The sequence below is a fragment of the Pinus tabuliformis genome, chromosome 8, assembly GCF_031772625.1.
Source record: "Pinus tabuliformis cultivar Carrire ecotype Pingquan chromosome 8, CPIR1, whole genome shotgun sequence".
Classification (NCBI taxonomy): domain Eukaryota; kingdom Viridiplantae; phylum Streptophyta; class Pinopsida; order Pinales; family Pinaceae; genus Pinus; species Pinus tabuliformis.
This window is the reverse complement of record NC_142294.1, coordinates 453,668,119-453,740,207: the sequence shown is the minus strand read 5'-3', so window position 1 is coordinate 453,740,207 and position 72,089 is coordinate 453,668,119.

Sequence of the window (72,089 nt, the reverse complement as noted above, 5' to 3'; positions counted from 1 at the left end):
GTAGGCTGTTTAGAATTGACTTTCTTATAACCTACTGATGGCTGAGAGTCGGCTTTCTTATAGATTTCGTCTATGAAGGTCGTTCGTCCAAGGGTCACCGGCCCCTTGGCTTTGGATGGAGGCTTTTGATCTTTCTCTAACTTTTTCTGCTTAGTCATGCACTCCAATTAAACTGCTAAATCCTATTTAACCAATCAATTCTGCTAGGAAAGCGGATGGTGGAGCAGGGCTTTTACATGCTCCGTACGCAGGTTCTTACCTTCCGTTTTTAAAATCCAACTCCCTCCTAGCAGATTTGCGCACTACTCTATAAAGGACAAATGGCTATTACCCCTTCCCCGGCAACGACGCCAAAATGTAGAGCGATAACTAGGGTCTCTCACACCACCAATTATTCCACATTATTAAGTCAATCCGGGATCGTTTTGTTCTTTCAAGGAGTAACTCAATCCGAGGCTATTTTGTCCAAGTAATGCTCGGTAGTATAGCGTTCTAATGATTTGAAAGGAAACAAACACTAAGCTGTAACTAAACCAACTTAAAAGATAAAATCATACAAAGCAGTTGATCAGTCAAGGGTACGGAAACAATAACCCTTCCCTTTAGAAATTGATAAAGAAAGAAAACCAAAGCATGGACTTATAGGTCTGGGAGCTAGGCAGCGTCTTGCTGGGCTCACGACAGCCTTAGGCTTGCTATCACGCAAAAGCAATAAAGGCAGATTAGCGAAAGTAAAATGGAACAGCAATTCTAAAATGGAACAACAGTAATCAAATGGAACAGCAGTAATTAAATGGAATAGCAAACTATCATAAACAGGAAACGTCAATCATATAAATTGGAACAACAAACTCAAATGGAACAGCAAACTCAAATGTATGTACACGTTCTAGACTACTATAGCAATCCGAGAGTAATGTATGATGTGACTATGTTTCTAAACAAAGTGATATTATCTTCAAGCCTCGCAAATACTTATTTTATATGAATCCAATGATGATAACATTCATACCAATATCTTGCTATAGAAATGGATGCAATTCGAATAGATTCACTTTGTGTAGTACAGAGACATGGGTTAAAGAACTTATTCAGATTCAGATATTAATTAGGAAGCATAGTCTATCATATAAAAGATATATCGGATTACTGAAACAAGAGAAATAAGCAAACCACACAAATCACCGTATGATACAACAACAAGTGACCGTTGGAGCTGGGCCCTTGGCTACCAATGGTACACTGCTTAAAGTTACTTCAGATGCAGAAACGAAGTGAACACCAAGTCCTTTATATTGATTGCATTAACAAAAGTATACAAAATCAGGTCTTAACAAAACTTAATGATCAAAGTTGTTCTGAAGCTTGTAATTACAACAACAGTCGTCCCCCACGCTCGATGGCGTGGTACCTTTATATAACAGAAATGACGGAGATATCTAGATACAAAAGATAAGCTTAAAGCAGCGATCCCTCAGGATCGAAGATCCTGAGGGATTCGCTAATCGTTCAGTTCTTCTCTTTCCTTTCTTGCGTTCTCCGTCTCGGTATCCTGCGTTCTTTTCCTGGACTATTCGGCTCTAATTTTACTTGATCTTGTCCGCATCCGGTTCCCTGTCGACGGGACAGCAGTTACTTTCCCTTCGCTTCTTGTTTTTACTCGATGATTCCCTGTTTCCGCGTCCTTCTGCATAGAAAACATCAATTATTAGTGATTGAGCTTCGTTTGTCCATTTTCACACAATTTATCAAAACCCTTATATTCTTTAGACTCATAATGGAGAAAAGGTTAGAAATATTATTGAAAAACCACTAGATTGCTTGTCAAAAAGCATACCTTCCAAGTGCTCCACACCAACCATGTCTCTAGCCAATACTATGCATTCTCTCATGCTAACCATGCTCCCCTTAAGCATGTAACTACGCTAAAATCATACTCTCTTTTCTGCTATATCAATACTTCTTCTCTGCAATAAGCCTCTTTTCTAAGTGCAAGAGACTACCCCTCAAAAACTAGGAATCTAGTTAACTTTGCACAGTGATATACAATGAAGAGCCATAAAAATACAAGGATTTGTGGAGAAAATATATGGTTGCGATAAGTACAAAAGAATTACATATGGATCTTCTATAAGCATACCTATCACTAACTAATGACTCTATGGGCCCAAGTATATGTCATTCGCCCAATGTAATAGGGATACATTAATGATATACAAAACAAGACATGACTTTGACACCCATTAGCCCATACATAGATGAGTTGACAACTTTTAAAATACATGCTAGACACCATGGGTCTCTCCATGAGAAATACATCAACAAGATGAAATAATAATGATGCATGGATTTTACAAGTGCACACAAGCGTTCTCTCCTTTATGCAATCTCAATAAAATGATATGCATCAAATACATGGCATCCACAAGAAATTATGTAAGCTCTATATGCAACAACAAAAATAGGAGTACTATACATGGCATATGATAGTGCATGGATACTCTCAACATATCAGCCATAAGCAAAATTCCCAACCTCATATAATGTGATATCAATGAAGACCTTTTGTAGCATTTGTAACAAAATCATGATAAAAACACTAGCGACCACCATGCTCCACATAAGCATCTACAACATAATAATCTAATAGAAAAGACATGAATAGTATGACATAATAACATTAGCATACACATCCTCATCATCATTATGTAGTAAGTCATCAATGAGGCTCAACAACAAATAACATACTCTAGTAGCACTAACTCTAGCTTCAGGAAACAAATTAGCAAGAAGCAAAAGCATCACTAATCGTAGATAAGACGATGCAATAACAATCTCTCCAACATCATCAATGCATGGCCAAATAAATAATTCAGATGAGAAGCAAATAACGAGAACTGTTCTATGCAACAATAACAACAATAAATATTTTGTAATAAAACCAATATCAACAACTCATCAACTCCTTGACCCCAAGCTATCAAGATAAACACACACTCTCTCCTCAAATAATGAGATCAATCTTCCCAAGTAGTAGAAGCATTAGAACCAAATCATCATATTCCATATACATACTCTCATAATACTCAAACAACAACATACTCTCTCCATGTATCAACAACAATATACCTCTAATCCAACTCACACAAGTGCATAAACTCATTACAACTTAGCCATCCAATTGTAAAAGATCTCAACATCAACATGCATCATACATCTAGATACAGAATATATAAGTAAAAATATGCACACTTTAGATGTGCCAACTCCAACACACCATCATCTGATCTCCATAGCATCCACACAAAACTTTTCTCAACATCCTCCTGCAATAAGCCAATGTCAACTGAATGTAGCAAAAGCTCCTTAACAACAAACACAATGCCAACAATCTCACTCTCACTAACAACATATACAACTTGCTCATGCAATAACAAAAACTATCCATGGCATTTCATGATTTGTCATCTCCATAAAAATATCATAAAAATCAACATACAACTACTACCAAGCTATCCAAAAAATATATGTGGCTGATCCAACTACTAAAAAACTATAATAAGGATAAAATCTGAAATAGAAACAATACTTCAAACCTAATGAAACTCCCCCTTAACTTATGCATCATCCACATAACATGTAAATTTAACTTCATTCAATATTTCCGATATGGATACATGTACAATGGTCTACATGCAACACAAGATGCAGCCATATGCTCCCAGTGAGACCATGCATGCCTTAGTTTTTTGTGGGAGTCTATTGTTGTTCTTTTCTCCTCCATACTTTGTTAGGTTGATCTTTGACATGTGCATCACCGTCCTTCTTCTTATGTGGTTGGCCTTCCATTATCTTCTCTCTTTGATAGGATCACCTATAACACATGGGCAACTTGCAATATTTTGCCTTATGGCCAATCTTTTCACACACATAACACCATATGTGACCAAGGAACAATGGAATAGTCCTATATCTTCTGTTGATTTGTTTTCTATTTCTTGCATATGCCCTGCAATCAATAGCACTATGGCCAAAATCATTGCATGGTAACTGTAACCATAAAAAGGACTAGTATACTTGACTATTGATGATTTTTGTGATGAAGGTTATCTTCCTTGTATGCTTGCTTTAGGCTTCCTCTCCTTTGTTTGCTTCTTTTTTTGAGAGGAGTTGATCTCTTTACTTCTGTAATTTGCTGCTATATGTCCAAATTTTTTACATCTAAAACAATTTACATTTCTCATTATGGGAGAAATAGATTTTCTTGGTGAATGTATCATTCTTGGCTCATTATTTTGCTCCTTTCCTCATTGTTGGTCTCACTGATGACTTTCCCTTTTCATGCTGCTACTAGATCCTCCAACATTTTCTTATTTTCTTGTAGTTGATTGAGTGTTATATCCAATCCTTTCTAATTCTTCTCGTGCAAAGTTTTCATAAACATTTAGTATTTGACACTGATATTCCTTTTCCTTATATTTCTTCCTCATTCCTTTTTCAATTTTCCTTCCTTCTTCTAGCTAAGTTTTTAAATCAGAAATTTCTTCCTTGAAATTTTTCTCTCTTTCTTCAAGAATTTGAAGCAGTTTCTTCAACTCTCTATTTTCAAGTGAAATCCTTTGTATTATACCAAATTTTGTGATAAGTTAACTTTGATCTTCAACTGGTCTCTCCTTTTCTCCAACATTGCTACTAATTTCTTCTCCAAGGATTGCCTCCACTTCTACTTGGAAGTTCAATCTCAATAGGTTGGTTATCATTTTCTAACCCATCAAAGTAAATATCATCATCATCGTTATATGTGCAAGAGGAACCTTGTAATTCTTCATCTTTCTTGACCAACAAAAAAGGGGGTTCTTTTGAGTTTGAAATATTTCTAACTAGTTTTTGGCTCTTCTTCTTTTGAGATATCTTGTTCTTACTTTTGGCCATATGCCCATGATCTACTCTCGTGCGATCAAGCTCCACTAAAGAGAACTTGCTTTGATACCACTTGTTAGAAATGTAGATCACTACTAAGGGAGGGGTGAATCAGTAGTGATGGCACTTATAAAATTTTCACCAATTTATTAACCTTTAAACATTCATAATCTGAAACACATAAAAGGAGATAAGAGCATCATGCATAACACATAACCATAGAAAGTGTTTGACAATTGGAATTTTGTGCATGGCTAGTGGCCTTGAGAAGGCATCTCCAAGTGTGTTGGCATTGGTCTCAATAGTCATGCTAAGTTGTTGTGTTGAGAACTTGGCTTGCCTAACAAGTGTTTGCATTGATGTTAACCAAACAAGCTTGGTTGCTTGTTGTAGGAGTTGCTAGCTATGATGGCTCAGGAAGAATCTCATGGTAGTTGCAAGCTTCATGTAGAGATAATCATAGTAGCAGGCTTATTTAAAAAGCCAAAAAATGATGATTATAGTGATGCCCCTGAATGGAAGTTAATGGGAGCTATAGGTCTCATGCTAAGGGCACATTATGGATGTGATTCCTAGTTGTCCGAAGAGTTTAGGAGCAGAAGATTGGAAGTAAGTTTGGAGCCATATTTTGAGGTATCACATGGGCTGAATGGCTAGTTAGAACCTTTCCATTGGAAATTTCTCTAGATGAGCTTTCCAATGATATGAAGAAGTTCGTAAATGGACTTGTGGGTCAAATGTTATGACCTTGTAAAGTTAAGGGTATTAAAGCCTTAAGCAAGGAAGAATCCCACATATCATAGGTCCTTACAATCGAAGGTCTCGATAATTGGAGGTCCCATAAATAGGAGGTCCAAGAAATCGGCAATCGAAGGTGCCTCAAGATCAAAGATTGGAGATCGGAGGCTAAGCCATCTCGACAATTGACAATCAGAGGATCCAAGTGCATAGAACTACAAGTGCAAATCATCGATCAATGATTAGCAAAATTGGTGGTTTGAGAAATCAGAGGTCCTGACAATCAGTAATCGAAGGTCCTAACAATCGACAATCGAAGGTCCCGACAATCGGCAATCGAAGGTCCCGACAATTGACAATTGGATGTCCTAGAGAATTACATGTCAGAGGTCCTAATGATTCACAATCAATGATCCTTGGTGGCTGGCATCGGTGCAAAAAATAGAAAAAAGCCTTTGTTAAATTGTCAAGAAGGCCAAAAGGAAAAATAAAAAGGAATTTGATGCAAAATAAGGATAGGCGGGCCTCTTTCTCTCTCCTCTAGGAGGACACATGGAGCCATTTGATTAGGTTCGATGAGGACACATGGTAGTGTCTAGTAGGCTCTAATAAAGACAAATGGAAGTGTCTTGTAAGCTCTAATGAGGACATGTGGTAGGAATTGATTGGTTCTGTTAAGGGACACATGGTTGCTGACATCATCATGATGTGACACTACAAAGGGACACATGGTAGGTAGATCGATGTTTTGAATAGCCTAATGGGCTATACCTAAGTGACACATGTCACTGGTTAGCACATGCCACGAGGCATGAGATGACATGACTTTGGCAATCGACAATCGAAGGTTTGTGATCATTGGCACATTGGCCACATTTGGAAATCGTTGGGATGCGAGATGTGGGATAGCATGTGGTCACGAAGTGTTACAGAAACAAGGGCTAGGGATGAACAGAGGGGCCTATCAGCAATTGAAAATGGTTTATGGCATATGGGCAACAAGTGAAAAATGCCAATAAGGGGTTCCAATGGTGTTAGCACTTGGTTGTGGAACACACAAGAAACCAAGGGCTCAGAACTTTAACAAAAGAAAAAGGCCCCCAAAAGAGTGCTGAAAGACTTAGCGCCTTAAGGGCAAGCCCCAGGTCACCGCCTTCAGTCTTGTGGTGAGAAATGCATGACAAGGGCTAATCAGCAGGGAGCTAGGAAATATGAGATCGGCGATTGAAGGCTTGTTATTACTAGCACAATGGAAGAAATGAAAATCGTCAATAAGGGGGCTCCTATATGGTTGGTGCTTGGTCACAACACTTGGTCCTATGGTTGAGATACATCAGGGAGCTAATTGAAAGGGCTTTGAATATCGGAGATTGACAATCTACAATGTGTAACATTGAATGACTATAAAGTTACAATGTGGAAGCTCTGATATAGCACTATGATGTGAATTCTTCGATAGCACAATACAAGACTTTGAAGGCTGGATGGATTAGCAGCTGAAGATTAAATGAAAAGGCAATGGAGTTGACCACAGGAAATATCTCGTGCATACATTATAGAAATAAATTCAAAACAAGAAAGCCATGCTAAAGTATTGTAATCCATGAAGAGCCATGGAGGATCCCAATGGAGTGTGCAGGTGGAATAAAATTAAATTATCAGCATGGAGATCCTTAGTGATGGGAGAGCTATAACATAGAGAGGACTATGCCTAGATTGAGTAAGGAGGTGGATAGAGAATTAATTCTCAGTATGGAGAGGACAGTAAAGATAGTTAGGTGACCATTCTCTAGTGAATGTAATTGCAGAAACCAAGTCCGATGTAGACAACAACATGGAGAGGCCATGCCTAAGTATAGTGCATCATGATTCCTAAGGACAATGTGGCAATATCGACAGTGTGGAAACATCGATCGGGGAGACAACAGAGGAACAAAACGTAGGATATCGATTGAGTATGAGGGGAATGTAGCATTTTTTTTTTAGAGGCTAAGAGGAAAACTCTCTGAGTGTGAGCACTGTTGTGAGAGGCTATGTGAGAGACAGTTCTACGGGTAAAGGCCGACAATGTATTAACAGAAGAAAAGAAACCTCGAGAGCATCACTCTATGTGTTAGGTCGAAGGCACCTTTGTGCTCTATGTGTAATGTTTGATAGTTTCCCATGTTGTATGTGTAAGGCCAAAAGTGATTATGCGTTGTGAGATGAGGCTGAAGTGCCTATGGATTGTGTTAAAGACTAAAGGGTCATGTGAGACGCTGTGAGAAGAAGGTAGAGAGATGAGCTTGTGTCGTGTGAAGCAATGCCAAGAGTAGATTGTGTGTTGTGGAGAGAAGAGAGGCCAAGATCTGAGTGACATCTAATGTTAAGAAGATCAAAGGGCTGCTAAATATTGCTGCAGAGAGCTGCAAAGTGAAACAAAGTGAGCAGACTTCAAAGATGTTATCAAGTAGAGTTGCTACCAAATCACAGAGGAAATTTAGTTCCTAATTCACGTGGGTTGGGGCCTATGTACAGGAAGTTAGTGCTTCCATCTCTAGTGGAGCTTGGGAAGGCTTGAGGGTTAGTGCCTCCTGTAAGTTGGTGCTTGCAACAAATCCATGAGATCAGTGCCTCATATGTTGCTTTTGGTAAGATGGACATGTGTCTACAAACAAAGGAAGTTGGTGTCTCCTGCTAGTTGGTGCTAGAAAACAAATCAAAGGGAGTTGGTGCTTCCTGTGAGTGGTAACTGGTTTCTCACAAACAAATTTATGTAATAGAGTTGGTGCTTCTATTTACATCAATAACAACAACAAGCTTTGTGTTTTTTTCCCGAAAGGGTTTCAGGTGAAAAACCTATGTCTAATGTGTATAATTCTTATGGTTTGCATGCTTGTGTGTTGAGTTAATGTTGCTACCACATTATATATTGTAGTTGGTTATATGGATGAATTCCAAGTTAAATAAGAAAAGAAAATTGGCATAAAGAAGTTAAAATTAGCCTTAATATTGATTCAACCCCCTCTTAGTATTAACATTATTTCCAACAGAAAGAATCACACTCATAAATGCACCAATTATTTCTTGTGAAAACCCTTAAGGGGAGAAGAACCACTGATTTTTGTTATTGTTTTGCTTCTCAGTCTCTTATTATTATAAATCAAATCTTTTACATCTTTCAACTGGTCACCACTAGCTAGGAGCCATTATCCCTATGAATATTATTGTTGGCCACCACCAAATAGGAAGTCTCTACTCACACGACTCTATAGGCCACCACCTACTAGAAGCCACCACTCCCAATAAGCCTTTCCCAACCACCATTATATGGAGATGCTACTACCAACATACTATTTTTTCGGCCACTACCAGCAAGGAGCCACCACTCCTATCTTGTTCAACCACTACTAAACAGAGGCCACCTCCTGTTCACACTCTCGAAGTCACACTTTCATTCATTTTCAAACTAGACTCCAAGGATAACTTCACGGCTCAACAACGACACATCAGTTCTCTCCAAAAATATAAAATATGTCAAAAAACAAACACTTCCCCCAAACAATATTTTGATTAATGCATAAGAAGCTACCAAACACTAGAAGGATCTGCAAACATTCCTTACTTCGTCTCCTCGCTCTCTGAATAGAATGTTGGTTGAGATATTCCCTTGCTACCTTCTACAAGATCTGATCTAGCTATGAAAATATTTAGAAAATTTGCATGGCCTTCTCTTCTCACACCCTCACATAATCAATAACATAACCAACTAGAACTCCTCAAGGCATTCTCCAATATATAATTTCTTGGAGTGATTAAGACAATAATTACCAAGAAGTTCTGAGCTCAATAAGTCTTTTTTCATACACTCATGAATTTGTTCGGCATTTTGAACATTTCTCCTCCTTGAATTGATCCTCCATGATCTTCATTACATAAGAGATGTTATCAACTTTAACCATCTTCTAGAATACTTCCTCTACTTTCTTGAACAATTAGAAAGTGTAAACCCAAGGTATATGCCCCTGGAATCCATTGAGTTATGCACAGAATTTGGAAAAACTCACTTACAAAGTGTAACATAGGTGTTGCTTTAAGGAAGTGAGTTACTAACACAAGTTTCCTTCATGTTACCTGCAATAAGCTTGCTCCTAAGGCAGGTTTTCCACTAAATACTTGTGTTACCCATTCAATGCCTTCATTCTTCCATCATCTTAACTTTAGGACTTACAGGATTTGTTCATCTACTTCAAGCACTTCCTAACTCTATAGAACCTTTGCAAATTGATGCAGGCCATAGTGGTATACATATTAAGATCCACAAATATACGAACCACCACAGAATATACACTAAAAAGATCACATATATTTCATTAAAATTATAATATTTACAATAATATTGGTCTGATCATCATTTACATGGCCACTCACACCACACCCTCATTTCCTGTATGATTACAATTAAATAAAGAGATACAAATTGGTTGAGATCCAAAATAATTTATAACTAATACTAAAATCTCTCCTTGAGATCCATAAGTCTCTCATGAGATCTAACTTCCCTTGAATCTCTTTAACACAAACACATTCTTGAAACTTCTCCCATCTTTAATATTCCTCACATACATACATTTCTCTTAAAAATATTAGAAAATACAATTAAGCACTCAATTACATTTCATTAGTGAACCAACTCCCTTAGTAAAATATTTTTGACCTCTTAGTCAATTACTAAAGTAAAATTTGAGAGCTTATGCCCCTACAACATACTCCCCATGTAGAAAAATTTCATGGTCTCCTGATCATGAGGCCTTTGTTGTCGGTGTACTCTGAGATCCCATATATAATTTTGTTGTTGATCATCAGCTCTTTCATGTTGTTTTCCTTCTGCATCTCAAATTCTACCATGATTCCACTTCTTCATTCCTATCTACAAGGCATTCATCTTCATTTTTCTTTGTCTCACCACACTTATGTTGACTACTTCAAATGGAAATTTTCCAACCACAAAAATGACAAAAGTATACAACCACACAAATATACTTTCGTCCTCACTCCTTGCCTGTAGTGATGTTTCCTAGACTTTTTACCTTGCCTCACTATCTTGAATGAATTATGCTTCCATGTTTATCATAAATTCTTCAACCCTTAGGTTTGTTGTACCCTCGGCCACAACAACTTTTGGAAGTAGTACACCTTCATATCTGCCTCACCTGTGTAAAAATTAATGTGTAGAATTGAAATTGCTCATGAAATTAACTGAATCACAATACTCGAAGCTATTCTACTGATCTACGGAAGCTAATTCACCATATAGAACAAAAATCATAAACATGCAAAAGGAAACATCACACATACACAAATATTTATCTAGGGGAAAGAAACGTCTCAAAACCCCTTCCTATCTATATTTCATTAATAAGAGCATAGCGATGAAATACATATGCTTGCTCAAGCCTTAGCATAACCAACAAGTGTATGGTTTATTCATTTTCCTAAATGACTAAATCTGGCCAACACTTAGCCAAATTTCAAACCCTCCAAGCTCCTATTTCCTTGTGTTATTCATCCAAGAAATTACCCCCTTTTAGGAATTGCCCACTATTGAATTGTGCAATTCCTCTAGGTCCTTCCTCTTACTACATGCACCACATGTACACATTGGAATATGCTACAACTAATAGTACACTACCTTGAAATATCCATCTCAACTGGGTAACTCAAATTATCTACATGTAACAATTATTTTGGGTTGATTGATGAGTTAACTAGTTGATCACTGGGTGAGGTAGAAGTTCCACTTCCAGAACTTGACCTCCATTAGTTCTTCTGACAATTAGAACTAGTTTAACTAACAATAATTCAAATTAACTGAAAGAGATTGCTACAAATTAGCAATCAATAGTATTGAACTGAACTAAAGCTTCCCCAACTAGAACTAACTTAGTCAACTTAGTGACAAGTGCCATGTCACCTCTGTTAACTACCTCCAAGATTTTTGCTGAAATAAAAATTCAAATTTTCTCTAGTTTGACCAAGGAATAGTCAAATTGAGATTTTCTTGCTGCATTTTCAACACTCCCTCTCAGTAAGAAAGGGATTATAAATCACCCCTATCTTTCACCTATGGAACTCAAACTCCCCCTTTGATAAGGCCTTTATTAAAATATCGAAATCTTGCTCCTATGTTGGAATGCCTCTGCACACAATCCCATAGATGGTGATACCAGATATCAATATGCATGGATTGATCATGGAAAATAGTATTTTCAGAGAGCTTAATGCAACTTTGATTATCACAGTAAATCACAGTTGGATCCATCATCTGACCAAACAAGCCAACAAGTATCTTTCTCATCCAAATTTCCTCACATGTCGCTTGAATTGTAGCCATCTATTCTCGTTCTGTCGAGCTAAATGCCACAAATATTTGATTCTTGTTGTACCAATAAACTGATGCAGACCCAACACTAAAAATTCCACCTGATGTATTCTTCCATTCTGATGGACTCCCCACCCAATCTACATATGTCATGCCACATAGCTTCACTCCCTCTATCCATCTGTATCATAGTCCAAATTGGGTAGTGCCTCTGAGGTACCGTAGAACACGCTTAGCTTCCCTCCAAGATAGTTTGTTTGGCCTAACCATAACTTGGCTTAGATGGTTGACTACAAAGAACATATCTTGTCATGTGTTCACAAGATACATGAGTGAACCCACCAATTGTAGGTAAATAGTAGCATCCATGTCCTCACCTAAAGTGATGTCCTCTTTCCTCTAGTTTGTTGCTAGAGGAGTCTCCGTGGGTTTTCATTTATCCATGTGAAACCTCTAAAGTATCTCATTGGCATGCTTTCCCTAAAAGACAAACAATTACCCATCACCTTGCCATACTTCCAATCTAAGGAAGTAGTGCATGAGACCCATGTCCTTGATCTCAAACTCTGTTGCAAGGTCCTTGTAAGTTTTGATCAACTTCTCTTCACCAGTCAAAATCAAGTAATCAACATATAAGACAATAATCAATAAAAATAACTTCTACCAAAATATGATAGAGGTTTGCATCTGCTTCACTTTTGGTGAAGCCCAAACCCGTGATATAGCTATCAATCCTAGTGTACCAAGAACAGGGTACTTGCTTGAGACCATACAATTCTTGCTTGAGTCTGCACACATGAGACTCTCAATTAAAAGTCTCGAAGCCTTACGGTTGCTTGATATACACCTCCACCTCAATAACTCCATTGAGGAATGATGTTGTCATGTCCACCACCTAATGGATCTTCCACCCCATTTGTGCAACCAAAGAAAGGATTGATCTGATGGATGAGTACCTTGATACATGAGCAAAGGTATTCTCATAGTCAATCCCATCCACCTGGGAGTACCCCTTGGACACAAATATGGCCTTGTAATTTTCGATGCTACCATCTATTGTATGCTTCACCTTGAAGATCCATCTCGAACCCACAACTAATTTTTTTATTGGTCTTGGGACCACTTCCCAAACACTATTGTTTACAATGGATTCACACTCATCCACCATTGCATCAAACCATACAAGGTTCTTTACTACTTCCTCGAAAGAGAATGGTTCAATATTTACTATCTTAGTCATTAGATCCATGTAGCTAGTGTACTAATATGGTGACCTTCTCTTCCTACGCTAATTTGAAGGAGCACCCACATTCTCCCTCACATCCTGCACAAGTATCTCATCTTCCCTGGTTATTTTCCTACCTTATTTGGATGGTTCTTCATGAATGGATGTCTCCACTCAATGCTCCTCAACTTGTGGCTTCTCCACAACATCCTAAGGCTCCTCCTTTGGAGCTAAAATCTCTTCCTCTGGTGGGATCTGAAGATTGCTCGCAAGAGAGAACCACATGGCTTTGTCTTCATCAAATTTTACATCCCTTCGTACTATTGTCATTCTCAGTGATGCCAATTATGCATGATAGTTGTGGGTAATTTCTATGTAGCCCACAAATACCCCCAACTCTGTTGTCGACTCTAGCTTGTTCCTTGATTCTTTGGAGACATGGAAGTGAATAGAGGCTCCAAAAATCCTAAAGTGTGACGCATCCAACTTCCTCCCCAAGAAATCCTCCTCTGGTGTAATCATTCCAAGAATCTGATGAGGATTTATGTTCCGCAAATAGACTATTATGTTGCATGATTCAGTCCACAAGTGCAGAGGTAGGATTTCGTCATGAAACATCACCCTTACTACTCTACATTGCTATGATTCTTCCTCTCAATCACCCCATTCTACTATAGGTTGTGGGGTGTTTTCAACTTTCATTGAATGCGTTATTTTGCACTTAAAGTTTTAAAATCATTCGACACATACTCAACTCCATTATCATTCCTGAGAGCCTTCACCTTCTTGCCCATTTCTTTCTTGACCAATGCTTTCAAGTCCAAGAACTTGGAGAAAGTCTCATTCTTCTTCTAAATGAATAAGATACAACACTTCCGTGATAATTCATCAATGAAGATGACAAAATACTTGTGCCTGCTAGTGGAAGCTATTGAGAAAGCTCGGAAAACATCATAGTGGATTCTTTCAAGGATTGCATGTTCTCTATTGTCTCGATCATGGAAAGTTCCTTTTGTGTTCTTCTCCAAGGTACAGACTTTGCATGTATCATGTTTCTCTAATGCTCCTTTGAGGAGGCTTGTGGTTATATATTGCATGATCTTCAAAGTGTCATGATGCAAATGACCAAGTATTCAATTCCAAATTTCACCAACATCATGACTCTGCACCTTCTCCACCTTTGTGCTCAATGCAACATAATCCTCCATATCTAGCTTGTAGAGGTTCTTCACACAAAACCTGATCTGCTTCACCTGTCTCATGGCTATGTGTGTCAAGAATGCCTTTCCTTTGCTGATGATCACTTCATAAACAAGGTCTTCCAAAAATTCAATGGATCCAATATTCTTCTTTAGATCCGGAACAACATTGCATCCTTGAGTCTCAGAGGGGAGCCCAAATCCCTCTAAAAGTTGATTATACCAATCATGGTCTCATTGTACATTCCATCATCTCCCATATAAATGTGCATCTATAGAACTTTCTCCTCCAAATCACTAAAAAAATATCGATTCCTCGTCATATAGAATGAGGCATCGTTGTCCAAGTACCACAAACTCCCCATCATTGTGTTGTCCATGCATGCAATGAGAGTAAAATCAAGCTTGAACTATGAATCGAAATCTTAACTACCTCCTCCTCCTGAGGTCTTCTTGCTTGTCTTCCTATGTGGACACTTCGTGGCATAGTGCCCGAATTCATTGATCCAGGTGGATGTTGGTGGCCACCCACCTATCCCATTTGGACCCCCACGACTGTCTCTTTTAGCTTTTTAGTTTTTGTAATTGTAGCACAATTTACTTTTTTTAGCAGTTTTTCAGGTCCTAAACATTCGGAGCCATTTTGAGGCCCTAAACAACATTTTTTGGGAAATCTGGAAGGACATGCTTCTCTTCCCAAAGTTATATTTCTCAGATAGATCTTCCTAATGAACTATTGTACTTGTCAAATGGAGATCGGGTGCCAAAGTTATGATCCCGGGAAATTTATGTACCAATTTACCAAAACGAGGCCCACAATTTGGCGTTTCATCTTCTAGGGTTAGTTTTTGGGATGTTAAGGGTTTTCCATTGTTTCTCAACAAGAAATAGGCCTTCAAGCCTCATTGTAACATAGTTCAGAGGCATGTAGCCACCACATCTCTTCTCAGAGATAAGCTACCATCGCCCTAGCTGGTTTGTTTCCTTTTTTGTTTGTAAGCATATTTCAGTATTTTACATTAATGAAATGAAGTATTATTTCCACTACATCTTTGTGTATATGGTTATCTCTGTATTTTGTTATGTTCCTGTTTAAATCCAAATCATTCATGACAGTGAAAGCACTTGATTCTGGACAAGTATTTCTTCTTTCCCCCTTGACTAGATTCCGCTTTGGATTGGGATTTCTTCCCTTTCCCATTCTTTTCCTTTCTAGCCAAGGCACAGTGCTCCTCATCCTCTCCTTTGGATGAAGTCCCACCTCTAGTATTTCGCCTTATTTCCTCTTGTACTAAATTAGACCATATGTGTTCCCAATTTAGTAGTTTCTCCCTCCCATTCACTAAATCTTGGTAGTTGTGACAACTCTTTGGAAGGCCTATAACTTATAGGCTTACCAAATCATCCTTTGCTATAGTAACAATAAATTTACCAAGTTCATCACAACATTTTGTGAACCTGATCAGGTATTTTTGAATGGTCTCATTCTTCTGCATCTTGATATTCAAAATTTTATCCTTGAGTTCCATATTCTTGTAGTAACTACTATTCTAGAATAGATCTGTCAATGCCTTTCACATTGCATACAGAGTCTCTTTCTCATAGATATTTGAGACAATATGGTCTCTTACTCCCTCCAATATAATTCTCCTCACCTTGGTTATACAACTCTTCCATTCTTCTGGATCATGAGCATCATATGTTGTTGGTTTCGGGATATCATTATCAATGAATTCCTTCAACCCATTATCTTCCAACACCGCCTACATGTGGTCCCTCCAAGCAACATAATTCGAGCTTCCCTCAAGGGCATACTCGAGCCTTAGTCGATTGAAATCAATATTCTCAGTCCTGAAGAAAACCTAGAACATTGATCTTCAAATTAAAACCTTTGAGACCCAACTTCAAATTTTCTATTCTATTGTGAGTCCAACTCTGATACCATGAATAAATTAATGTGTATATTCGAAAGTGCTCATGAAATTTACTAAATCGCAAGAGTTGAAGCTACTCTACTGATCTTTGAAAGTTAATTCGCCATATAGAACATAAATCACAGACATGCAAAATGAAACATCACACATGCATAGAGATTTATCTAGGGGAAAGAAACTGTTCAAAACCCATTCCTATTTGTATTGCATTAATCAAAGAACATAGATGAAATACATATTCTTTATCAAGCCTGAGCACAACCTATAAATGTATAGTCTATCCCTCCACCCGGCTAACTGATTCTATCCAACACTTAGAAAATTTTCAAGCCCTCCAAGCTCCTATTTCCTTACGTTGTTCCTCCAGTAAATTAGCCCCTATTATTTAGGAATTTTCCACTAATGAATTTTGAAATTCCTCTAGGTCCTTCCTCTGACTACATGCACTACCTGTACACATTGGAATATGCTACAACTGATAGTACACTACCTTGGAATCTCCATCCCAACTGGGTAACTCAATTTCTCTTCATGCAACAATTATTTTCGATTGATTGATCAATTAACTAGTTGATCACTGAGTGTGGTTGATGTTCAACTTCCACAACTTGACTTCCACTAGGTCTTCTAAAAGTCAAAACTAGTTTAACTGAAAATACCTCAATTTAACTAAAATAGATTTCCACAAATTAGCAATCGATTATACTGAATTGAACTCAAGCTTCCCCAACTCAAATTAACTGAGCGACAAGTGCCATGTCACCTCAGTTAACTACCTCCAAGATTTCTAATGAAATAGAAATTCGATTTTTCTCTAGTTTGACCAAGGCAAAGTCAAATTGAGATTTTCTTGCTGCATTTTCAACAACTTGCGTCAGTTCGAATTAATTCTTTTTCTGGCTATGATTCTTCATTACCCTTCACGAGCATTCCATTCAATTATTTCTCTTCATCTCTTCTTAGAAAAAATTTTGAACTCTATTCTCCTCTTCCTCTCTCTCATCGTGATAGCTTCAAATGGTTGTTAGTCCCCTGCAACAAAACCCATAAAAAAATCATCATATTTAAAAACTAAAGACCTTTTAGCCTCATTTTATGTCTCAAACACTGAATTTCCATCAACTCCATCCTCTCCAAGGACTTCTCCCTACTCAGGTTCACCCCTATGAACTGCTTCCTCAAACTCAAGTGCCCCAAGTTCTCCTTCCAATCTATGTTTTAAATTTTGTCTCTACTTCCTAGCCCATAATCCTTCAACAAGCCACTTGACCTTTTTTCTCATATTCCACCCATATCTCTGGTTCTCCTCATCTTATTGTAGTAACTCTGTAAGCACATTCAACCATGCTTTCATCTCATTGATTTCCATCTCAAACTCTTCATCACTCATTTTCCTCATTCCAACTGTCATGACATCTTTGTGGATTCCCTTTGAATTCTGCAAATGAATTTCCATATTCATCTTCATCTTCCTTCCTTCTTGACTTTCTTCTACAACCTGTGAGCTACAAACAACCTCCATAGTAACAAGTCTCTTTCCTACTACAAACACCTCAAACTCAAGTGCCCCGAGTTCTCCTTCCAATCTATGTTTTAGATTTTGTCTCTGCTTCCTAGCCCATAATCCTTCAACAAGCCACTTGACCTTTTTTCTCATATTCCACCCATATCTTTGGTTCTCCTCATCTTATTGTAGTAACTCTGTAAGCACATTCAACTGTGCTTTCATCTCATTGATTTCCATTTCAAACTCTTCATCACTCATTTTCCTCATTCCAACTGTCATGACGTCTTTGTGGATTCCCTTTGAATTTTGCAAATGAATTTCCATGTTCATCTTCATCTTCCTTCCTTTTTGACTTTCTTCTACAACTTGTGGGCTATAGACAACCTCCATAATAATAAGTCTCTTTCCTACTACAAACACCTCACCAAGTTACCTTTGTTGAACTTGGCCAATGGTTCACTTCTCATGAATCATATTTTTGAGAACTCCTTACTCTTCCAGGTTTCTGCACTCACCCTACACTAAGTGTGAGAATTCTTGCCTCAGTTCTCCTGTCATTTGCTGCTACCTGCAATACTTATTCACTGTCACCTCATAACATCCTTTCAACTTCAAATTCGCTTCCAACGCAATGACTTGCCATCTATGGAATTTGACATTATCAATTGCCATATGTGCTCCACAATTAGTAATATTCTTCAACAATCTTCAGAGGGGCATCTTGAATTAAAATTTTGATCCATAACAATTTAACAATTTCAAACTGGCATTCCTATACAAAAATAATAATAAGAACGTAATAAGAATACACACAATACTGAAGGAGCCAATGCAATTTATTTCAACAATGTTGCATACTCGGGTATATTTCGATGCAACTATCCACGTAGTTGTCCGGTGCTCAGTCATCCAAAGGAAAGTTTTGTCATACAATCTCATTTCCAGCACTCAAACCTTAAACACAAAGCCAAATAACATTACTTATTTTCAATTAATATCATCATAAACTAATTCCAGGCTGACAATTTCACTTTGTATTATACTCTAGATTGAATGAGGAAAACAACAACAAAAAAAATATTTATTCAATCAAGCCTTAGTAACGAAACTCTGTAAATAGAGACCCATAAGACATATGGCAGTTTTATTTCAGAATTTGATTCCCAAAGAAATCAAATTTATTTTCGTTGTCTCCATTAATCAGTACTTGGAACTTCGACTTGCAAATCAACGCCTTGCATTTAAATAACACACGTACTATTCAACTCAGTCTTCCGGTATCAATTTCCACAAATAGAGGTTCACTTACCTATAGATGATGACTTTTCTTGCTAGGTATTGTCCATGCTTTTGAAAAATTCACACTATTTCACTCTCCGTGTTCCACATAGGCTTCTCGATATAATGATTTAGTCCAATGGACCTACGAGATCGTGACCACAGAAATAGTGACAACTCCAAGGTTAATCGATCCCATGAAAATGGCTTAACTTGGTGGCTAACCTCTCTCTACGGTACTAATTATCTCCAACAAACATTAATTATCCTTGGCCACGACTTCCATTCTCTATGAAAAACGATGGTCTTCAAACAAATGGTGGCTCTGACAACGATTTCCACCATGTGGATTCTCTTCTCAATGTATTTCATGTAGTTACCAACGTGCATCCCACACTAAACAGTCAATGCAAGTATGTTCTTTTCACATTATTTCCGCCATTGCGCGTTATCGATCCCATGCTCTGATAGCACTTAATGTAGGTCGTAGCGGCCTGCATATTAAAATCCACAAATATATGAACCACTACATAAAATAATCTAAAAAAAACCACATATATTTCATTAAAATTAAAATATTTATATGGCCACTCCCACCACGGTGAGCTTAAGTCGATTGCAGATTTCCCGAATATTCGGGGATCTGACGGACATGGGCGCAGTCAATTAAATAAAGAGATACAAATTGGTTTAGATCCAAAATATTTGCTATCTAATCTTAAAATCTCTCCTTAAGACCCACAAATCTCTCGAGATCTAACTACTCTTGAATCTCTTTAACACACTCACATATTCTTGAAACTTCTCTTATCTTTAATATTCCTCACTTACATACATTTCTCAAAAAAATATTGGAAAATACAATTAAACACTCAATTACATTTCATTAGGAAACCAACCCCCTCGGTAAAAAAAATTGACCTCTCAGTTAATTACTGTAGTAAAATTTGAGAGTCTATGTCCTTGCATTAGAAACCTATCGAAAACCTCTAATAATCATGACAAACCTCCAAACATGTTCTCTACAGGGATCAAGGCTCAACATAAAACTCCACCTTGTTAGGTACCTGTGCATCCTCCTGCAACTTTTCTGCCAATCACAAAGGGTGAGATACAAACTAGGTTGACATTAACACAAGACAAAATATTCTAAGTGTCTACTGACATCAATACCAGCGCTATAATGGCAACAAAAACTACACTAATGTACATAAACAAATCTCTAATCGCTAGAATAATATGAGAGAATAGATATATAGAGGATTGAGAAAGTGTGAGAGGCCAAAGTCTAAGAGAGAGGGACAAAGTAATTGTTTTATCTTGCCAAGGTTGAGAATTTGTTCAAAGGGAAATATGGCCAAGTAGAGTTAAGTAATCAACAGTGATATCAACTAAATAGAGGGGAATTATGAGTTTGAGTGATAGTTTATGATTGTGCCTTTCCTTTCCATTACAAGAAGAAAAGTTATTTGTGTTGATTCTCTTTTGGATATGATCTTTGTGTGCCTGTGGAACTTCATGTCTCGTCAAACATAACCTAGACAAGATTTAACTACTATCATGAGGATCAATTTTTATGGGTTAATCAACAAATAGGGCTTGCAGAGTTAATATTTTTTAAAAGGGTAAATTTGAGTTTTGCCCCTATGGATGAAGTTATTTTGAAATATGTCAATTGATGAAGATGTCAAAGCTTTCCCATCTATTGTATTTTTGGCCTTTAGGATTGTGAAACATTCTTATAACTTTAATATATTATGATCTCGTCCACACCTTATGACAAAACTTTGTCCATTAAGATGTTAAGTTTATTTGTCGAATAAATGATTTTTATTAACCACCAACATGACAAGAAAGTGACTAGGTTTCAAAATGTTGGTGGTCCTGTCAAATGCTGATCCTGTTAATTAGTAGACCCAATAGACATAACTATTTCACAAAAATTATATTTTTTTCTACCACCACCAGTTTACTGTGAAAGTGAAAAATGTTTTTAGTGCTGATGAGCTTCGAAAATTCCTATCAACTAAAAAAGACTCGAGATCATTTTTCCCATATTTCACCATATGTCTATCAGACATGTCCTATCAGATTTGGTTAAGAGTTTTAATTTCCTTCAATATTCTGATAACCATGGGGACCTGATACTCAACTATTGGAGTCTGTCAATTGTAGGAAAGGGAAGAGTAGCTAATAAATTTTGTGAAAATGATGTCATATAGGGAGCAATCATATTGGCATAAATATTATCGGGTTGAGGTCATTGTTGTGGAATGAAAACATTCCAATATAGGATTTGTCTTATATTAGTATCAAACTCGTCAATTATTGTATACAAAACTCCCTACCGTCATATGTAAAATTTCATCGGTAATATGAGATTGGGATCATTTGTGTGCAATTGCAATACAAAGGAAAAGTGTTGAAGTTCACAAGAGCCCAGTAGGCCTTAACACCTTTGGCTTAAGCCATAAGTCACAATGTTGATCATATGGCTAAATATGGAATTAAGCCCTTAGGACTTAGGGCTTAGAAATTTGGGTATTTTGCACATATCATGAAGATTTTGGAAAGTTCTACTGGAACTGTTTAAATTAGAGCACCGATCCATACTCTTGTTTTAATATAGAAATTATGGGACTCCCACACCACAAAACATGAACATATATTGAAAATATGATAACAGCAGGGATTTGGGCCTCTATTGATGAGTTAAGAGGGATGGATCAACATCAGAAGGTAACACATTCATGTTATTGCTTGATATGCCAAAATGAAATCAAGACAACAGATGTTAGAAAAGGATACCCATAGTATTAAGTTTACATTCATGACATATTTTGTGAAATGTTATGGATTATTGGGATCTATTTAATTTTGCAATGATCATGATCTTTTTCCCCATATAATCTAGTTAGTATTTTAATAAGAAATCTAACAAGCTTCTTAAAAATGAGTATGGGATATTCATTTTTTTCTCTGAGCTTGAAACCTTGCTCTTCTTCTCTTAACCAATATTCAATTACTATATCATAATTCTCTCCACATTTCTTCAAGACAGTACTTCGAAACTTATTGAGGAAGTCAACATTAAGATGGACTTTAGTTTTCCAGGAGGCTATGAAAAATTTTTGGTGGTCTGTTGTAGCGGCTACAACCACCCTCCAAAATTTTACCTTAGGTTTGTTTTGGAGCCTCCCTACCAACCTTTCACAACAACATGTCTTGTCTTGTCAAGTACACAACCTTAAGTGATTTTCTTGCAAAATGACAACCTATCCATCAAATCTTGTTGCATCCCCCTCACAGGTTGTTTCATCAGACTTGATCTAGTTATAGGTTGAGCATCTCCCTCAAGAAATTTTGCAATTCTGGAGGGAAACCAACCTTCCCTTTAGAAATTGCACAATTCTATTTGGCAAGCTGCTGGGCTCCAGAATTTTGTAATTATGCCTATCACTGTTCATTGAGAAAATTCTGCAATTCCTCCCAGCAGGGCTTCTTAGCCTAGAAATTTTGCAATTTTGGGCAAAAGTCAGCTGCTCTACCCAAAAATTGTGCAATTGCTCTGGGCAGCGAGCCCAACTCCCTCCTAGAAATGCACATTTTTTCCTCCTCATTGAGCAGATTGTTGCATGTGTAGTTGAGTTGATTGGTTCCCTCCGGGACTGAGAAAAATTTATTTACATGCATGGGCTGCTCCTCCCAAGGCAGCATGCAAAGACATCCCTTGATTTAGGGATCTATTTTTAGCAGCTGGAGGTTACATGCAAGGATCATCTCAGAAACCTCCTATCAAGTGTCTCCTTTCCTAGATTTGTGGCATGGACATCACAACCTCAATCTTATCAAAACTCATCAACTAGACATTGTAGAGCTCATTCCTTGCATCAACCTTGCAGCTATTGCATCCCACATTGCATCTAGGAGTCGTCAACACATTCATCTCAGCTGTCTTGGGGTAAACCCGCTGCTCATGAGTTGCACTGTGTTTTTGGTGCTTTTTGTGTTTCACTTCGTATGAATGTTGTCTACTTGATTTCAATGAATGTTTGCTATCGTTTGCATGCATACTAGCTTGTACTAGCACCGTTTCAGTTTTTGTTTGCATCTCACTGTTGTCGTATGCATGACACTATTTTGCATAGAGGGTCGCCGTTGCGACAACTCAATTCACACACATGCATTCTTTCCCATTTTATGAATCTTGCACTTGTTGTTTGCATGAATGATCATTCACTCTCATTTTCACTCATATCACCATGCATTTAGACTTCTCATGTTTTTAGTCACCTGTCGGTCAAACTAGGCTCCCTTGGCCCGGACTGTGCCTTGCCCGGCTAGAACTGTGCATTTCTAGAAGCGAAGACTATGCCTTCTCTCCATAAATTGCACAAGTTTAGCCAGGCACTAATCTCTAGGCTTGCATTGCACAATTCTTGGAGGCAATGTCCTGTTGGCCCCAAAAACTACGCAATGTAGTTTGCTAGTTGCATGTCACTATTGACTAAAATTGCACATTACCCAGTTTCAGTCCTCAGCAGGCCATGCTGGACTATGCATTGCACAGTTCCAATAGTTAGACACCCTCCTGACAACTTGGACTGTGCCTTACACAGTTTTGGCATTCAGTCTCCTGACCTCCAGGTGGAAATTGCACGACCTTCATTATCAATCACACAGGTATGTTTCAAGTCAATTCTCAAGTTCGTTTTGGTTTTCAATTGACAAATTGCTTGGCATGAGTGTTGTCATGTCTCCAAGTATTGCAAGTGTTCATTTGCCTCTTAGTAATATAGGTACAATGGTTTCCAGGAGAGCAGAGTTGAAGACACTGTTCAGAGCACACTTGGGGATGCAGTCAATCAAGTGTCTATGAACTTGCCTACCCACGAAGACATTAAGTTGTTCATAGAAAAGGGCATCAAGATATGATGGCAGGATCATCACAACAAGAAGCACCATGAACAATAACTGAAGGAAGCATACTGAATGCAACGAACACAAGAGGAAGGTTGTTGACAACACAGAGGCAAAACAAAGTTGTAAGCTCAAGCAGATCCACTTGTAATGAAAGCAACTATGGAGACTCGGGCTATGAGGTGACAGTGCGACATGAAGATCACGCAAAGGCAGAGAATGGAATAGAGAAGGAGTTGCATGTGCTAAAGAAACAACTCAAGGAAGAATAGGACGTGCATAGACAAGAAAATGAGTTGCAGTAGGAACAGGTACAACAAAGGGTGCAACATGCACTCATGGATGAAACTGCACCCGTTCAAGTTATAGATCCATCCCATCAATTGACACGGAGCAAACATGGTGAGAAATGTTATTGATTGCATGTAAGGGAATTTAGCAGTACGCATGTCATTGTGTGTACTCATGCGATCCCACCCATTCAGCACACTCACCAAGGGAAAGAGAAGAAGCAAGTCTGACTGGCGCTGAACATGCAGTTGACAGTTGTTGTGCATGACTACCAGCACACACTGGAATATCAATAAAGACATTATGCATCAATATGTTGCTGGTTCGGCTGCACCCAAAAGACCATGTGCATGCTAGAAGATGAATAAGATGGAGAAGCCATACTAATGCACTCGGATGCAATGGAGGCAAGATTTCATTTCAGCAAGATGTCACCATGGAGTGCATGCACACCATCATGGAAAACCAAGCTTGGCATCATCTCACCACTTTCATCATCACAAGCATGTCAGAGAGTTGGTCTCACCACAACAGACCGAGTGTCAGTGATGTCTTGCATGGCTTTCTCAAGCCATTTTGTCTCACATGGCACATGTGTAATGTAATGTAACGTCTTGTCAAGTGGAAGTTCAAGTGTTGATAGTTGGATGTAACAGTCATAGAGTAGATGAAGAGTCATGAGGGTAGATGAACTATCACAAAGGGGAATGTCAAAGGTCACCCCACCCTTTTCTATAAATAGAACCTCATAACTCATTGTAAAGGTTTTTGGTCAGCCAAGCTTCTGATATGACTATCTTAGACATAGCTTGGAAAGTATTGTAATGAGCCTTGGCTTCTCCACTGCACAAAGCTAATATATCTCTTTGGAGGAGTAGGCAGCTGTGATTATAATGTTTCGCTGTTGGAACTAGTTGTTAGACATGGATGTATTGTATGACTGAAACTTACACTTCTTAATATAATAGAGCCAACACATTTCATGCATATGTTGTATTGTATTCTATGCTATCTATTTTACTCTAAATGATATATGTATTTGTTTTCTTACGCATGCATGTATGGACTATTATGTATAAGTATGTATGAATCTTTCTGAAACGTGTTGTTGGTTTAACCATCACTTTGGATTGCTCGCTAACTTGCTTTCTAGCTTGTGATGCATCTTCACTCATGTGTTCCCTTCCAAGCTTCGTACTATTATAGGATTCCAAGGGTCACACTCAGTGTGTTAGAACCTCTCATGCACCTTCCTTGACTTACTGCAGCTCTCACGCCCTTGCTACCAACATGGAAATCTTACTCACCTCTATGTGAAATCGTGGTCAAGGCATTACCGTATGACCCACTGTTGGGACTCCTTCCCCAAATAGTCTGAGGTCTAATTGGAACTTCTTACCAGGGAGATCCCCTTACATGTTTTCAGGTCCAGCATTATCAACAGTCTGATATTGTTGGGGCTTTAATATTAGCATTAGAGAAAATCCATGAAACCATGTCATAATAAGGATAAATTCTGGCCGTAGCTACTACTTCATGTAACTTTACTGCTCTGATTGCTTCAAACTGATTATTCTTTGCTTGAGAAGCTCTTGTGTTTTTTAACCATTCTCTTTCCTCAAAGAAATCAAATATCTCCTCCCAGTTTATCATACTTGCTTTTTGTGTTTTGTAATTTGGGTCTGAGATGAGGAATGGGTTGAAGTTGACTTGTTCTAGTAGCAAATCATACATCTCCTTAATTTTTTCTCTAATTTGCTCCATTTGTTTCTTTGCTGCTAGAGATTTTCCCTTTTTTCCCATTTTATGACCCGTGAACAAAAAATAGAGCATATATAAGTTTTCCTTATCTAAAATTGGAAATTAAATTTAGGAATTTGTATAATAACATCCTGCTTAAGGAAATTTTTTGAAACTGGTACTGTATTCCCATAATTCAATCTTTCTTCGAACTAGGCTTAAGAAAACAGCATGCAAGTAGAACACTTTAAAATATTAAGAGTATTGATTAGAAATACAAGAAAATCGTGAATAAATGTGTTCATTAATTTTCTGTGAGGAAGTCAATTATTTATTTTCGTGAATGAAGAAAGCATTGGAGAATTTATTATTGATTTAACAAACAATCAATTGAACACGAAACAAAAATCTATATAAAAAAGTGGATTGCACACAAATCAAGAAAAATAATATTTTATTTGGATGTTCATATAGTTGGGGGGGTTTGGTAGTCAGGAATTTTTTTCATTTTTTCGTTGATTTAATTCATATTGACCCCAACTATACCATAATCGGGTTTCATCTTCAAGTTGAGTAGTCGAGTAGTAGGGCAATCCGACGGTCCATAGTACTATTCAAAAAAAATTGGTAGTCACCCTGACCTGCTAGCCAAATGGTTGAAAGGTTGGGTAGTCAAGCATTTATAATTTTATTTACAAAAACTTTATGAAACCGAACTCTAACTTAAAAAAGAAATAGGGTTGTTGTAGACCTGAAAATAGGGTGGAAGGAAGTGGATTTGGGGAGCTTGGTGTCCGATAGTGACTAGAGGCTCAACCAAAATGTGCTTACGAACATATTATCCCAATATAATATAATGGTCTATGGTATCACAAAATGTACCCACACTCATTCAAAGAAGAGACTGGTAGTGGCCTCCATTTTGATATCCTTCGTGTAGGTTATCAAAATGGACATCTTCAAACATTGATCAACAACCATGAAGACATAGTCATATACCTACTTTATTGAAGGAAAACTAGGCATGCATTTCATCGATATGGATTCAAAAGGCCTATTAGGTGTAGGTATATGGGTGTACAAACCTTACTTCTTAATGGCTAGTTTGGCAATGGCATAGGCAGTGTAGGACATAACATACTTACTAACATCCTATTGATGTTTCATCTAATAGAATTACTTTTTTGGCATAACCACTATCTTCTCCATGCCAAAGTGTCCTTCCATTTGACTATAATGAGCTTCCCAAATCAACTTTTCTTGCTCTCTTAAAGGAACACATAGATGGCCCAAATGGAATAATATTCCTACTAGGTAAGATTGACTTGGGGAAAGAATCAAAGTTGATCAGTTCTATAGTAAGGCTTTTAGGCCCATGATTTTGATGTCCCTTAGTGTTGCAGCAATAATGTTATAACTCATTAGGGTGTAAATTTTAATTTTCAACCCCTGGTTCATGCAAAACTAAGAGGGGTTGGAACTATGTGTGAGGTAAGAACTATCCTTTTCTCTTCCCAAATTCTATAGAAGTGGAAATATTAAGATGAGATCTAGTTACATAAAGACCATTCTAACTCTCTTGTACTATAGGAATAATTTAGAATTGTAGGAAATGAAATACAATAAGGAAACCTATGCTAACTAAAATTAAACAAGGAAATCCAAACTAACTCAGATGAAATGAAATTATGTATATTTTGGTGTACAATGAAAGCAAAGTCACTACTAAAATAAAGCTTGTAAAGAGAAAACCCCTAATTTTGCAAGAAAAAGGCCATTTCTACAACAAACTAGGTTAAAGAATCTACTCAGTCTCTTTCCTTCTAAATTTATTTAAGGTTCCAGGGATGTTGTAACACATAAAATAATTTTGATCATGAATTGGATGCATTTTGGAAGAAAAATGAAAACTATTATAGGAATCCCTGTTTTGCTACAGGAGACAGTCCAATGAGTAGTGAAATGTGCTAGGGACGCAGTTTGAAAGAAAAAGGATGCTAATGAAGGCTAAGGAATAATAAACAATTCATATCCATGTCATCATGTGAGTGGTATAATGATTTATTCAACAAATGTGAGGCTATATACTCTCCTATAGCTATGCAAAAGCAATAGACTGTACAATTACAAAAAAAATTAATGATGGACAAAAAATAAATATCATGAACTAAAGTGAACTGAGATGCATAAATAAAGATGATAACTAGGAAATAAAATAATTTTTAATGCTTTCATCTAATGCTCTAATGTTGTGCAAGAAAATATTGTTTGGAAATAAACTAATTAACCCTATATAAATACAACTCATAAATAAAATGTAGAAATTAACAAGTTCATAAATAATAATGATACAAAAGGGTTCTTGAGCACATAGGGTGGGACCTAACCCAAGGAATATCAGATCCTTGAAGGAGAAACATTTTAAGAACTGAAGATGATTTGAATGGAAAATGGAATCCGCCCATGGTATTTACCCATGGTATTTACCCATGGTACTGTAACTCAAGAAGGCTATAAATATGATGAGCCCATAGGGGCTTCACTCAATGAACCTCTGACATATCACGTGCATTCATGACATACAAAACAAAACCCCTAATTTGACTACATACTATGAAATACCTCTAAAAACCACATTATTTGACCCCCTACCAATACAAACCCAATACACCTTCCCAATTTAAAAAAACCATACTTTCACTAGATATTGTAGATATCCATTTTTTCATTAATATTTTTTTTTGCCCCTTTATATTTTTTCATTAACTTTGATCTCCACTTTTTATACCTACCAATATAAAAACCCTTTACCCCCTATTATATGCTCAATATATTATGCCATTTTTTCCTCAATATATATCCCTCAATATGAATGCATGTGGTTTGGTATTTCTCCCCTACTGAAGCCTTCGTTAATGAGCCTCAATTTGGAAAAGGAAATATTTTCCCACCATATTGTCATGATCAAAAGTTTCTAATATTTAATAATTTTGTTTTTCTTTGAATGGTTTTCTTCCCTTTCAATTTTTGGAATGTACTCATTTGTTGGAATGTACTTAGGGAAATATTGGGTGGTTTCTTTCCTCTCCTTGTGTTCAATTCTCATATGTCTTATGCCTCCAAACATTTATACTAGTGGTATTAGAGCAGGTTACAACTCCATGGCAATCAAAGTGTATACCTCAGTCCACATCGAAAAACTTCACATTTAGGTTTTCTATAGTGATGTATTGAACTCAACAGCATGGGGATCATGGTAATCACTTGTGGCTATCTCCGACACTCAAACTTGAGCGACACCACATGCAAATCTTATGGTTTTCATGGGCGCTAAAAATCTTGTCCTCTGTAACTAAAATTTCTCTCACCATTTTACTCGTGAAATGGAGGTAGTTGCCTTCAGCAATAATTTCATTAGTATATTTCCATGATCTGATGATGTTGCATTCAAAGCCACTATACATAATATTGTTAGCCACTACTAGTGAGAATATGTGGTTTCCATTTATATGCATTTCAGTGGCACATCTAAATTTTACCTCAATAGCCCCTCCCCACAAGGAGGACATCCACATAGCACCCAATGTTGCAAGACATAGTACTACATGTATAAGGCCGCAAAGGACACTAGCTTGGCCCATTTGGCTAGATGAGTATTTCCAACCAAATAATTTCACTAATCAAGGATCTTGTATACAACTTCACAATCTTACAATATAAATTGTTCAAGTTTGTTTTTCAATAGATTTCCTTCCCATTATGTAATATTAGGATGAACATATCACTGTGACTTTTATTGTCTCAAATATACACAATTATAATAGAGAAATGACTCACATTTTCTCTTTCGAATATTTCTTGTAGTTCCTGTCATCTCAAGGGTTAATTTTGAGTTAAAAACCCCATCCACCAGTTAATTTTCTCGTCAAGTTCTAATCCTACCTCTTATTTTTGTCAGTGTTCCCAGTTTTAACTTATGTAATCGATCTAAGGACGATCCCTAGAAGAGCTCGAGGGATAGGAATTAATTCCAAGTTCTCGAGGAAAGAGGAGAGTAGGAGACTGAATTCACTATTGACCATTTCGTAGCAGCTGCAAGATAGAAATTTTCATGCACAAGAGATTATGAATGATTGTCCCTATGTATCCCTCCCTTGTTGTGTCTCCATACAAGCCCATTCAGTTTGATGTGAAGGCCATGGTCACAGTGAGGAGAAAGCACAAGAAGGATTTGTGAGAAACCATCAAGAAGAATTTGGATTCTTTGTTCGACATTGTGGGCTGCAATATAGCCCTACAACTTGTCAATGAAAAAATTGATCCAAACACTAAATATGGCAAGAAAAGTGAAGAAGTTGTATTGAAAAATTGGCTACAAAAATTTGTGGTTCGAGTAGAGAAAGTACATTACGCTGCAACTTTTACCATTTCCTCTATTTTTGGCAAACCTGGAATGATTGTAGTTACTAATCATTATCAAAAGGAGTTATTTTTGGAGAACCTTGTTTTTGAAGGATTGATTGGTGGGTTGGTCTACTTTCCTTGCAATTCAAGGGTGCAATCTAGGAGGGGATAATCCTAAGAAGAGGGTATTCTACTTCAATAAGTTGTATTTACCATCATAGACCCCAGAAGTCTTGCAACATCTTTTCCAAAAAGAACTACAAAGTCTTCCTAGTGATGGGAAAGGCACACACAAACATTAGTAGATTGAACATATGATCATATTGTTTACAGTGATATGGGGAACCCAAATAAGAGAAAGGATACTTATATACCAATTCTTAGTGGTGAGGATATTCCCTATCCAAGATATTGTCACATTGGACATTCTTTAATAGAAACAAATCCATTAGTAGAAAGCAAAGTAGAAGAACTTAATACTCTTTATGTACCTCTTGATGAAACATTTGAGGAGATGAAGCAAGATGCATTTGCTGCAAGACATCTGAATAATTTGATATGATCCCTTATGTCCAGTTTAATAGCTCCAAATAAGGAGTTTCAATACTTCTTTGGAATAGAATGTCTATATAACGAGTATTTCAAATAAGTGATTGAGCATAAAAATGAACTCTTAGAGAAAATGAAAAAATATAGTGGATCAATTCAGAGAAACCAGTGAGGGGCTATTGTGATACAACACACCAAACATCATCTCAAAGGAACAATTTGCAGGGTTGCTAGATGATGAATTTTCTTACCATAAAGTGGCAAGTGTAAATCCTGTAAGCATTAAGTTGTTAAAGGAGTTCCATCTTAAGATAAAATTGGATCCTAAAATCTATGGATCACTAGAGTCAACAATAAAAGAAGAACAAATCCTTAGAAATCTCAATGGAATTTCTATTGAACAAGTTCTTGAATCAAATAAATTGTTCATTGTGTATATCTTCTGCATATGTTCTTGTTATTAAGAAATTAATGCGCAAGATGGTAAAAAAGAAAATCATATGCTACCAAGACAAATTTCTCTCAATACTTTCCATTCAAGTCCATTTTCTAGGCCATCGACTATTGGTATCACAGTTGGCCCAGAAGAATTACAGGGTATCTCGATCCTTGGACCTTCATTCATCATGGTTATGGGTCACCCAACAAACCCATGGTTGTGGGCTAACCACCAAAAACCCTTGCTATTAAAGTACATGTTATAAGCCACACACTATTAATATCATAGTTGGCCCAGAAGCATTACAAGGTATTTCTATCCTTGGATCTTTGTTTATCATGGTTATGGGTCATTCACAAACCCATGGTTATGGATCAACCACATAGATCCTTTGTCTTCAAAAACACTTGGTTTTCGGTCATCCACAAACCCATGATTATGTGTGATCCACAAACCCATAGTTATGGGTCAACCATACAAAACCATTCTCTTCATTAGCTCATATTCAACAAAATCTTCTCAAGAGGGAACTTGATACAATGGGGACCATCGCTTCCTAAGGGGGGAGGAGTGGTCCAAATGGAAAATGGTATCCACCCATGGCATTTACCCATGGCATTGTAACTCAAGAAGGCTATAAATAATTAGCCTCAATTTGTAAAAGGACAGATCCATCCACCTCAATGTAGTGATAAAAAAATTCTAATATTTAATAAATGTGGTTTTCTTTGAATGGTCTTCTTCCCTTTCAATTTTTGGAATGTACTTATATGTTGGAATATATTCAGTGAAATATTGGCTAGTTTCTTTACATTCCACGTGTTCAAGTCTCCTAGATCTTGGAAATCCAAATATTAAGATCAAAAGATGTATTTCATTAATTTGAGAATTTCTTGTACATAAAATGTTGTAGAAATAAAACTCCTAGAGCTCTCTACTAGTATGCTTCTACTACTTCCACTAAATTTGACTAGATTTATATTGGGCTACATGAGTCCTCTATTTATACAAAATGAAAAAGGGGAAACCTCCGTTAAAGGAGGACTACCTTCCCTCCAAAACTCCTAGAAAATAGGATCATGTTCCCTGAGTGACCTTGCAGCTAGAGGGAGGAATATTTAATGCTCCAAGACAACTAAGTTTGATCTTTCTATAGCAAGCGATAGGCCCCATCAATCTCTTTGACTATATATCGTTGTGATATGTGCTAAATATTCTTAATATCTTGCATCATAATCACATTAGGCACATAAAACCTGATACATCTCTTTAACCTTCCTAAGAACTCATTTAATCTAGGAAAACATTATGAAGTGCAAAAAGGAAGGTATAATAAACCATTTATGTGCCTAGGAAAGGTTAAATGTGCCTTATGTTTTACCTAATTGAGAGGCCCATCATACGACCCTACTGAAACCATTGCTCATTCTCTAACCAACTTTATTCTTCCTCCTTCCTCTATTTTTCCTCATTCATTTCCTTGATGACCTATTCAATATCCCATGTTGTGTTGGAGGTGAATGTGTCTACTAGATAGAAACTTGAATTTTACTCAATATCCTACCACTCCATTGACTCTTCTTCTTGACTTTGATTCTCCTATAGACCTAACATAAGGGTGGATTGAATCTAAGTCCATTCCATTGGACCTCAAGTCTCTAAATGATCCTCTTATACAAACAGGTTTTGGCTAGTGTAGCTTGCAACCAGTCAAGGGAATGGAATTCTTTGATGTTCATGTTGTAAATTAGTGTTTTCCATATTCTCTAGCAAGCTTGTGATATCTATTCTCCCTATAATCTAAAAATTTCCTCAAAATATTCCAGAGATTCATTTACTCCTTGAGCCATTCTAAATATCTCTTCTTTAGTGCCTCTTGCTCTGCAATAATCCCAGTACTTATTTTTGAAGGATTACTACATCTACTCCCATGGAGTGATTCAATCCCTTTCTAGGCTCATGAACCAATGAAGGGTTGCATCTTTAAGGGTGGAAGGGAACAATTTGGACTTCTTCTCATCAGTTGTGTAGTCATAAGTTCTGCAAACTACAACAAATTCAAACATAGAAGTGTCAAGTTGTTAAATAGTAAAAGCATACAAGCATGGAAGGGTAGATGGATTGATATTCTTCATTTTGGCTTATCCATCTATTTCTCTAATAGTGAATATGAAAGCTTTAGGTTTCACATTTTCAGCCATGATATTGGTGGGTTGTTAAGTCATTTATCCTTCTATAAGCTCCTTAGAGATCCTCACTTTCTCACCAAAAAGGGCCTTAATGTTCCACGTGAATAGGGTAGGAGGACGAACTAAATGTTACTGGTAGTGAGGATTTTTGATAATAAGTTTCCTAATTTATCCCTAACTCTTAAAAGCATAAAAGAAAAAAATATATTTTCCTGGTTTTATAATTTTTTTGGAATGAAAATGCAATGCAATTTTTCTGTTTTTTAAAATGAAGGATGCCTAACAATTTTTTGTTTCTGTTTTTGTTTTTGTTTTTTTAGAAATTGAAATGAGAGAAAGAGTAGACAAGTTAGGGAAGAATACAATACATAATTTGACACCTCCCTGACAATTCGCCAAAACGTTATGGCCCTTATTATTGTAGCAATAATGTTGCAACTCCCAAGGGTCTCAATGTTAATTGTCAACCCATGGTTTGTAAAAACCTAAGAGCGTTCAGAACTATGTGTGCAATAAGAATTATCCTTTTCTCTTGCTGAATTTTATAAGGGTGGAAATGCTGAGATGAAATCTAGTTACAAAGAGACCATTATAATTATCCTATGCTATAAAAAAAATTCAAAATTGCAGGAAATGAAAGACAATAAACAAACCTATAGTAACTACAATGAAATAAGGAAAACCATGAGATAAAATGAAAGCATGTATATTCTAATATGCAATAAAAGAAACGTTACAACTAAAATAAAGCTTGTAAATAGAAAACCCTAATTCTGTTGGAAAAGGGCAATTTCTACAACAAACTAGTTCAAATAATTTACTCAGTATCTTTGCTTTTAAATTCCATCTTCAAGGTTATAGGGACATTGTAACACATAAAAGAATATTTATCATGATTTGGATCAAGTTTGTATGAGTTTCAAAAGCAAAATAAAAATTTCTACAGGAGTCAATGTTTTGCTATAAGAGACAGTCCAACAAGCAGTGAAATTTGCTAATGATGCAGTTTGAAAGAAAAAGGAGACTAATGAAGGCTAAGAAATGATACAACACCCATTTCCATGCCATAATGTCAATGGTAAAAGTATTTATTCAACCAATTTTGGGTTTTAGAGTCTCACATTGCTTTGCAAAATCAAGGGAATATACAATTACAACAAATAATAATGATGAAAAACAAATAAATATCAACAACTAAAGTGAACTTGAATGCGTAAATAAATATTGTCACTAATAAATATAGTCATTGCTAATGCTATCATCTAGTCCTCCAATGTTGTGCAAGAAAATATTTTTCAGAAACAAGCTAATTAATCATGCATAAAAAAATACTCAGAAATAAATTGTAGAAATGAACAAGTACATAAAAAAATAATGATACAGAAGGGTCTTGAGAACGTGGGGTGGGGCCTAACCCAAGGAAGCTTAAATACCTGAAGGATACCTGAAGGATAAACATTCTAAGAAACAAATATTTCTCTCAATAATTTGAAATTTTCTTATACATAAGAAGTTTCAGAACTAAAACTCCTAGAGCTCTATATTGTTATGCTTCTACTACTTCCACTAACTTCAACTAGCTTCCCATGACCAACTCAAGCCCTCTATTTATAAAAAATTAATGAGGGATGGACTCCTTGAAAGGAGGATTGTTTTCCCTCCAAAACCCCTATAAATTAGGGTTATCCTCCCTAAGTGAGCTTGCATCTATAAGGAGAAGTATTTAGTACTCTAATCCAATTGATCTTTATCTTTCTATAGCAAAGGATTGGTGTCATGTACTCTCTAACTAGATATCCTTGTAATTTGTGCCAAATATTCTAAATATCCTGCATCATAATCACATAAGGAACATAAATCATGATAACTATATTTAACCTTCCTAAGAACTCATTTAAGCTAAAAAATCATTATTAAGTGCAAAAACGAAGGTCTAATATAACCTTTCTATTACTAGGAAAGGTTATGAAATATTATATGGGCCTTATGGTTTACCTAATTGGGATCCCCATCATGTTTTTTTGTTTCCCATGGTTTTGTGCCCATGGAATTCATGTAATGGAACCATTAAAAGGCTAGGAGGAGCTTTATTGTAATGGGAGAGGGGATGTGAGTGACGAATGCTCACTTGGTCTATTTGGATAGGGATTTGGCCAAGGATCTAATGGATTATGTTAGATTGGTTTTTCCCAAAAGTTGTGATTTTCATAGGGTAAACATGGCGTTAATGTTTCATGTTTGAGTTTATTGTTGAAAAAAAAACTCTCAATAAATAATTTATGTTTCTCTAATTAAATTTATGCATTTTATATCAAAGTCAAGTGTTGGATTTAGAGGGATTCCTTTGTTGCCAAGGATTTGGCCTGGTGGATGGAAATATCGACACAAGGTCTATCACATATCTAATTGCATATTAGAAAAGCAATGTGGATCACCTAGAAGTGGGTTGTGACAAGAAAATTTGGTTGCTAAAGTTAAAGAGGACATTATTTTGATGAAGAGGGAGAAGGAGTGCATTCATCTACTAGGGAGGACCTGACATATGCGTAATTGTGTGAGTGCACATCAGAATGAGAAGCAAATACATAGGTAGAATCCCTCTAGGATGAGTTTTTATGCATGTGGAAATACCTCATCTCTATTATTAGTTGCAAAGTGATCCACTTGGGGAGATTGGAGCATGAAGGAGGTCCAATCTATTGCCCTGATGCAGATATGGATTTGGAACCCAATGGTTAAAGGTGTTGGGTAAATTTTATGCCAAGTATAGATGGGTGTGGCTAGTTCTTTTTGCACATTAGGGGCCTTGATGCAAGTATCCTTGATTGCATCATGTCACAAAGGATACCATCAATTATGATATCAACACCATTGGTTTAATTTGGCAAGGAGAATAAGCACAAAATCACAGAAGCACATTGCAGAGAAAAGGTGTTAGTTCATAATTGGAAGATGGATTAGTGGTGTAGGTATTTTTTGGGTCATGGCTCAAAGAGAGTTGTAGGAATTGACCCAAAAATGTTACTGAGTTCGTGAGGCCTTGTGTGACAATGTTGTGGGTTATTAAAAAAAATATCTCTCTCTTCCTATCTAGCCATGAGGAGAAACTATTCACTCTGACTGCTTAACCCATGGCTTTTAGTTGGGCATGTTGAAGCACTTTGTCTAAGTAAGAATGGGAACAATGGCTTTTCAATGACATGATTAACCATAACTCCTACCAGTGAGAAACATTGTACCCATATAATCCAAGTCATAAAGGGTCAATTGACCTACAAATGAGGTTATTATTTTCATGTTAACATAATATCTTATTATAATAACAAAGTTATGGAAATTAATTAGGGCTTACCACAACCTGTTAGAGTCAGTCTGGTCATCCCTCCGTCAGAGATCATTTCTCTTATTGCATTTCATTTTTAGGTGTCTCGCTCGATTCACTCAGCTGCATTCCGCTAGGGGCATGCCATAATCTGATAGAAGGATCTTGTCATTCATTACCCCCTCATGCCTTATCCATTGCTGGCTCAGGTATGTTCATCAAAATCAAGTTTTAAAGTCACTTACAGTCCTGTTTTAGTCTCTTGATTAGCAAAAGTCATTTCAGTCACTAGGTCTAGGGTTAGTTGATTTTGTCTTCAACAATGTCCAACAATGCCAGTAGACCCATGAGGGAGGTCCTTAATAAGTTTTCATTTCCAATATTTTCATCATCATATTCTCAACTATGAATTTTCTTCAAAATAAAATCAAAACTCTGTTTTGAAGAAAATTCATCATTTTGTTTTGTAATAAATTTCCATGTAATTTTTAAAAGTTTTTCAGTTGTTGAATTCTCCAGGCATAGCCTTGGTCTTCCTTTGTCAAGACATGCCACTATCCCTGCAAAAATAGCCAAAAGATTCATCATTCAAGCCAAAAAATCAAAAAGGAAACTAAAAAAGGCAAAGTTGTATTAATTGTAAAAAAAAAAGTGCCAAGTCAAAACATTACAAAGTGGGTTTGTGAGAAATAAAAATCAAATCCATCACTATAAGATGTTCTCATTGTTTTAAAAAATTCATTTGCATCCAAGAGATCAAAAAAGCTCGAAGTTTAGTGGTGAGAGGGTGAAATTGTAAATTTCCAAGCCAAAGCTGTGTTCAAAGGTGGCGCGGCACATTGGGGAGGCACATTACACTGGGCATGACCATTCATTGTAAAATAACACGGGCGCGGTGCACTGGGAAGGCACGTCGCGTTGGGCAAGCTGCGTGGCACATACAACTGACTGGCCCGAAAAGTTCCAGAACAGCCTCTAAACGCCAAAATTTCCTTTGTTTCAAGTAGGTTGAGCTCCAATTCTCCTGTTCATCAAAGTTTGGTAGTTATGCTATGATGGTTGATGTGTTGAGTGTCTAAACTAATGATCAAACCCTATCATCTTAAATTCCTCAAATAAGAGCTGCTGCCTAGGGTTTCAAAAACTGTTTGCCACCAAGCTTATTCTCTTTCCATCATTTTCTTTTCTCCCTGATTCCATTTTTCCCCTAATTTCATTGTTCTCTATCCCCTAAAATTACTAAACCCCTATCCCAAATTCCCTTTCCCAAACTTTCCCTATTCCCATGCATAAATCCCAAACCCTCTCCCATATTCCCTAACAAATCTATACCAATAGTCCCTAATCCCTTACTATTTTTCGCCTTCCTAACAGTCCCTTGTTTCATTTGTTTTCCCCTTGGTGGCAGAAATTAAACACATCACAAAAAAGAAGTCCAACATAGTTTTTATACATCAACAATCAGTTTTCTCCAAGGCATTTTGTATAGCAATCATGTCATCCAGTCATTCATCTGATTATGGAATGGAAATCCAAAGTAACTCACCCATGGAGGAACATGTACCCCGGAGGCCTCATAGAGGAGGCAAACATATCAGAGAAGAACCAATCACCCTCACTGAATTACAAGCCTACGCTCTAGCCATTTTCTGTTTTCAGCATCAGTCATGTTATGAGTTTTGTGAGAAGGTGGCTAATGTTCAATTTCATCATGAGTTGGCTCGTCTATTTGTATTGCATTTACATGGAGATCAGGTTACTTTGGCTGGTGTCACCTTCACACTTACACCAGAATCTATCTCATTGGCAACCGGCATACCCAACATTGGAGAACCATGGAACAAGAGGAAGAAGATTGATCGGTAGCATTATGAGCCATATATTAAAATCGGTTTCTTGAGGCAGCTCAAGAGAGTGTTTCCATTCCGATATCTTAAAGATGAATATGCTCCACTAATGAAATTAATCATGAAGTATTTCAGCTGTGAGGGATGGTTCTCTCGTTTATATGCTTATCACATCAGGTTGCTCATGCATTTCACCAAGGTACGGATGATGAACATTCCATATTTCATTTGCCGGAACATAGAGAGGATGACCACCCTTGTGCAGCACAAAACCCCTCAGCAGCAACTTAACAATGTTTATCATTTTGCTCTTATTAAGATTTTGGTGGTTCATCAGCTTGGATTACAGGGCATCACTTGGGATGATTTCATCTCCCGTGATTTCTTTAGAGCTTCACAGGGGCTTTCAGAGGTTGGGCATGACATAGGTGGACCTTCTCATCAGTATGAGTGCCATGAGACCGTTAGTGTGCCGGTATTCATCACATATCAGGGGGGCACTAGACATTTGTTTGCAGCAGCAAAGCAAGTGTTATCTCCACCTGGTGTGGAAGGGACCTCGCTTCCAACATCAGCACCACAGGTGCAGGACAAAGGCAAGAGGCCAATGCAGGGAGAGGGCCCTTCAGGTGAATGAGAGACCAACCTCATTCTCATTCATGATGATGATACAGATATGGGCCTAGAAAGTGCCAAACTTAGAGAGATCATCCAGGAGCAACAGATAGAGATCAAAGCCTTGTCCCTCGATTTGGAGAGGGCTAAGTGGAATATTAAATACTTGGAGCAAAGAAATAAGCAGCTTGAAGATCAGTCGGCGATTATTGAATTACAAAGATCAGCATGGGAAGAAGTTAGGCTTGTCTATATCATGTAATTTCTTAGTCATTTTCGGGGTTGGATGCTTGGGATTGCTTGGCACTCTATTGTACATTTCATTTCTGCAATTTTGGCAAAGGACAAACCAAGGTTTTGCAGCATTTATTGGGATCCATGTGGCTCTATGTTTTGATGGTGTTTTTCTCTATGTATTTGTAAGTTCATTGATGTTTATGTGTATCATTTTCCCTTCTCTTTTCTTCTGCAATTAAACAAGTGAGAGATTAAGGTAGAATTTATTGGACTGCTATGCTCTGCCTTGAAATTTTGTTTAATTCTAGATGTTTTCATCTGTTTGAGGAGGACTCTTAAGACCTCTTACCCTCCTTAGCTCCTCACTGGTCTGATCCATCCATTCATTCAATCCAAAGCATCAAAACGATTGCCTTCCTTGCCCCAATCAGAACTCTGCAAAAATCTGGCCTCATTCCCAGACCCAAAATTTGCTTGTCCCTTTTTTCCAACAAAACCCCCAAAAAACTCAAATGAAAACTTTGCACTTCATACCTAGCCTAAGATCAGTTGTTAAATCAATCATCTGAAGCCCCATTGACTATCTTTCGTTGAGATTGACCCGGAGAGAGCCCTCTCCTATCCTCGTAGGGCTAGCTACAAGGCTGAGCGTGGTTTGATGTGGACCTAGAACCTTGTCTTTTTAGCCTGAGGCAAATCTAGGCTCTAACACAACCATCGATGGATGCCCCACTAATGGTTACTGATATTGATTGGGTTTGTGATGGTAGAGGTCAAGAATAAACTAAAATTCATTATGAGTGGAACTCCAAGAAATAATGATCCGTATGCCTATCATAATAATAGTGAATAGTAACTTTAATTGCTATAGTTGTTGGTGAAATCAAGTTTGGCTACATAGAGTGACTTGAATTAAGTGGTGTCAATAAGTAATGAAATGCCTCTCTTTTATGCGATATTAATGGAGATTATAGTGTAGGTCAATGTAGATGGGATGTTTTCAGCTCTATCAAGTCAAGTGAAAAAATATCTAAGACCTTGTAGAAGAGGTTGCATAGAAGTTATATCTGGAGAGGAGAGTGGCATGAAAAAGGACCATCAGATGTGAAAAAATGAGAGGATGGTCATATCAGGGAGAGAATATATATATATATATATATATATATATATATATATAGAGAGAGAGAGAGAGAGAGAGAGAGAGAGAGAGAGAGAGAGAGATCAGAATCTGGATTAGGTGCAAAAATTTGCTCAAAATTTAAAGTGCTCAGATTCACTCAAAATCTAAATGATCACGTCTATCTTGGTGATACAATCCCAACGCAAATCGTTTCACTCAAAATAGAGCTCGTATGAGAAATGTAATACATTCTGATCAATTTATAATATATGGAAATTTTGGGTATATGCTAACTGGGATGCTTACTAGGCATCTGTACAACCCAGTCAGCAAAAATAATATTTGAAGGAATATTCCTAAAATATTCCCACAAGTGGTTCAATCAGGATTTGAGTCGGCATCAGATTGGTCAAAATAATTTTGGAGGACCAATGAGAGGTTGACACATGGCAAGCTTGGAGGCTACCACAAGACCTCTTAAAGGTCGGGTAAAATTATAGTTGCCAGGTTAGGGAATCGAACTTGTGACCTCGCCCACACAAGCCAAAAACATAACCACTACACCACCACCTTATGACTTAACATATGTTGGACATGTTGGGCCACTAATTTGTCATTATTATTATCATTTTTTAATGCATATTTCATCCATTTCTACCCTTCTTTATCATGTCATTTATCATAATTTATCATATAATTCCATTTTATAATTATTTATGCTCTTATGGATAAATATTATTTCTTTTCATTTATTTTTAATAAATTGATAATTATTATGCATGATTTTACCAATGATGGTTTATTAATGGATTTGTTGTAACATCACTCGCAATTTTAGCCTCCTAGATCTTTTCCAGATTGCAAATTTGATCTCCAACTCATAATTGAATATTTCAACTCAGTTGGAATAAGAAGTGATAGTTTTGCATTGGACATTTTGGACAAATGAAAGAGAATCAAGAAAATCCAAAACATGGGTTTTGTCCAGAACGGACCAAATTAGTTTTGTTAGGAGTAGTTTTCCAAAATTCTATCTATATTAAGAGAAACTGAAGGTTCTTCAAAGACTCTTTTCTCAGAGTTGTTGTTGCAACCGTTTTCCAAATTCTTCTAATTGTAATACTAGATTCAACTTGTTCCAACTGAATCATGTTGGGAAGATATTTCAGATCTAATCTTCTTTATTAAGCTTATGTAATCAATCCAAAATTGTAATGGAAATCATTTTGTAATCAGCTTTGTTGTAACTTCTCTTTGTTGTTTGTGTAAAACAGAGATCAAAGAGAGGGAAGAATTAGAGGATAATTGGGAGGATAATTGAGGGGATAATGGGAAGGATAATTAGTAGATAGGAGATGGAAAATTCCTAGATAGGATGTAGAAGAAGAGATAAGAAATGAGATATGAGAGATGGACAATTGTTGAGTTTGAGGCAAAGTTAAGAGCTTCATTGTGTTGTAATTATTTATCTCATATATTTTAATGAAGGAAGTTATCCATTGAGTTCTACATCTATTATTTGTAATCTGATCTGAGTTATTTCTCAAGGTGGAACTGAGTCTTAGGAAGTTGGGCCCACTACCTTGGATGAGGTGCTTCCTTGAACATCTACAGTAGTTTAGTTGTGTGCTTGTTTCTTTGAATTTCAATCGTTGTTCTTTAAAGTAAATTTCCATTTTAATCAAGTAATTTGTTAAGTTGCTACATTTTCCATATTTGTTATTTCTTGCAACTTCTAGATTTCATTTGACTTGTTGCTCTAAATTAGCATTTGAATTCTATTGAGTGCAATAGCTTAAATTTCCAATTCAACAAGGTGTGATTTAATTTAGCAATCATTCAGGTTGTGTGATTAGAATAATTGTTTTTCTTGTCATTTACTTTCTTCTTTTTAATTTTAGTTTTATTATTCAAGTCTTACATTTTGTTTCTAGTTGAATGAGATTGATAATATAGAACACAATCATATAGAATCATTGTTAGTTGTTGGTATCATTATGCATATATTTTGCCAATTGCATTGAAATAAAAAGACACTCCTCGGGTTGATAATTAATGTCTAGGTGATTAGTTGTTTTATTTATTTCTTAAGCAATTAATTTTACCCAATATTTTGGCATCGTTGCCGGGGAGACAATCAAATTTCACTACCACACTAATATCTGGTTGTAGATGCATACCTGACTTCATGAGAGTTAGATATTGAAGACGGAAGGTAAGAACCTACGTGTGCATCCTTGGGAACTGGTGATGGGTCTACCCTCAGTAGTCAAGCTTAGGTCATGTAGCATGCACTGATAGAAGTAGGAATTTTAGAGGTAGAATTTTGAAAAAAATCTCATCATTTCACTTAATTGGTGATGTAAGTGCCACCCATTCAACTAACCAATTGAAAGGAACATTTGAAGGAGGAGCCTCAAAGAAACACATGAAAAACATCTTCTATTATTGTAAGAAATGGTTCAATTTTCTACTTTTCAATATCAGAGATCTAGGAGGAGTGACACAAATGCACATCATTCCCCCATTTGCTCTACCAATTTTTCATGGTTTGGAAAATGAAGATCCAAACACATTCTTATTTGAGTTTAAAGTACTTTGTAGAGGATATGATTATTGTACTAATGATCAAAGGTTGAAAGTGTTTCCTCTTACTCTAAAAGGAGCAGCTCTCCGATGGTTCATGAGCCTTGGTGGGAATGGCATCCAAACATGAGAGGAAATAAAGAATGTATTCTTGAAGAATTACCAAGACTATTGCAAGGCCAGTGAAGATATGTTCAATATGATACAAGGGGAAGATGAAAGCTTGGAGGACTATGTAGAGAGATTTCATTACAACCTTCAAAAATAAAAGCATAAGCATTTGAAAAAAGAGATCTTAAAAACACTCCTTCTTAACAGAATCAAAGAGGAATTTTTAGAACTCTTAAATCTGATAGGAAAAGGTAATGCTTTTCAATTATCATATGATGATGTTTGTGAATTATGCATAAGGTATTCAGGAGGAATATCCAAGGCTGGTAAGAATTCTAGAGAAGTTTATTCTTTCTATTCCAAATCTACTACAAGAACAAGAGATATAAGAGATGAAATCAATGTTTTATTTGAAAATTTTAAATATGATTTTATTAGCTCTTTAAATTCACAATTTCATGTTTTGTAGGTTAAGAAAAATCATGAAAATTTTGATGAAGTGTTTTGCCCTCATTACTGAAAGGAGCATCCCATAGATAGTGACTCTTCCTTATCTAGGATGGAAGTAGCATATCAGAGGGATGGGGAAGTTGAAACAAGGTCAAAACTATGGAAACCATGGCCTATCTATATGGTTCAAAACACTTCCTCTCCATTTTCTTACTTGCAGAATCAATTATGGAATATTCCTATGTTAGGGCAACCATGTCAATCTCAATATAACCCTCACCAATCGTGTCGACAAGCTTGGCATTGCTCATCTTATGATTACATGCCTACTCTCTCTCAACTTGTAGAAAAAACAAATCATCCATATTATTTTCCAGCTTTTCAACAACATCTTGATTGTCTATCAAAACCATCCACATAACCTAATTAACTACATCATCAAAATTCTCCATGCCCTACACAATTTCCCGCTCAACTCATTCCACACCCTCACTATAATAAACCAATACAACATGCTTATAGTGTCAACTGAAAAATTTACCTACCCTTCCCACCCATTCTATTTCACATGCACCATTGCATAAAACTTATATTGAGATTGGGAATGTTTCAAATCCAAAAATTGTAGAAGTTATGGAAGAAAATGTAGTTTCTTCTAGTCTGCATCAACAAGCCATTTTAGAAACTCAAGATCTTCATCATATTATGACTAAGGGAAATCAAGAAAGTAAAGCATATATTGAATATTGGTTTCACTCCATACTTCAACAATTTTTGACATCATCTCTTCAAGGGAAATTGGCTTCTCATACCCTACTATTTATTAACATGCATTTTCCAAATTTGGGTATGCACATAATTGAGACCTTACTTAGAAAATGGCTCCACTGGAATCACTCTTATACGTAATTACATTCATTTTTCATAGAAGAGTATGTTAGTGTAGAAAATAAAATAAATAAGGATATAAATAAATACAATTTTTCTTTTATGTAAAAATAGTTGTTTTTGTTGCAACACGCTGTGGAAATCAAAATTGGTGATAAATGTTTTAATTTATTTGTGTATGTATACATATGATATTGAAAATAATGGTTCCACAAACACTCATATTCATTTTTATCACCAATTTGGAAAAATTGCTTGAATATCATTTTTTTTTCTGCTTGCAGGCTTGATGAAATTTCTAAAAGCACAATCAGGATAGTCATGTTTTGAGAGACCAAAAGGGAATATTTTTAAAACCTTTCTATCCTACATATACCTATATTTATACTTTCCAATCCAATTTTAATTACTCAATTTTCATTTGAAACAAAAAAGTTATGATCAAAATATTGACAAGGTGTCTAGTAGGTAGCTCAACAACAGGGTTGGGACACTCAGTTTTTGGAGGCCTGAATGAATATTTAAAAAAAAAAAAAAGTTAAGATATATTACCCTATGAATATAGTTTACAAGGAAATTTGAAACACTCAATTTTGATATCGTATGAGGAAGTTATGACCAAAATACTGACTGTATATCGTAAATCTGCACTTTTGAAACTTTGTTTTTCCAGCTATTCACTTGCGTATTTGACCCATCAATTCTTCTTGTATTCAAAACATGTTCCTATTTGAGATAAATAAATTAATCTACATTCATTTCCAATTTGAATCAACTCAATCCATCATCAAATAAAAATGTTATCCTTAAATTATCCACTATTGGTCTATTAAAGCCGAGAAATCAAAAATGACTCTCTTATGCAGGTCATTCTAAGTAAAATTGACATACCATATCATGCAATTTTTAAAACCCGTTTCTATTAGATATATTCCTCTAAAGTCACTTTCATTTGGCTTTGGAATAACTCAAATCAGACAAAAAACAAAGAAGTTATGATTAAAACACTACAGGTTAGCATGATTGGCCACTGCTCTCCCGCAGGTAATAAATTTATTTTACTTTGTTATTTTTCCGTGGATTTTTTTTTACAGAATAACTACTTGTTATTTTTTTTCATAATTCTTGGATTATGGGAACCTGATCACTTCTCTTTCTCCATGATTTAATTTTTTATTGCAGGTAGACACTCATTTTTTTGCAGGTCCTGGGATAATAAAGAAAGTCAATTTATGAACTAGCGATTCTTGAAAGAAATTTTAATGAAACAATGGCATTTCATCCAATTCATTACCTAATGACTCATAACAGAAGAAATGGAGAATTGATTTCCATTTGAAGATTCATGTCACTATTGCCAAAACATTTTTCCAAGAGATAATTTTTTTCCATTGATAGATTGATATTCCCTTAGGAAATAACATCATAGCATTGTAACTTAATTAATTTATTTATTTACTGTTTTTAAATAAAGTATTGTTTCTTTTATGATTTCTCTTATATTTTTGTGTTTCAGGTGTTGTTTCCTTCAAAGTTGTAGTTTTCTCTCTGTTAGCGATTGAACAATTGTTGTTCAGTAGAACGAAAAAATCTGATTTGTCTTTTGGTGTATTTAGTAAGTGTTGTCCAATCGATGAAACGATTACTGTTCAATCAATAGAACAACACTCTATGTGTTTTCTTATTCAATCGATTGAATGATTTTGTTTAATCAATTGAATAACATTTTTTGCGTGTTTGTTGTTCAATCATTTGAATGATTGTTGTTCAATCGATTGAAAAACACTTTTACATTTTCTTATTTTTGTTATTTAAATGATTGGATGATTATTGTTCAATAGATTGAACAACACTTTTGCGTTTTTTATTTTTGTTGTTTAATCAATTGAACAACACGTTGTGCATTTCACTGTTCAATCAATTAAACGATTGCTATTCAATCAATTGAACAACACTTTTTATGTGTTTGTTGTTCAATAATTTGAACGATTGCTGTTCAATCAATTAAAAAACACTTTTTGCGTGTTTGTTGCTCAATCATTTGAACGATTGTTGTTCAATCAACTGAACAACACTTTTGTCTGTTTTTCTTTTCGATTTTGTTGTTCAAACAATTGAACGATTGTTGTTCAATCGATTGAACAACACTTTTGTGTTTTTTTATTTTTGTTGTTCAAATGATTGAATGATTGCTGTTCAATCGATTGAACAACACTTTTGCATTTTTTTTTTTTTTTTTTTTTTGTTTGGGTTCAAATGATTGAATGATTGTTGTTCAATCAATTGAACAACACTTTTACGTTTTTTACTTTTGTTGTTCAAACGATTGAACGATTGTTATTCAATCAATTGAACAACACTTTTGCATTTTTCTACTTTTGTTGTTCAAATGATTGAATGATTGTTATTCAATCGATTGAACAACACTTTTTCATGTTTTTCTTTTCAATTTTGTTGTTCAAATGATTGATGTTCAATCGATTGAACAACACTTTTTTATTTTTTTATTTTTGTTGTTCAAATGATGGAACGATTGTTGTTAAATCGATTGAACATCACTTTTGCATTTTTTTATTTTTTTTTTGGTTCAAATGATTGAATGATTGTTGTTCAATCGATTGAACAACACTTTTGCATTTTTTACTTTTGTTGTTCAAACAATTGAATAATTGTTGTTCAATCGATTGAACAATACTTTTGTGTGTTTTTCTTTTCGATTTTGTTGTTCAAACAATTGAACGATTGTTGTTCAATCGATTGAACAACAATTTTATGATTTTTTATTTTTGTTGTTCAAATGATTGAACTACTAAACAACACTTTTTGACTTTTGTTGTTCAAATGATTGAACGATTGTTGTTCAATCGATTGAACAACACTTTTCTGTTTCTGACTTTTGTTGTTCAAATGATTGAACGATTGTTGTTCAGTCAATTGAACAACACTTTTGCGTGTTTTTCTTTTTGATTTTGTTATTCAATCGATTGAATGATTGTTTTTTAATCAATTGAACAACAGTTTTTGAGTGTATGTTGTTCAATCGATTGAACGATTGTTGTTCAATCAATTGAACAATCTCGATTTTGTTTTTGTGTGTTTTTTGTTTAAATCGGTAGAATGAATAACTGTGATTTCTTTTTTCTCTTCCATCATCGGTCATTCATTTTGCCATTTTTCTTTCTATTTTATGTTTTGAATAAAAAAACCATCTGGTTGGATTTGTGCCTAAGATAAAGAAAAACAGTGATATTAATACCATTATGACTTATAAAACCTTTTTATGGTCATCTTCTTTCCGAAGCTGACATGATGGACCTATATAATGACTGGTTGAATATCTTCTCTTTGGATACATCATAAAATTATTTATTATTCTAATACCATGCTAGTTTATCTTTTAGACTTTCAAATGGATAAATCCCTTTGATATGATGATATGGGGGGAAAAGCATAACTTTCATTAGCATTTATTTTACTTCTTACGCCATCCCTGACTCTTAATGAGTAAATGAGCCTCCATCTCTTTACACTAAAAGCATTAAAATATAAAAATATGAAAATGTAACAAGCATTGTCTTAAAGAGGATAGGGGGTCTCATCACGAGCGAACCTACCATGATCATAAGGGTGTAACAGGTGACATTCCATTATGGTCACCACACCAAAGTAATGGCCTTTTTTATAGTTAAAACTGTTAGAAAGATAGGGAGTCTCATCACGAGCCATCCTGATCACTTTTTTATATCCTAGCGAATGGCATTATGATTATCTGGTTACCATACCAGCATAGCAGTCTCTTTATAACAATAAAAAATAGAAAACCATCTAAATACTAAATGGAGGACTCTAGCTCATTTTTGGGGTTAAAAAGCAACCTTGTTGAGGCTATGAATACTTGCTAGCAGCAGTGGCTCTGCTTGTGGTATTGAAGTATTATGTTACACTACCAAATACTCCTTATCCTATTACCAGCTATTATTTCAGGGAAAACTAGTGTCGATTCGAACTGCTAGTCCCACTAAGATGGGTAGCTATCTTAGAAACAAACAATGAAAGCTTTTCAAGAGTTCCTTTAAGTGTGATAGATGGAAGAGAAGAAAAGAGGACCAACTTGGATCTTCCTCTTTGATCCTAGCTTGATTTCTCGTTTCCTTGATAGAATTTTCCACTCCTTTCCTACTTGTCCCACTTCAAAGAGTACCTGTAGAGTTAAAGTAACAACGAACTATCAAAGCATCTCTATCTAAAACATCATAAACATATGGAATCAGAAACACATTGACCATAAAATTTCATTCATAAACAATAAGATTCACAAATACAAGATTATATGGAGGAAAACTCAAAGAACTTTATTAATAGTAATGTGAGAGAGGATTACAATGTAGCTATCTGATCCAGCATCATCCTCCTAGTTGTAGAAGCCCTCTTCACCTCATGAACATTCAAATCACCCAACAATGCAATGTCTCTTCTCACCAACAAACCAACAACACTTCCTTACAAAATACAAAATTCCAGCCTCCAGATCTCTCAAATGAGGGATCCATTTATAGATGTCTTGCAAGGGTGTGAATCAGCTCTGGGTTTTTTATTAGTGTCATTCCACTGATAGTTCTTGGTTCCACTTGGAGATTTCAATGATCTGTTACTCATCCCTCGGCGAATTCAGAGAGGCAAGTGTCGCAAGAGAAGTTTCTGGAAGATTCCATGATCATCCACCTTGCAAACTGTCTTTTCCATTTGTCTATTCTCGCTCATCGCACCCCATAAAAAGCCATTTCAGTATGCATCACACCTGGCCAGTTAGGTAGTTAGTATGCATCGCACCTTGCCCATGGAGCGGTGTGTATGGTCTAGTTTTGGCCAGTTCTGAGTAGCTTTTCAGGTGGAACTTCTGGGAAATGGTGTAATCAGCTGACCATGATCCTTTAGGATATGGAACAACACTTTTAGGGACTTAAGGAGCCCTTAGTTTATGGACATATGAGTTTGGGGTTGCAGTGCCCAAATATGTCTATAACAGTTGCCCCCTAAAGCATGAGGTTGTAAATCTTTTGATGTCAGGTGAAATGCTTTATTCATGAGGATCCGAGGTATTCGTACTGGAAGGTGACCTATATAAGATACAATACAATACAATACATCATCATCATATTATTTTCATGATCTAGTTGAGGCGAGCATTCCCATGCTCAGCTTTGTAAATTCATTTTCATGTACATATGAAAAAGGATCGTCTGTTGTTGCAGACTGGTGATTCTTCACATGAAGAGTCATCTTCCCTGGTTTAGATGACTATCTGTGCAACTTATGTGTACAATTGATGTTTTTATTTTCTTGAATATATCACAGCCTGGATGGATGAAACTAGATCTAGGGTCTTCAAAACTCATCGAATCTTCACCCGATGTACAAGTCAATACATTTAAAAAGATGTTCTAAAGTCGAACATGGAAAGAGATCCCCTGATTACCAGCCAATGATGTAAGTTGTTAATAGATGTGAGAGAAGTCACCGATAATGATGATGACCCTCAAGGTACTATAGTACAATTCACGTGGTGCGAATATATGAGCCGATGTCAAACACCACGCAAAGTCTTTCGGTCGAAGGTCATTGATGTAAACCTATTGTTGGAAGTGAGAAACTTGCCATTGAGGCATGCAAGCTTCAAAGTACTGAAAGGGTTGTTTCTAAGTCAACTTCTTGGATAATGAGCTGATTTCGACAAGAAGTGACCTGTCATAGGAGGGCCCTGATATATCCCACATCTACGACATGAAATGGAGCAAATGATTTTTGTGGAGGTGAAAACAACCTAATGATATGAGGTTCAGGAATGGCGGCCATGAAAAATGAAGAGTGGATGTAATGTAGTGGATGAGGTGTTTGCTGGATGGTGAATTCTCTGAATGACTTCTCTTGAACATATTGGTGACACTGATATGGACTGGTAGCATTAACCCCATGGATGGCATGGTGGACCAATGGTGATGGTGAACGAAAAAACCCAACCCAACTCAATCACGGTGATGGAGTGAAAGTGTCATGTTCAAGAGTGACTTGCTACCAATAGAGTTCTTCAAGTTTTCTTCCCACTTTTCCCCAATCATTGCTGACTAGTACCTCTTTATTTTTTGACAAGCTTGAGGAGGATAACATATGCTTGGTCTATAATTTTCCCTTCGGGCAAACCTGTCGCTTTGTGTTTAGCGAGCCTAGCGTCAGTGAGACTCGTTCTTGTCTGGGTGGACAAGTTTGTCGCTATTGTTTTAACAAGTTTAACGACAAAGATAACTTGGTCCTTTTCATGTTTAGAGAGTTTGAAAATGGATGAAAAGGAGACTCCAACAGTCCTTTTTTGTGGCATAATCCCTTAAGTCTGAAAAAGTGTAAAATAATATGAAATGGATGACTTTTTGATAGTTTTAACGAGCCGACAAAGACAAGCACTTGATCTTTTTATTTAATAATCCCTCAAGTCCAAAAAGATTAAAATATATGAGAGGGGTTGCGTTCCCTTTACTTTAACGAGCTGGAAAGGCCAATAGCTCGACAATCTTTTTATATTTAAAGAGTCTAAAAAGAGTTTAAAAGAGGCTCGTTTTTTAGGAATGAGTGGTATTTCTCGGTAGCACTTGGTTCCCGGCAAGTTTGGAACTTCTCAAAACATGGCATTGTGAAGAGGGTGGGAATTAGAATCACTCATCACAAATGTTCCTCAAAAGGGTAAACAATCAAGTGGAAGCGTATGGTCGGCCGAATGAAATGGAGGTGATGGAAGGAACACAACCAAAGTTCAAAAGGGAAGATAGCAAAGTGATCACAAAAGGTTATTTACCAAAGGTGGGTTTATTTTTTAATGAGCTTGAACCTTGTGCCAACATGTGCTCAGTGCAGGTTGATTTTTTAATGAGCTTGGACCTTACGGGAACATTTCTCTTACCAGTCTTTTGATAATGTCTCTTGGTAGATTTATTTTTCAATGAGCTTGAACACTACCATAACATGTGCTCATTGCCTTTTTATGCAAGCTAGAAATGACTGAGCTACGAGGTTAAAGGGTTGAGAACCTACAAACTAAGAAAATCAAAGGTCACTTTTCACTTGCATGCAAAGGTTTGCATGCCCCCAGGTCTTTCAGTAAAAGGAGAGTTTCCAGGTTACCAAATGGAAGTCCCTGCGGTTAGGCAGGATTGTTTTTGTCGGCAAACAAAAACTCTTCCTTTGCTTTGTCCATCGAAATAGACAAAGGTGATTGCTGTGAGATTCCAATCACATAATGTACGAAGGTGAATGTTGTGAGCTTTCATTCACAATCGTATAAAGGAAATAATTGTGTCAGACTGATACATAACCTATACGAGAATGTTTTTCGGTCCAAGTATTATAACCTTTCAAGAAAATCTCTCTTTCCCTCTGGGTTTGCTGCCGAAGCAGACTAGGGTGCATGCCCCCTATTCTTCATCACACTTACCAAAATACTCATGGTAATTAGGTGGGTGGAATGAAGGTTGAAGAGACATTGTTGATGCGAAGAGACCTTTTAGGGATGATGGTTGATTCATAGTGTGTTTGAGCCAGGAAATGAAAGTTGGTCGACAAGTTGCACCACTCTGCCTTCATGTGGAAAACACATCACTCAAAAGAATGTGGAAACAATGGCTTCCATGCTATATATATAATCATGTCCAAGGAGTAGATTGTAATCTAGTGGACCTTTGACTACCATCATGTTTAAATGAATGGTTTTCTTTCTCAAAGTTATCGGTAACTTTGGAAGGATCCCTAATGGTCGATTGGTTCTTTTGTTGAACCCCGACAAATTTTTTTCTCAAGCAAAAGCGATGGCGAACTAAGTGCTTTCCAATTTGTTGAGGAAAGGATACTCATCAAAGCCCCTTCATCTATCATAGTGCCAGATACAATCATTTTTGTAAGAAGAAATTCGGCGTAAATCACATGAGAAAAGACCTTTATCGACACGTTTCGAACCAACTAGTGTGGTTCATCGTCAGGACAAGTTGAAGAAACAGATCTAGCTATGCAAGTTAAATAGTATGAGCAGAGCCCCCCAACGGCTATCTTGTCCAACGGCTAATTTTGACTATGGGACCAGAGTTAAAAAGTCAATTTTATAATATAGTTATATTCGATGACCATTCTTTTAAAATATATAAAATTTTTATATAAATAAAATAATTTAATAGGTGTTAATGTTACTAGTTAGTTAAAAGGTTTAATAATAAAAATATAAGTTATAAGAAATATTATAATACAATATACATAGGGTATAGGATAATAGTTAGTTAGAATGAGAAACGAGAAAAATAAATAAAAGAAGGAAAAAAATAATAAAAAAATAAATGAACAAAGCTAGTAAGGGTAAAAGTTAGTTGAAAAGACAAAATTAATAATAAATCAAAATAAAAGAGGAAAAACAAATAAATAAAAATAAAAATAAAATAAAAATATATAAAACTAAAATAAAGCTAATAAAGGTACAAGTTAGTTTAAAAATTAAAAATAAATAAATAAATACATAAATAAAACTAAAACTTAGGAAAAAACTAAGAATGTGGTTAGTAAAGGTTAGTTTAAAAAAAAAAATAAAAAAAAAAATAAATAAATAAAAAAAAAATAAAAATAATAATAATAATAAAAGAATAAAAATACAAATACAAATAAAATAATAAAAATCAAAATATATAATAGAGAACAAAGCTAAGGTAAAAGATAGTTGAAAAAGGAATAAAAATAATAAATAGATCATTATACTTAAAAATAAAAATAAAAAAAAAAAAAAAAAAAAAAAAAAAATAAATAAAATAATAATAATAATAATAATAATAATAATTAAATATATGTATATATAAGGTATATAAATAAATAAATAAATAAAAATAAAATAGAGAGAATGACAAAAAATAATAAGAAGGGGAGGGACAGGAAAAAGACCAATAAAAACCACAGAGAAAAACGGATCAACCCTAGGAGGAAGGAAGGCTCCAGTGGGAACAATACTATGATTTGGAATGGTACATTAGATGGAAGGCGAGGTTTCGCTAGTTGATTCCAATCAAAGAAAATGACTAAACTGCTTGGAGGAGGTACCAGATAAATATCCAGATAAGTTTCATGAACTGGGGGGTCTCTTCCTGTTGTGAAGGAATGGGTGGATTTCCCCCAAGTTCATTGAACTCCGTATCAACAAAAAGAATTTGAATGGTGTCATTCTCATCCTCTTTGGACACTATATCATCGGAAGGTGGATTTTCTAAAGGTAAGACTGGGTCGACTGCGATCTCGACTAGTTGACTTTGATCCAGTAAGGACTCAGAAGGTTCACTTTCAATGATAGGCGATTCGATCGACAATTGAGTTATGTCAATCGGGTTTTCAACTAGTGAAGGACTTGGCAAGAGTTTCTTGTATCCATGTGGAAGCTGCTGTGGTGAAGCAGGCCAGTTATCCATAATGCTTTTGGTTTCATCCATAAAAGGACAACGGTGAAGAGTTTGATCACCTTCACATAAACTACATGGAACTCTGACTCTTCCTTTCTATCTATTGACTTCATTTTCACTAGTTGATGGTTTGTTGTCAACCTGACTATCAGGGGTTGATGACACTGAATAGCGCAAATGGGGAGACCATTCTATCAAGATCCATGGGATGCAAGGGCAATCTCGATGGTAATGTCTCTCCTTGCAAATTTCACATGGAGTTTTTGGTTTGGAAACTTTAGTGTGCAGATTTTCGCCAGATGATGCATAGGTGTTCCCTTGTTTAGCTGGCTTCTTCTTCTTCTCCTTCTCTTTCTTTTTCTTCTCAGCTACTTGGTTTTTAGTGTCACTAGTTTCACCAAGCGAAGAGGAAGAAGAGAAAGGAGAAACAAATGAAGTAGAAGGCGAAGGGATAACTTCAGTATCATCTAGTTGCTGATTAGATTGTTGAGGAATTACATTGTTTTGAACGACAGAGATCAAGAAAAGCCATATTGGCAGGCTGATTGTGATTCCCGGAAGGGACAATGTAGCCATATATGGAGAACCAATATCTCTCCAAGAGGAGAAAGCACTATGATTCCCTCCGAGATGGATTCCTTGATTGGTAGATTCCATTATCTCAACCTCAGATCACCGAAGGAACAGGGATGTTATTCTGATTAAAATAAATTTTAAAGACACTTTGACGCAACTTGCTTTTTCAATTTTTAAGAGTCGAGAAAAAGCTAAAGGTGACTCTAGTCGCCTTCAATTTTTAATGAGCCTAAAGTGACAAGTGCTTAGATGGACCTTTTCTTTTAAGGAGTCGAAAAGGAACAAAAGTGACTGCTCCGGAAGTCTAGACAGAGGGTTTACCAAATCGATTGTAAAACTACAAAATACACATTGGTGATAAATGACAGAGAAATTACCAATGAGTTATGTATGGCAGTCAATCTTCTCGAATGCTCTGTTCAGTGCATTAGGATCGATAGGGTGGCAGACAGAGCTTCCTAAGGATAAAGGATATCAGCCTATTGTGGTCTCCCAATATATACTTGACGGTATAGGGAGCACAACTCCATACTAGCACTTGTTGTATCAAAGAGGAGGAATCACCCAACCTTTGATGAAAATGATAGTTATCAGGTTTTACAACACCGGAATACGTCTCTAACCTAGACTTCTAGATGTGTTGCATTAGGTTCCAAGGCATTTTTATGTTCATTGAGGTTTATTTTAGAGTTGATCTTGCTTAGAAGTTTGTCTTTCAAGGTTCATCACGTGATGTGGAAGTGAAATTCCTAAATATGCAATCTAAAATGATAAACAATCATTTATGTTCTTTTAGCAATGAAAATCCTAGCTACAAAGGAATGAATATTATGATTTTCTTTCAGCAAAGAGCATAGAGCACACACTAAATGCACTTTTCCTAAATCAAATTTCGCAAGCAGTCAAAATGCAGATGCACATGCATGTATTTTTTTCTGCTTCCTTAATGTGTGAATGCCAAAAAGGAAAGCTAAGTACATATCTAAACCTTTTTCTTTCAAAGCGACAGTACTAACAATTTCTTTTCAAAACGAAAGGAAGACTAAGATGACACTTTTCGATTTCGAATTTAAAATTGTTTTTGACACTTCAAATACTAATAATTTCAAATCAAGTATAATGACAAAAGTACAATCAACTCTCTAGAAGGGGAAGACTTTATGACAGTCTTCTTTTGATTCAGAATGACAATTATGACAGTTGCATCAAAAACAATAGTTCGATTAGGCTACTTTCGACAAAGGAAGACTGTAAATGATTGACAAATACACAAAAACATTTACAATTCCTAACTGATGGAGGCTGAAATATGTGAAGGAAGAAGGTTTCACCAAGAACATATTGATCATGTATAGCAAAACTACTGAATAAAGCTGAAAACAATGAGGAAAAAACCAAATTTCAAAGAAGAAAACAATATCACTCAATCATCACACTTGCAACATAGGGAAACAGGGATGCATCTCACCTGCAACACAGGAGAGGTGCGATGCATCCAGGTTGCACAGTTACATATGGTGCAATGAGCCAGGGAGCGAAACTGAGCTTGGTTTTTGCTCAAAACTTGTAGCTAAGTTCAATGATTTAGGCTGAGCAATGATGGACATTAATAACAAAGCATAAGGGTAAGATCTAATGATGTTCTGAGCTACCACAAGGGCACTTAGGATGCTTTGTATGTCAGATGTTTAGTTCATAAACCAACCCGAAGATTGACTGAAGTAGCATTTATCTACTTCACAATTGCATAGCAAAAGCATTTCAAAGGCTAGCTAGCTAACTTCAGGCTCCGTGTGTAATTTATAAAGCAAACAATAAACAAACAAAACAAACTATTCGTTCCCTTGCAGAGTCACCATTTTGTTTCAGGGAAAACTAGTGTCGATTCGAACTGTTAGTCCTGCTAAGACGGGTAGCTATCTTAGAAACAAACAATGAAAGCTTTTCAAGAGTTCCTTTAAGTGTGATATATGGAAGAGAAGGAAAGAGGACCAACCTAGATCTTCCACTTTGATCCTAGCTTGATTTCTCCTTTCCTTGATAGAAATTTCCACTCCTCTCCTACTTGTCTTGCTTCAAAGATTACCTATAGAGTCAAAGTAATAGCAAACTATCAAAGCATCTCTATCTAAAACATCATAAACAATGTGGAATTAGAAACACATTGACCATACAATTGCATTCATAAACAATAAGATTCACAAATATAAGATTATATGGAGGAAAACTGAAAGAACTTTATTAATAGTAATGTAAGAGAGGATTACAACCCAGCTATCTGATCCAGCATCATGCTCCCAGCTGTAGAAGCTCTCTTCACCTCATGAACAAGCAAATCACCCAACAATGCAATGTCTCTTCTCACCAACAAACCAACAGCACTTATTTACTAAATACAAAATTCCAGCCTCCAGATCTCTCAGATGAAGGATCCATTTATAGATGTCTTGCAAGGGTGTTAGTCAGCTCTGGGATTTTGATTAGTGTCATTCCACTGATAGTTCTTGGTTCCACTTGGATATTTCAATGATCTCTTACTCAACCCTGGGTGAATTCAGAGAGGCAAGTGTCACAGGAGAAGTTTCTGGAAGATTCCATGATCATCCACCTTGCAAACTGTCTCTGTCATTTGTCTGTTCTCGCTCATTACACCTAACAGAAGGCCATTTTAGTATGCATCACACCTGGCCAGTTAGGCAGTCAGTATGCATCGCACCTTGCCCATGGAGCAGTCTTTATGGTCTAGTTTTGGCCAATTCTGAGTAGTTTTTCAAATGGAACTTCTGGGAAATGATGTAATCAGCTGACCATGATCCTTTAGGGTATGAAACAACACTTTTAGGGACTTAAGGAGCCCTTATTTTATGGACATATGAGTTTGGGGTTGCAGTGCCCAAATATGTCTATAACACCTATGGATTTGTTTCTAAAGGAAAATTTCTCATTTGAACAAATTTCTAATAGCTAACATGCATGGTAAACTACATCTTTATATTCATTATATCATTATTGTTCGATCACTTGATACCAAAAATCATTAGCATTTATCACCAGTCATGTGTTCGCCACCTTTCCACCTAAGGTAAATATTGTTGGAAATAATACTGAGAGGGGGGGTGAATCAGTATTATCAAGCAATTTACCAAATATTGCTTATTTGATCTTTTGAATTATTCTTGCATATCAGTACCATAAAATAATGAGCATGAATAAAGAAAATAGACAGTCACACCAAAGAACACAAGATGTAAGGTGGAAACCCAATGCGGGAGAAAACCACCTGCTGCAATATGTCTCTATCTTCTTTCAAGAAATTCTTTTTACAATGATTTTGTATTGGTGCAGTCCTTTACCAGCACGCAGGCTGCAACCTGCAGAGAGCTACAACTCTCTCTCGTTTTCCAGTCTCTCCTGGAAGGGAGCTACAACCCCCTACTTCTTTTCATGAAGAATCAAATGATCAACAAGTATACAACAGATACAGTCCACTACAGATATCAGATCAGTAATTACAGAAATAACCCAGAACACCTTATGAACAGAAATATACAGTCAACTGATCATCTTAAGACAGGGACGCATATTTTCTTTCTGTGACCTGCGACTGGATGCAGTCTACCTTCCACTGTTCTGCGTGCCGACGCACTGTTCCTCTATGCTTTGCTGCGACCGGCGCACCCAGAAACACTATCGCGCCGCGTCTTTTGCTTCAGAGACGCACCTAATAACACAGTCGCGCCGCGTCCTTTGCCTCAGAGACGCACCTGAGCCTTTACTGTACTACGTCCCGGCGCACTTTCCCTTCACTGAACCTGCGTCCCTTCAGATATAAAAGATATGAGGACTTCAGAACCAACCCAAACACTCAGATCCACAGATCTGATCATGCGCCATAGAGATCACAGTCCATTAGAAGATTCGCCTTCATAGATCTGGACTAGATCTCACCAAAAGATATTCAACCAAGATGATGCCTAATCCAAATGAACTCCTTTGCTTTATATAGGCAAGCTTCTCCCCAAAACATGGAACAAAACCACGAGCCGACACCATAGAAACACAAAACCGTCGGCTAGATACCACACAAGAAACCCCCACGTGCTTTTCTCTGCCTTGAAATGTGTGCACTGGGCGGACGCACCTCCTGAACGGCTGGCCTGCGTCCCTGGACGCGGGTTCTGTATGGTATACCTGCGGGGACGCACTTGCTGAACATATTTCCTGCGTCCTTCTTGATTTATTACCTGAATGGGTTTGCCATCAAGGACAACACCTGAATCATAATGCCAACAATCTCCCCCTTTGGACTTGATGGCAACCACATAATCTTCAGCTTCATTCTCCCCCTTTGACATCAAGGGCAAAGGGTATGCTCCCCCTATGCTCATGCATCGCCAGATCTGTAACCAGAAATCCATCATGAAGGAGATAGAGACATATTGCAGCTATTTCCAAGATCTCCTTTTCCATAATGCCAACAATGCATTATGTGCTCCCCCTGAGCCTATACCACCAATAGGAAGATGATCAACAGTAAGATGATGCATCAACAACCCCCAGCTTTTGCCTGAGGTATTCAAAAGTGTCCCTGGGCAACGGTTTGGTGAAAATATCAGCAACTTGTTCCTTAGAAGGAACATACTCCAACTTGACCTTCTGTTCAAGTACTTGTTCCCGGAGAAAATGGTACTTGATTGGTATGTGCTTGGTTTTTGAATGCATAACCGGATTCTTTGAGATGCTGATTGCACTTGTGTTGTCACATAAGATAGGAATAGGAGGTGTACAAGTGATGTGATAATCCTGCAAAGTCTGCATCATCCAAAGAAGTTGGGTGCAACAAGATGCAGCAGCAACATATTCCGCTTCAGCTGTAGACAAGGCAATTGAACTCTGTTTCTTGCTGAACCAGGAGACCAGTCTGGGACCCATAAAGAACGCACCACCACTTGTGCTTTTCCTGTCATCCATGCTTCCGGCCCAATCTGCATCTGTATAGGCATGAAGAGTAAGATCTGTATCTCTAGGATACCATAAGCCATAATTTTGAGTCCCTTGAAGATATTTAAAAATTCTCTTTACTGCTTGAAGATGAGTCTCCTTCGGATTTGCCTGAAATCTTCCAACTATTCCAACTGCATGCATGATGTCTAGTCGGGTACCTGTCAAATATAGTAAACTTCCAATCATAGATCTGTAGGTTGGTTGATGTACTGCTGCAGATTCATCATTTGCACTGAGACTACATCCTGTGACCATGGGTGTACATACTGGTTTTGCATCTTCCATGCCATATTTCTTTAAAATCTGCTTGAGATACTTGGTTTGAGATAAAAAGATTCCTCCTTCCTTCTGTTGGATTTGCAAACCAAGGAAATATGTCAGTTCTCCTAGCAAGGACATTTCAAATTCTTTCTGCATGACTGAGGCAAAGCTTTGACTCATAGCTTCTTCATTACTGCCAAAAATAATGTCATCAACATACACAACAAGTATTAGCAATTTGTCATTTTCAACTTTTATATACAGATTGCTATCTGCTGAACCTTTTAAGAAACCTTGTTGATGAAGATATTTGTCCAACCGGTAGTACCAAGCCCTTGGATCTTGTTTGAGACCATAGAGAGCCTTTTTCAATCGGCATACAAGATGTGGATCATTTCCAAGAATGAACCCATCTGGCTGTTCAATGTACACTTCTTCTTCCAAGTCTCCATTCAAAAAGGCTGATTTCACATCCATTTGAAATACTTTGAAGTTCTGAAAACTTGAGAGAGCAAGGAACATTCGGATGGCCTCAAGTCTTGCAACAGGAGCAAAAGTTTCTTCAAAGTCTATTCCTTCTTGCTGCGCATACCCTTTACAAACGAGTCTGGCTTTGTTTCTAATTACTTCTCCATTTTCATTCAATTTATTTTTGAAGACCCATTTTGTTCCAATAACATTCTTATCTTTTGGTCTAGGAACCAGCTCCCAAGTGTTGTTCTTTTCGATTTGCTCAAGTTCTTCATCCATTGCTTTCACCCAACATTCATCTTTGCATGCCTCTTTCACATTTTGTGGTTCGGTGGAGGAAAGTAATGCCAAATAGCTTGAAGCTTCTGCAACTGTTCTTCTAGTTTGTATACCTGCTTCTTTTTGTCCCATGATCTGAGATTCTGGATGGTTCTTCTGAACATATCTGGATGGAGTCTTTTCTTCTATTCTTGTCCGTTCTTCTGCTTCTTCGTGAGGTTCTTCTTGAGATTCTTCTTGAGGTTCTTCTTCTTCATCATTCTGTCTTTGAGGGTAGCTCTCATCTTCTTCGATGTCTTCACGATGTATTTGCCTAGGAATATATCCCTTTTCATCAACCACTACATCAATGCTGTCAACAATTCTGCCAAGTCTTTTATTGTAGCATTTGTATGCTTTGCTATGTGGAGAATAGCCAAGAAGAATGCCTTCATCTGCTCTAGGATCAAGTTTGCCAAGCTGCTCCTCAGTATTCTTGATATAGCATTTGCTCCCAAATATTTTGAAGTGCTTTACCGAAGGAGTTTTACCACTCCAGAGCTCATGAGGGGTTTGAGTGCTGTTCACCCGGACATTTGTCTTGTTGAGAATAATAACCGCAGTATGTGCAGCCTCACCCCAGAAGGTTGCGGGGGTTCCTGATTCATCAAGCATAGCACGAGCCATTTGTTGGATTGTTCTGTTCATTCTTTCAACAACTCCATTTTGCTGAGGCGTTCTAGCTGTAGAGAATTCTCTCCTTATCCCATGTTCATCACAGAAATCGAAAAATTCATTTGAAGTAAATTCCCCACCTCTGTCAGATCTGAGGCACTTAATTTTGTGACCTGATTCATTTTCAGCCAAGGCTTTGAAGGTTTTGAATTTTTCGAATGCTTCATCTTTGTGCTTCATAAGTCCTAACCAAACAAACCTGGAGAAATCGTCAATAAATAATATCAAGTATTCCTCTCCTCTAGGTGTTCTTTTTCTGAATGGTCCACATACATCTGTATGTACTAGCTCAAGAGGCATGCTGGCTGATCCTTCTTTCTCTGGAAAGTTAGTTCTGGTTTGTTTTCCAAACTGACATGATCTGCATATGGTGTTGTCAGGAATTTTGATATCTGGAAGATCGCGAACTGCCTGATATTTGCAAGCTTTCCTTATTTGTGAGAAGCTTAGATGTCCCAACCTTCGATGCCATAACCAGTGCTCTTCATTCTTGCTTAGATAGCATTGTTGTTGTCCTTCATCAAATATGTATAGATTATTTGGAGTTCTCTTTCCTTTGAGAACTGTTTTACCTGTATCAAGATCACGAACAAGGCATCCATTTGATCTGAATATAACCTCGGTTCTTTGATCACACATCTGGCTGACACTTAGTAGATTATGCTTCAATCCATCAACAAACAAAACATTTCCAGCCTTAACATCTTCTTTTAAAGGAGCAATACCTTTTCCTTTTATAGTTGCAGGAGTATCATTTCCAAAAGAGACTTTCTTTCCCTTTTCTAAATTAGAATAAGACTCAAGTTTTTCTTTATCACTTGTCATATGCTTCGAACATCCACTGTCAATGTACCATAGATTTTCTTGTCCTTCTGCATAAAATGCTATCCCACATCTTTCTGTTTGAGGTTCCTTTATTCTCCATGTTTTGGCGCCTGAGGCTTGTTCCTTTTTCTGCTCTTGTACCTTTCTTTCCGGAAACCTGCTTCTGCATTCAAAGTCTTTATGTCCAAAATTATTGCAAATAGAACATTCAACTTCATTTTCAAGAGCTGAAAAGTTGTTATAGGTCCTTTTTGTAATCCCTGTCATACTTCTTTGTTTTTGAGCTTCCCTAGTCATGATTGTTTTATACGCAACACATTGAGCTGCTTTGTGACCAAAGTTATGGCAAGAAAAGCATTGTCCATTGAAGAAGCTTCTGCGATTATTGGATCTACCAGCCAACTGATTGTAATTTCTATTTTCATCTATTCTTGAACCAAATTGAGAAGATTTTACCTGTGGCTGGTTGTGGCTTTTGTTCACCCTTAAGCTGGATTGCCCCTGATAGTTTCTGCTTGACATTTGTCCCTGCTTTACCTGATGATCTTCCTTGTGCTCTTGCTCATTTCTTCTTGCTGCATCAAGATAACTTTTTGAAGTGGATGCTTGAGAAGTTTCTCCATTATAGCCCAAACCTGTCTTATTTAGTGGAGACCGCTGCACACTGATAATCTCATCCAAAGTTTCAGATCCTTTGACAAACTTGAGATTAATAGTTTTTGTTTTCTCAATTTCTTTTCTAAGACCAACAATTTCACCTTCTAATTTTTCAAGATGTTTTTCCTTTTCATCAATTTGGAATTGTAGAGTATCAATAATCATGTTCTTTTCTTCTATGCATCTCTTGAGTCTAGTAATTTCATCATAAAGGTTATCCACATCTACAGCATCCTCATAATCATCATCTTCAAATGCCATTAACAACCTATATTTATTACCTTGTTCATCTTCATCACTGTTTGATAAGCCATCACTATCTTCATGGGTGTAGTAGCTTTTCTTATTTGCGCTTTGTTTCTTGTTCCATCTAACTGGTTCCTTTCCTTTATCCTTATAAGAGCATTTTGCAGCATAATGACCTACTCTTCCACAAGCAAAGCATTTGAAAGGTAGCTTACCTCTGAACCTTCCAGAACCTCTTTGAAGATTTCTGACAAAATTTGATTCTTCTTCCTCTTCTTCTGGATCATGGCTTGCTTCATAGTAATCTTCTTTGCCTGATGCTTTAAAAGCAGCCTCCCTTCTGTCTGATGGTCCTCCCTTTCTCATTTCATAAGCAGTTAGAATTCCATGTAGCTGAGACATAGTAAGAACACGGAGATTTTCTTTTTCTTCTATTGCAGATACTTTGGATTCAAACTTGGGGGATAATGATCTTAGAATCTTTTGAACTACTAGAGACTCCTTTACTTCTTCACCCAAATTTTTCATACAATTTACAATCTCATCTACCCGAAGAAAATAATTAGCCACACTTTCATCATTATACATCTTGAGAGTCTCATATTGAATTCTGAGAGTTTGAAGTTTGGCTTGTTTTACCTGTTCATCTCCTTCATAGCTTGTGATCATTTTGTCCCATATTTCTTTTGCTGATTTGAAGTGCATTACCTTCATGAATTCTGTTTGGGATATACTTCCTAATAGAGTACTGACTGCTTTTGCATTTGTTTCATACTTCTTTTTCTCAGCTGGATCTGTAGGAGTAGCTGAAGGAAAAGCATAGCCTGTTTCTACAATGTCCCAAACTTCAGTACCAAGAGATTGAAGATATGCAGTAACTCTTACCTTCCAATAATTGAAGTTTGTCCCATCAAAAACTGGTGGCCTGATTGATGCTTCTCTCTCGTAGTTGCTCATGATGAACGATCTACCTTCAAGCGATCAAGCTTTTCTGAAGGACCTGCTCTGATACCAATTGTTGGAAATAATACTGAGAGGGGGGGTGAATCAGTATTATCAAGCAATTTACCAAATCTTGCTTATTTGATCTTTTGAATTATTCTTGCATATCAGTACCATAAAATAATGAGCATGAATAAAGAAAATAGACAGTCACACCAAAGAACACAAGATGTAAGGTGGAAACCCAATGCGGGAGAAAACCACCTGCTGCAATATGTCTCTATCTTCTTTCAAGAAATTCTTTTTACAATGATTTTGTACTGGTGCAGTCCTTTACCAGCACGCAGGCTGCAACCTGCAGAGAGCTACAACTCTCTCTCGTTTTCCAGTCTCTCCTGGAAGGGAGCTACAACCCCCTACTTCTTTTCATGAAGAATCAAATGATCAACAAGTATACAACAGATACAGTCCACTACAGATATCAGATCAGTAATTACAGAAATAACCCAGAACACCTTATGAACAGAAATATACAGTCAACAGATCATCTTAAGACAGGGACGCATATTTTCTTTCTGTGACCTGCGACTGGACGCAGTCTACCTTCCACTGTTCTGCGTGCCGACGCACTGTTCCTCTATGCTTTGCTGCGACCGGCGCACCCAGAAACACTATCGCGCCGCGTCTTTTGCTTCAGAGACGCACCTAATAACACAGTCGCGCCGCGTCCTTTGCCTCAGAGACGCACCTGAGCCTTTACTGTACTACGTCCCGGCGCACTTTCCCTTCACTGAACCTGCGTCCCTTCAGATATAAAAGATATGAGGACTTCAGAACCAACCCAAACACTTAGATCCACAGATCTGATCATGCGCCATAGAGATCACAGTCCATTAGAAGATTCGCCTTCATAGATCTGGACTAGATCTCACCAAAAGATATTCAACCAAGATGATGCCTAATCCAAATGAACTCCTTTGCTTTATATAGGCAAGCTTCTCCCCAAAACATGGAACAAAACCACGAGCCGACACCATAGAAACACAAAACCGTCGGCTAGATACCACACAAGAAACCCCCACGTGCTTTTCTCTGCCTTGAAATGTGTGCACTGGGCGGACGCACCTCCTGAACGGCTGGCCTGCGTCCCTGGACGCGGGTTCTATATGGTATACCTGCGGGGACGCACTTGCTGAACATATTTCCTGCGTCCTTCTTGATTTATTACCTGAATGGGTTTGCCATCAAGGACAACACCTGAATCATAATGCCAACAAATATCTATTTACATCATGGTATAAATCTCTATTTTATCTTACGGGAATTTCAAATCTTTTGATGTGTAATGCTCTGATTGCTTTTGTCGTATTTTACACCGCTTTGATTGATTGTTCGGCCACATTTATGAATCCTCAAAATCATTTCCCTTTTTATTATGCTTTATGGTCATGGACACCCTTTTCTAAATGGAGGGGGGAAGATATGCATTATGGGATACCATGTGTAATACTTACTGAACTCCGCCATAACTTACTGATTTGACAAAATATTATTATTGCATTCGTACAAAAGTTTTTCTGATTGAAATCTTTGCATGCGGTTTATCTATTTCTGTTCAAAACTAAAACTGTGGATTCAAGAAAATTGCACGCAGAATAATGAATTGCTTACAGGAGAACAACAAGTATGGGGGGCAATTCTATTCGTAGCAAGCCCACACTATTGCAACTAACAGAAGAGGATTGAGCAACTAAAGAACACAAACAATTATTCAGACAGGATGTGCTTACATGGATTCCATCGTTTGCATCACTTTTAGTATCAGCGCAGCCTACATCAGCTTCAACACATGCGAGTCCATACATGTCATTCCACATTTTTTCCAGAGGTAAAACTTGAGGTAAAATAGCATAAGTTTCTGATTTATTAAAAGTTTAGGAGAATTTCATGAAAATCCATTGAGCATTATTTATCATAATTCATTCTACATCTTTACCACTTCCCATTTTTTGGAGACATAGAAGCTTTCAGTTTGGGGGAGTGTTACTTTCATTTGTTTATTCATCATAACCGTGCCATTAATATTATTTATCATCCATAGATCTCATTATTCATTCTCAAAACCTCCCTTATTCCATGTTGTTTTACACCAAGCATAGATTTCAACAATGATTGTAGCAACCACCTCAATTTGTTTTCTAGCATTGCATGAGGGCATGCTAATTCTCCAGTTTGGGGGAAGAATTTCTACACATGATGGATGTTTTCTACTTTCTTTCTCATTTAAGGCATACAATTTCTACAGTGCAGAAATTGAATTGTGTATATCTTTAAAACTATGAACTGAATTCTTGTGATTTTTGGACAACAAAGAGGTATCATTAAAATACACAAACCCATAAAATTTCAAGTTAAATTAGTTTGTAAAATTTTAGAAATCATGCACTATCACCTACAACCATTTTGCTTATATCTCATGATCCGTGCATCAAAACGATCTGATTTTTGGATCAGAGAAGAATTAATATAGTGGAAATCTACTTGGAAAATTTTAGCAAAATCTGGTTTGTAGTTTTTGAGAAAATGGTTAATGAATTTTGTCGTTACTTATGTCATATTTTGCTGCAACTTCATATACATATAATTGAAAGTCAATGCAAAAATTGTTATACCTTCATCAACATTTCTAAAATTGAATATTCATTATTTGAGGAAGAAGTTATTTGATCCATCAATTTCATGAGTTGGGATGAACATTTTTGTATTATAGCTTGGTTAATACATAAGTTTTGGATTGTGTGAGGACATGCAACATATTCAGTTTGGGGGTATGTTGGGACACTAATTTATCATTATTATTATCACTTTTTAACGCCTATTTCATCCATTTCTACCCTTCCTTATCACGCCATTTATCATGATTTATCATATAATTCCATTTTATAATTATTTATGCTCTTATGGATAAATATTATTTCTTCTTATTTATTTTTAATAAATTGATCATTATTATGCATGATGTTACCAATGATGGTTTATTAATGGATTTGTTGTAACATCACTCACGGTTTTAGCCTCCAAAATCTTTTCCAGATTGCAAATTTGATCTCTAGCTCATAATTAAATATTCCAACTCAGAAATTCGCTAGAATAAGAAGTGATAGTTTTCCATTGGATGTTTCAGACAAATGAAGGAGAATCTAGAAAATCCAAAACATGGGTTTTGTCTAGAACAGACCGAATTAATTTTTTTCTAAGCAGTTTTTGAAAATTTGGTCTATATTAGGAGAAACAGAAGGTTCTTTGAAGATGAACAATTGTTGAATTTGAGGCAAAGCTGAGAGCTTCATTATGTTGTAATTATTTATCTCATATATTTTAATGAAGGAATTTATCCATTGAGTTCTACCTCTGTTATTTGTAATCTGATCTAAGTTATTTCTCAAGGTTTATTTGAGTCTTAGGTAGTTGGGCCCACTACCTTGGATGAGGTGTTGCCTTGAACATCTATAGTAGTTTAGTTGTGTTTGTTTCGTTCAATTTCAATCATTGTTATTTAAAGTAAATTTCCATTTTAATCAAGTAATTTGTAAAGTTGCTTCATTTTCCAGATTTGTTATTTCCTGCAACTTCTAGATTTCATTTAATTTGTTGCTCTAGATTAGAATTTGAATTTTGTTGAGTGCAATAGCTTAAATTTCCAATTCAACAAGGTGTGATTTAATTTAGCAATGATTCAAGTTGTGTGATTAGCATAATTGTTTTTCTTGTCATTTACTTTCTTCTTTTTAATTTTAGTTTTATTATTCAAGTCTTACATTTTTTTTCTTGTCGAATGAGATTGATAACTTATAAAACACAATCATATAGAACCATTGTTAGCTATTGGTATTGTTATGCATATGTTTTGCCGATTGCTTTAAAATAAAAAGACACTCCTCGGGTTGATAATTAATGTCTAGGTGATTAGTTGTTTTATTTATTTATTAAGAAATTAATTTTACCCAACAAGGCATGCCTTCCATTTAATTTTTAATACATGGTGATTGGGAGGTACCCACTAGCATTTAACCACCACATGTGAACGTTAACCCTTAACCACTAACATTTAGTGTTAATCGCGCCATTAAACGTGCTAAGTGGAGTTATGATAATTAATCCATACTTACCCTCTAATTAAGTACGGATTAGGTCGACAGCGGTTTTGGCAGGTCCGCTAAATCTGGAACTACTCCAAATTTGGAAGAGTTAACTGGAGTTTCACCATTTTTAGTGGAGTTTTCCTATGAAAGCTTGAAGAGGCCATAACTTTGGAGTATTTAGACCAATGTTAGCTCAAAAAGAGTCATTCCTAGATGATTTAGATGCTCTGAACACAATGGACTAAGTTGCAAAGGTAGAAATATGCTTTTGTATGTGATTTTTCTATGTTGAAGTTTAAGGAAGCGTAGGGCCACTACGAGAGGAGGTCAAGCCTAGATTAGCTGAAGTTCAATTGCAGAGCTTGCATAGTCATTTTTTGGGTTTTTGGGTATTATGAATCCAATGGAGTAGATTGCAAACCCATTGGAGAACTGCAGGTGCATGTAATCATAGAAATGACCATTTATCCATAAAGAGCCTAGCCATTGAAGCAGGTCCAAGGAGATGTAGCCTAAGAGGGGTGAACTCCTTTATCAGCTTTGTGTTATGAGTTATTGTGTTTTACTTCTCTGCAATTTACTGTCTGTATATGTGTTTTAAACAGCTAATTAATCTCATAAATTTCTCATAAAAGACACTTAATACTTGACATATAACCCTTCACATTTTAATTAAGTTAAGACAATCCTAAACACATTGTTTTTTAATACTGATGAGGGAGCTTGCATAGCATTAACATGTTTTCCCAACATTCAGATAAAGTTGGTATCAGACTAAGTTTATCTCATTTTAACCCTGAGATGGTTTGCCAAGGTTAGCTGGAAAATTAGCTATTGGTTTTGTATGTGCAAGGAGAATTTAATAGTGTGCAAATTTATGTGTGTAAGCTGAAGAAGGGAGATGCTTCTTTGTTGAGAAACTTTTTAAATTTTTGTGAGATTTTTGATGCATTACAAGTGTGATGGCAACTTCAACAAGTGATATTTCTAATCCATATTCCTTAGAAAGACTCTTTAATGAAGAGATGTTGCAAGAGCTTATCATCATGAGAGGTATGGTGGAAGAGATGAATGAAGATAGGAAGGAGAACAATACAATTCAAGAAGAGTTGATGGCCATGAAGGAGGAGAAGCAAGAGCTTCTTGAAAGATGCATGAGATGGAGATTCAATGCCATGATGCCAAGGAAACCCTAGCCAAATATGTGCATGAAAATGAGGTATACAATTCAATTTTATCTTCAATTTCCTCTCAAAATGAATGTTTTGGTGCTTTTGAAAAACACAGTAGAGGAATAGGGTCCAGATTATTGATGAAGATGGGCTATGAAAGTAAAGGGTTATACAAACATGCACAAGGCATGTTTGATCCAATTGTTGTTGAGGAAAGGCCTAGGTATTTGGGTCTTCGTTATGGAAAACATGATGGAGAATTCTCCAAAGCAGAGGAGGCACATGAAGGTGTTCCAAGAAGGACTTTCATTACATGTTCATTACCTCAAGCTTGTGAAGTTTGTGTTCACGAGGAATGCAAAAGTTTTATACCCACTTTGCAAGAAGATGCTCATAAGCATGCAACTAGTGGAAATGGAAAACAAGAGGATCTTGAAAGCTCTAAGGTCATTGAAACCATTGTTGGTATTCCGAAGAGAGCCACTACCTCATCAAATTAATCTCCTCAAGAAGGCGACAAAGGTGAATGTGCAAGGTATAAATATGCCTTTAATCAAGTTTCTTTTGATTATGATAAACATGGTAAATATTCACATAAGATTTGGACAAAATTTATAGGTTCCTTTTGTGGCTTGAATAACCATATTGTTTTGAGGCGTTGGAAGAGGATAGCCATAAATAAGAAACTTTTAAAACAAAAGAGAGAGAAAGCCAAAGGTCCACTGGATAATGGAAACCATGTTGAAAAGAAGATGAAATTATTTTTCACTCGTTTCCATAAGCAAGGTCATCTTCTAGACAAGTGTTGGACTTTGCATCCAACAAGTCATCCATGACATTTGAAGAAGGTGGAGAGAGATTTTTTCAAGAATGGAAAAGAGGATTTCATAATTGATGTGGGTCAGGATGATACACATAATGAAGTGTAGATGAAAGAAGTGCCATTGAAATGGTTTGGAAAGAGATGGTTAGATTTCTTAACCAATTAAGGTCTTGCATTTCTTTTGGTAATTGATGAAAATTTTGCCTTATTAATGCATTTCCTTGTTATTTGGATGCATTTATTTTCTCCTAAAAGTACAATGCATATTGCATGAAACAAGATGTGGGAAAAGTAGAGTTATGTTGACTCACTTAGATGCAGAAAAGATGGCAATTTGCAACTACAAATTTGCATGCATGTTGCATTCTTGAACTTGCATGTTTATGCCAGGAAGGCGTTCGAAAGTGGAGTATGTTGACTCACTTTATTGAAGCAAATTTGGTCATTTCAGCTCTTTAAGTACTCGTACATACCAATTGGATTCTTGTACTTGTGATTGTACTTGTGTGAGAGTTGAGAATTTTTATACATGCATGAGAGTTTGTGTGTGAACAATGGAATTTTTAATAGTTTCATTGTCCTTGAACATTCATGAGTGATTGACTTGTGTTGGTTAATTTCTTTATTAATATTTATGTTGTCAACTTGAGAATGTTGATCATTTACACATGCATGAGTGTTGGCTAGTGTGGTAGATTGATCGTTACATGTATGTTATATCGAACTGGAAGAGTTGATTTTGTCTCCAAACATGAAAGGGACATGTGACAAATTGTTTCATGAGAATGTGGAATTCTTGTTGTAAATCGTCAAGTTGTTGTACATGCTTTTTCTTGATTTAAAAGTCAGTTTATTTGAAGCCGCATGTTTTGTCGAATTGTGTTTATTCAGTGGTTTATACACCAATATCTAAGAGTACATGGTGATGTTCACATGATGTGACATTTGTTGCTTTGAAGAAGAAAAAGGAAGAGGTCATTAAGATATATTCTTGCATGAGTGTTTTTCAAGGTTAATGGTGTCTCTTGTGACAAGATGTCGCGAGATTTTGGAAGGTCCGCACTTGAGAAAGAGGCTCATGATTAGCCTTCATTCTCAAATCATGACATGAGCAGCATGTTAATACTGGAGGATGATGGAATCAAGAAGTGAAAGTGGACAAAAATGCCAAAAAAAATTGTAGCCATTGTAGACCATTTGATGTGTTGATGCCAAGAAGCGAAAGAGATGGTGAATGAATTCATCTATATGTGGAATTTGGAACCGTGGATGTAAAAGAATGGTCATTTCTTTTCTTGTTATTACTAATATTGGAACTCATTGTTGTAGTTCACTCAGATGGGTTTAACTTGGAAAAGTGGTTTCCAAGGAGAAGCTTGCATCGAATGCATGTGTTGCAAAGGAGGAACATGATTCTCAGTGGGAAGGCCATCAGTAAGCTTTCCAAGCATTGAGGGACCGTTTTGGTACAATAGGGTGTTTAATCAGTAAGCAACCAACAAATGTTGGTTTGGGTCAGCAACAAAAGGAGAACATTGGCTGAAGTGCCAAGCCATTTGCAAGACAAGACATGTCAATGAACACAAGTGGTTGCCATGGAGATTTTTCCAAGTAGAATCAATTGATAGAACTTGGGA